At 47.2% G+C, this 70,435-nt stretch overlaps 2 protein-coding genes and 1 pseudogene across 3 annotated transcripts; 2 read left to right on the top strand and 1 right to left on the bottom strand.

Annotated features, from left to right (window-relative positions):
- The first annotated feature begins 3,206 nt into the window (after positions 1 to 3,206).
- Positions 3,207 to 14,249, top strand: ERP29 (endoplasmic reticulum protein 29). Its single transcript, XM_083750340.1, has 3 exons — positions 3,207 to 3,391; positions 9,099 to 9,237; positions 12,810 to 14,249. Exons 1-3 carry the CDS (start codon positions 3,248 to 3,250, stop codon positions 13,313 to 13,315), a joined length of 789 nt encoding a protein of 262 aa, XP_083606466.1. The 5' UTR covers positions 3,207 to 3,247; the 3' UTR covers positions 13,316 to 14,249.
- Positions 14,250 to 18,932: 4,683 nt separating this feature from the next.
- TMEM116 (transmembrane protein 116) lies at positions 18,933 to 55,531 on the top strand. Its single transcript, XM_083750284.1, has 11 exons — positions 18,933 to 19,077; positions 22,213 to 22,259; positions 23,833 to 23,896; positions 28,563 to 28,703; positions 37,275 to 37,379; positions 43,246 to 43,295; positions 43,808 to 43,891; positions 46,743 to 46,869; positions 50,382 to 50,526; positions 50,977 to 51,050; positions 54,752 to 55,531. Exons 1-11 carry the CDS (start codon positions 19,012 to 19,014, stop codon positions 54,959 to 54,961), a joined length of 1,113 nt encoding a protein of 370 aa, XP_083606410.1. The 5' UTR covers positions 18,933 to 19,011; the 3' UTR covers positions 54,962 to 55,531.
- Positions 55,532 to 56,690: 1,159 nt separating this feature from the next.
- LOC310849663 (disintegrin and metalloproteinase domain-containing protein 21 pseudogene) lies at positions 56,691 to 59,230 on the bottom strand (annotated as a pseudogene). Its single transcript has one exon. The product of its transcript is annotated as a disintegrin and metalloproteinase domain-containing protein 21 pseudogene (transcript).
- Positions 59,231 to 70,435: the final 11,205 nt, after the last annotated feature.

Here is a 70,435-nt window from a genome sequence, read left to right as displayed (position 1 = left end):
TTAAGCAGCTGACAGAATTTTAAGTGACAAAACTGCTAGCAATCTGCTTTAAACTGGATGGATTTATAATTTATATATATATAAATATATATATAAAGGTCAGTTTCTTTATAAACAAGTTTTTTCTGCCTTTTTCTTTAAGGGTGTGGGATTATTCTTACTTTGCAAAAGTATGAAGGATTTTTAGACTCCCAGCCCTGTTTTTTTTTAATGGTTAGCTACAAAAGAGGCAGATTTGGCCCAGAAAGTTTCAGAGAAAATTATTACTTATTAAATTTATATCCCACCCTTCCTCTCAAAGGAGCACTATACTCTTTATTTACCTTTGTTTCCCATATTATATTTTAAATTGTAGAGGGACGCGGGTGGCGCTGTGGTTTTAATTTAATTTTAAATTGTAACGTGCTGGGGTCTCATAGAGAAGAGTGGCTTAGGCAATAGTGTAATTTTCACTTCAGTTTCACTTGGAATCAGTTTGCACCCACTCGACCAAGGGCTTTGTTGTAAAAGACAATTCACCTTCAGCATTCTTTCCCCCTATAGATTTTCTAAATCATAGATATTTTGGGGGAGTACTGTTGTTTTTAATTCAAACTGGATTTGGGTGGCCAGGGATAAGGCAGGATCACATTTATTGACTCCATGCCTGTTCCCCTCCTGCAGAGCATGAGATTGGCAGCAGCTTGCCCAAAGCATTTTTTATTTGCCTCTCCTTGCCTTCCTGCCAATTTTTCAAATGGTAAGCAGAGCAGCTTTCTCTGTTCTCCTGCAAACAAGGGATGCTCCCGGCCTGGACCCCTTTATTTTTTCTGCCTTGGGTGCCTAGCTGCACCACCGGGGTCGGGGATCAGGGCCGGATTTAGGTTTAGACACAGGTCCAGCACCGAGGACCTTCTGGTGGTTCCCTCGCTGGGAGAAGCCACGTTACAGGGAACCAGGCAGAGGGCCTTCTCGGTAGTGGCACCCGCCCTGTGGAACTTCCTCCCAACAGATGCCAAAGAAATAAACAACTATATGACATTTAAAACACATCTGAAGCCAGCCCTGTTTAGGGAAGCTTTTAATGTTCAATAGGTTATTGTATTTTAGTTATTTTGTTAGAAGCCGCCCAGAGTGGCTGGGGAAACCCAGCCAGATGGGTGGGGTATAAAAAATTATTATTACTATTTATTTATTTATTATTGATGAGGCCCTAAGCAACTGAAGGTAATAGGGGCCTTTAGATGTACCAGCTGTCCTTTGTCAACAACAAATTGTCACTGTTTTTTGTGTTGAATATATGCTATATGGTCATTTATGGACCTAACAGGTATCTAAAACCTTTTGCACATAAAAAAAATATGTACTTTATCAAAGTAATTGTTGAACTGAAACACAATTAAGAATAAGTATATTAATAGTGAAATACAATTAAGAAGAAGTATATTAATAGTGAAATAATTATTAAGCTCTTAACTTAAAATGATTAGGGGCCCATTACTTGCATCATAGGAGCCAACACAACACAAAACACTTGTTGCTGTTTGTAGGGTTTTGGGTTTTTTTGTATCTTATATTTTGGAAATGTACACCCAGTTTCTTTTTCCTTTACATTTTTTGGGAGCACCCAAGAGAGTGGGGCCCTAAGCTATAGCTTGTTTATCTTATACATGTCTGGGATACAGAGCTGGGCTTGCTATTCTTGCATTGCAATGACAAGGGGGAAAGGCACTCTGCCATAGCTGTCAACGTTTCCTTTTTTTTCTAAGGGAAATTCCCTGATTTCAAATAGCATTCCTCGCAAGAAAAGGGAAAAGCTGACAGCTATGCACTCTGTGTGAAATAGTGAGGAGGAATTAAAGAACCTTTTAATGAGGGTGAAAGAGGAGAGCGCAAAATATGGTCTAAAGCTCAACATCAAAAAAACAAAGATCATGGCCACTGGTCCCATCACCTCCTGGCAAATAGAAGGGGAAGAAATGGAGGCAGTGAGAGATTTTACTTTCTTGAGCTTCATGATCACTGCAGATGGTGACAGCAGTCACGAAATTAAAAGACGCCTGCTTCTTGGGAGAAAAGCAATGACAAACCTAGACAGCATCTTAAAAAGCAGAGACATCACCTTGCCAACAAAGGTCCGTATAGTTAAAGCTTTGGTTTTCCCAGTCATGATGTATGGAAGTGAAAGCTGGACCATAAAGAAGGCTGATCGCCGCAGAATTGATGCTTTTGAATTATGGTGCTGGAGGAGACTCTTGAGAGTCCCATGGAGGGTCAATCTGCAAGAAGATCAAACCTATATATTCTGAAGGAAATCAGCCCTGAGTGCTCACTGGAAGGACAGATCCTGAAGCTGAGGCTCCAGTACTTTGGCCACCTCATGAGAAGAGAAGACTCCCTGGAAAAGACCCTGATATTGGGAAAGATGGAGGGCGCAAGGAGAAGGGGACGACAGAGGACGAGGTGGTTGGACAGTGTTCTCAAAGCTACCAGCATGAGTTTGACCAAACTGCGGGAGGCAGTGGAAGACAGGAGCGCCTGGCGTGCTCTGGTCCAGGGGGTCACAAAGAGTTGGACACAACTAAACAACTACATGCACTCTGCACATGCTGCTTGAACCTTGCGTTGCAAACGTGGGCCTTCCTTGCTGCAAAACAGAAGACAGGAGAGAAGCCATGAGCAAAGCAACATGGGGCGCCGGGGCTGGATCCTGGGGCGAAGGAAAGCCGTGCCTCTCTGCAACATAGTAAAGGTAAAGGGATCCCTGACCATTAAGCCCAGTCATGGCCGACTCTGGGGTTACGGCGCTCATCTCCCTTTATTGGCCGAGGGAGCCGGTGTACAGCTTCCGGGTCATGAGGCCAGCATGACTAAGCCACTTCTGGCAAACCAGAGCAGCGCATGGAAACGCCGTTTACCTTCCCGCCGGAGTGGTACCTATTTATCTACTTGCACTTTGACGTGCTTTCGAACTGCTAGGTTGGCAGGAGCAGGGACCGAGCAACGGGAGCTCACCCCGTTGTGGGGATTCGAACCTCCGATCTTCTGATTGGCAAGTCCTAGGCTCTGTGGTTTAACCCACAGCGCCACCCGCTTCCCTTCTCTGCAACACCCCCCCCCCAAAAAAAGGAATCACGCACGCCACGCCCCCCCCGCCTTAAATGAGGCGGCCCTTTGAAGTGCCTGGGAGGGAATCTAGCCTTTGGTCACGTGGCCATGCCCAGCAAAGCCCCTCCCTCCCTGTAGAATCTTCCACATTCGCCCAGAAATGCACCGGGTCGCCATGGCTATGGGGATCCCTCGGCGGAGCGCCCTGCTGCTCCTGTCGCTGCTGCTCTGCTTGGCCCTGGAGAGCAGCTGCGCTTTGCACACCAAAGGCGCCCTGCCCCTCGACGCCATCACCTTCTACAAGGTAGAGCAAATTGCCTTTTATTTCGTTTTCTTAAGGGGGGGGGTGTTGATGCTGTGCATGCTTTTTGGGGGGAGGATGAACTGGGGGGGGGGAACCTTCTGCTCCGATTCCTCCCTCCTCCCGGCGGACATAGGGGCATCTCTCTCAAATCATGCCCACAATTGCATATTGCATTTGCAAAAGTCCGGCGTTGCGCGCCCGGTTTGCTTCTTGGTTAAAGCGATTTGCCCATCGCGCCTGCTCTCTGCTTGGGATGGCGCGCCTGAAAAGGGATCAGCTGCGCAACACGCCCCCTCCCCATATTAGTGGGTGGCAGAGGGCATAGTCCAACTGGATTATGGGGGAGGGGGCGCGCCCCTTGGCATGAAGCAGGAAAGAAGGGGAGGGGGTGTTGGAGAGGACAAAGGCGACCTGGATACAAGCTAGGTGCAGCCATACTAACGAGGATCCCCGCGCATACAGTATTTGCGATTGGTTTTATTATTATTATTATTGCTTTTAGATCCCACTTTTCATCCAGGGTACGCTCAAGGTGGCATGGATAGTTCTCCTCCCCCTTTTATCCCCACAGCAACCCTGTGAGGTAGGTTAGACAGAGAGTGAGAGACTGGCCCAAGGTCACCCAGTGAGCTTCAGGGCTCTGTGGAGGATTTGAACCCAGGTCTTAGGCCTGCTTTTTGCACACACTAGCTTGGCATCACATTTTCAGGACACAAAAGGCCTCTAAATCTCACCCTGAATTATTTTAGCCCCGCTGCCTTAAATTATGTTATCCGATCATACAGAATCATGCATGTTGATAGCAGTAGATTGCAATATTGATTCAATGGATTGGATTAGATTAAAAATAGAGCCTTTATACCACTGTTACTATTGATATTCCATTAGTATCCTGTGTTTTTGTTGGGGAACCTGAAGGAGATCTTGTGCCTGTTTTCTTAGAAGTAACCTCCACTGTCTTCAGTGGAATTTACTCCTGTGTAACTCCACAAGTATTGCAAGTGGGGCATTTCACTCCCACTTCTTTCTCTGCCCTTAGTTTCTGATATTCAACCTGCAGTTTAATTGCAAAATTTGTCTCCTTGCTCCACCCAGGCGAGGGAGGCGGCTTCAGACAGTCACCAATCATGGTTGTCCAAGTGGATGCCAAGGGCAATGCAAACCTGCTTTCGCTTTCCAGGGTGAGGAGGGGCACAATTTGTGCCGATTCCTGAATCAGCACCAAGGATTCCTCCCCTGAGCAAAATGAAGTGAGAGTACCCCTGAGAATATGCAGAGGGCTCATTTCTAAACAAGCACATGGAAGGATCAGTCCTGGAATGGTGGGTGGAAAATGGGTTCAAGACAAATTAAGAGTCCCAGCGACTCCTTTTGAATATACACACACAACACACACCCTCCCCATTGTATATTCCTAGCCTCAGAGGTGTACCTCCTCTCAATATGGAGAATTTATTTTCCTGTAATATATAATAGGACGCGGGTGGTGCTGTGGGGTAAACCACAGAGCCTAGGACTTGCTGATCAGTAGGTCAGTGCTTTGAATCCCCGCAACGGGGTGAGCTCCCGTTGCTCAGTCCCTGCTCCTGCCAACCTAGCAGTTCAAAAGCACATCAAAGTGCAAGTAGATAAATAGGTACCACTCTGGCGGGAAGGTAAACGGCGTTTCCGTGCGCTGCTCTGGTTCACCAGAAGTGGCTTAGTCATGCTGGCCACATGACCCAGAAGCTGTACGCCGGCTCCCTCGGCCAGTAAAGCGAGATGAGTGCTGCAACCCCAGAGTCATCCGCGACTGGACCTAATGGTCAGGGGTCCCTTTACCTTTAATATATAATAAGCCAGCAGTAGACCTCTTCTTCCAGCAAAACATTAAGAACATACAAAAACCTTGCAGGATCAGGTTAATGGCTCATCTAGTCCGTCATCCTGTTCTCGCAGTGGCCAACTAGGTGTCTGTGGGAAACCGGCAAGGAGCTTCTGGCCACAAGAACATGCTTCCTTCCTGGGGTTTCCAGAAGCTGGTTGTCAGAAGCATTGCTGCTCCAATTGTGGAGCCCAGAGCATAGCCAATTGGCTAGTAGAAGCCATCAGTAGCCCTCTCTTCCATTCAGGTATTTGAAGAAGTGTGCATGCACATGAAAGCTTATACCCAGAACAAACATATAAATAAATAAAAATTTTTTATTTATACCCTGCCCTTCCCAGTTCAGAAAACTGGGCTCAGGGCGGCTAACAACAAATTTAAAACACTTAATTGATACAACAAAAAAAGCATAAAATACAGTATAAAACGTGAATAACAATAAATTCAGAATTCAGAAAACAATTTAGGGGGGAAATCCATCCAATAAACATTAGATGATCACCAGGGCTAGCTGGCTAAATTAGTCCTATTTGGGCCAGTGAGGAGACCAGGGGAGAATTAGCTGTGAGATCCCGGAGCGGGTAATCTTCATAAAAAGGGGAGGGGGAGGGAAGGAAGGGGAATAAAAGATCAGGCTAAGTTCAAATTGAAAGCTAGGAGGAATAGCTCTGTCTTAAACTTAGTTGGTCTCTAAGGTGCTACTGGACAATTTTTTAATTTATTCCTCTCTTCCATTAATTTGTCTAATCGTCGAATCATATAATTGTAGAAGGAACCCAGGAATATACATCTGTCCCATGCGGGGATCAAACCTGCAACCATATCAGACCACATTCTGACCAACTGAGCTACCATCCCTGCCTGCCCTAAATTACCGTATTTTTTGCTTTATAACACGCACCAGACCATAACACGCACATAGTTTTTAGAGGAGGAAAACAAGAAAAAAAATATTTTAAACGAAATAGTGGATATATGATTTTTGTGGTTCATGCTGTGGCCACAGACATGTGATCTGACAGTGAGTTTGGAGTAGCCCAATGCAAAAATCCTGAGGATCCATGTGGATCCATGCTTTGTAACCACAGAGGAGGGAAGGAAGGGGAACCATGGATCCTCTGCTCACGACTGCAGCAGATCCCACCCGCAGGCATTCGCTCCATAACACGCACAGACATTTCCCCTTACTTTCTAGGAGGAAAAAAGTGAGTGTTATGGTGCAAAAAATACGGTACATTTCCGAAAAGAAGTAAGGGGTGGGGAGGTAATCAGAAATGGATTTTTGTGTGTGTGGAAGGACTGTGAGGTCCATTCAGTTCTGCCACTCAAAATAAATTCCCGGGCTCATAATTCTGAATGAAAGATCTTTTGCTCCCAGCTCTACTCAATGGATCTCCTGGGAGTCTAGTTAAAAACAAAGCAGATCCCATGAGCATAGCATCTGTCCACCACTGCTAGATCATATATGTTAGATTATATGTACATCATAGTCTGGTTGGGGTAATAATGCACCTGTGCTTGACTTGAATTTCAACCAACTTGAAGAGCTTATTATGCTGAGGAATTGAATGGAAACTCCAGGGTGCAACAACTAAATAATTTTTGGAAAAGAATTTAGGATTCCTATCTTGCTAGCTGCATTTCGAGAGTAGTTTGTGTGTAGTCATACCCGCTCAAACTTTATTAGCCTACTGTTAACACAAAGCATTTCTGCAGCAAAGTCCAGGCATTTTGCACTTATTACCTTGCTAAGTTAAAATTAAGCAAGGCAGCCTCAGAGGCGTGGGAACTAGAGAGTCTCCGCCCAAAGCCTGGGAACTGTTCAACTCCAGACAAGTCACATCCTGCACATTTGTGCCCTACAGCAGTTCTGTCCGATAAATGGGGTGCAGCAAGAAACCCCACCTCCGTGCATTTAAAAAATATTTAAATTACTAAATTTTATTAAATTTTTAATAACCAAGAACAAGCATCATATTTCCCTTTGCCCTTTTTTTGTTAAATGGGACTATCCCTGGAGAATAGCCTGCTTTACCCTTCTGTAAAATGAGCTCAGCTCTGCAGATCCACATGAGGATTGCGCCTTAGAATAGCTTTTTAAGTGAGGTGCTTGGCTGGTAGAAGGGCCATGCTCAGCGGTGGGGCAGCTGCCTTGCATGCAAAAAGCTCCCTGGCCTCTTCAGTTATAAAAGGGGTTTCAGGCGGGCAGCACTCTGGCCTGAGGCCCTGGAGAACTGCTGCCAGTCTGTGTAGGCAACGCTGGCGAGGTGAACTAATGGCATGGCTCAGTACATTACTGGAAATGTGGCATATATGCTATTAGTATATAAAGCCAGTAGCAACTGGGGACCAGTGTTCTGCCCAGACACTGAGGTCCAGCTCCGAGGGCCTTACAGCATAAATGCCCACTCAACTACTTTGGTATACGGAATTGACACAGGTGCTGAATAATACCAGTATCTGCATTTGTAAGAAATCAGTCTTTTAGTATGATAGTCAGCACCCTAAAACCGCTGCCTGTTGACATCAGACGTGTGCCTTCACTGTCCTCTTTTTGGTGCCTGCTGGAAACCTGAAGGAGAGTCTCCACCCCCATCGTTCTGCCCAGACACTGAGGTCCAGCTCCAAGGGCCTTCTGGCAGTTCCCTCCCTGTGAGAAGCGAGGTTACAGGGAACCAGGCAAAGGGCCTTCTCGGTAGTGGCGCCCGCCCTGTGGAACGCCCTCCCCTCATGTCAAGGAAATAAACAACTATCTGATTTTTAGAAGACATCTGAAGGCAGCCCTGTTTAAGGAAGTTTTTAACATTTGATGTTTTATTGTGTTTTTAATATTCTGTTGGGAGTTGCCCCAAGTAGCTGGGGAAACCCGGCCAGATGGGCGGGGTATAAGAGAGAGCCAGTGTGGTGTAGTGCTTAAGAGCGGTGGACTCGTAATCTGGTGAACCGGGTTCGCTTCCCCGCTCCTCCACATGCAGCTGCTGGGTGACCTTGGGCCAGTCACACTTCTTTGAAATCTCTCAGCCCCACTCACCTCACAGAGTGTTTGTTGTGGGGGAGGAAGGGAAAGGAGAATGTTAGCCGCTTTGAGACTCCTTAAAGGGAGTGAAAGGCGAGATATCAAATCCAAACTCCTCTAATAATAATAATAATAATAATAATAATAAATTATTGTTATTGTTTAGGCAAACACACCCACCGATGTAGAATGCTGACATGTTTTAATCTGTTTTTGGCTTATTGTCAATTTTGAAATTCCGAATGTTTTAAACAGCTGTTTTTAACTGTTTTCGACGATAACACAGAATCCTATTAGCTGAAGATATTTTAAGACTGAATTAATTTGTATTTGTAAATTTATATAAGATTACTTACACAATATTGTGTTTTTTTGTTGTTGTTTTGTTTATCAAGGATTTGTTTTTTTTCTATGAATTTCAATTAAGTATGGCTTTTTTAAAAAAGATATTTTAAGATCTAGAGTCAATTGACTAAATTATTTCTGGATGTCTAGGAACTTAGCTAGAGTTGGGGGTCAGCCCTGGTGTTTGAGACAGAGCCACACAGTGCCTCTCTCTTTTTAAGCGCATGCTGAATTCCAAAGGACCATTCCCACTCCCCATCAATGACCAATGGTCAAGGATGATGGGACTTACTGCCCAGTCATTATTGAGGGAGACCGGCAGGGTGGGGACAGGTTCCTTATCCCAGCTCTAAAGGTTGAGTGACCACTGACAGCCTCAGGTTCAGTAGTCAGAATGCCTCAGGTGTTTTGCAGGTGACTTTGGAAAACAGATCGCTTCCAGACACCGCACATTCAGAGCTTTTGTGGTGTTCTCCTTTTAGGTAATCCCGAAACACAAGTTTGTGCTGGTGAAATTTGACACCCAGTATCCTTATGGAGAAAAGCAAGATGAGTTCAAAAAGGTGGCCGAAAGCTCAGAATCCAGTGACGATTTGTTGGTGGCCGAGGTGGGGATATCAGGTGAGATGCTTATGGCGGACTTGTGTACAGATTATGAGGTCTATAAATTTATCTTTTACTTCTTTTTTAAAAAACGGATGCCAGATTAACTGTTGTATCTCTTAACACTGTGCAAACATCAATAAAGGAGGCAGGGCTTTTTGCTTAGGATAAACTGATCAGAATGATGCCTTTCCTCCTGAATCTTTGCAAACATATTTTCCTCCTGGCTGATGCAACATACTGAGTTTAGCTTTAATTGTATTAACTGGTTGATGTTGCTGAATATTGTGTGTGTGAGAGAGAGAGGGAGAGAGATGATCTTGTGGATTATTAAGAAATGGGAGTAAACTCACTGACTATGATATTGAAATTTTTGTTTTTCAGGGGGTAGGGGAAGAATTTGTGTTGAAGATGCTTAGAGAGAGGTAGAAGAGACAGGCATGGCTTTAATTTCCTCTTTCCCCCTGCCATTGCCCAGTCTGCAGGAGGATTTTTTCCTAAGTTCCCCACTCCCATGCAAATTCCATGCAAATTTTGATTTGAGGAGCAGGGAAACCATGTGTGAGAGAGCTAGTCATTACTGATTTTTATGTTATATGGGTGGAGTGAGAATAGGTGGTACACACAGCCAGAAACACAGTGCTCAACGTATTTTTTGCTCCATAAGACGCACCCTGACCATAAGATGCACCTAGTTTTAAGAGGGGGAATGCAAGAAAAAAATATATTTTTAAAGGGAGCGCTGAGCAGAGCCTGTATGCATCCCAGGCTCCCTTTCACGAGCCGCGTGGAGCAAGTGTGCAGCGCTTGCAGGCTTTTCCCCAGGAGGGAGAAGGGCAGCTCCGCGTGGCTCATGGGGGCTTTTGTGGGAGGTGGGGGAAGGGACTGAGGGGCTGCCCTCTGTCCCTTCCCCCACCTCCCACAAAAGCCAGCAAGAGCCATGCGTTCTTTAAAGGGAGCATGGCTCTTGCGGGCTTTTCTATGAGGTGGGAGAATTCCCCCACCTCTTGCAAAAGCCAGCGAGAGCCCTTCTCCATCCTCAGGGAAAAGCCCGCAAGAGCCGCACACACACTAGGCACGGCTCTTTAAAGGGAGCGCTGCTCTTGCAGGCCTTTCTACAAGGTGGGAGAAGGACAGCCCATCAGTGACAGGCTGCCCTTCTCCCTCCTCAGGGAAAACCCCGCAAGAGCCGCGTGGTGTGCATGTGTGGCTCTTGGGGGCTTTTCCCACCTGCATTCTCTCCATAAGACACACACACATTTCCCCTTACTTTTTAGGAGGGAAAAGGTGCGTCTTATGGAGCAAAAAATACGGTGCTTCATTATTTCTAAACCAGATTTTTTTGTGATGGGGTGGAGGAGCTTGGACCCATAGAGAAAGAGGGGACTTGGTTGCAGGGAGGTGAAAGCAGCTTGCAAAAGCAGTGGGCACTCTCATTCCATTTATCTGCTCCTTGTCAGAGAGGGAGAAAATGTAGCACTGTAAGAAGTTTGCTGCTGGATCAGGGTGAAGGCCTATCTAGCTCAGCATTCTGCTCTCGCAGTGGCCAGCCAGATACCTCAGTGGGAAACCCGCAAGCAGGATTCGAGCACCTGTAGTTCTCGGCAGCTGGTAGTCAGGTGCATGATGCAGCTGACAGTGGAGGTACAACACATTCCATAGGATTTGTTGTGTCTCCTGCCAGTTTGCAAGTTGCTAGTTGCGTTTTGCTTTTTGCAAAATTATTCGTGTTGACTGCACCAATGAATCGCAGGAAACCCTCTGTGTGTGTGTTTGCTTAAAAGGAGCTGGGATTTGGAGAGAGAGAGGTTGCAAGGCTTGCAGTGTGTTCAGGTATGAGGTATGGGGTATTTTGCGGAAGCACTTTCACGGCCTAGGACCCTCGTACCTACAAGACCGCCTCTCCTGGTATGCCCCACGGAGGACCTTAAGGTCCATAAATAGCAACACTCTAGAGGTCCCGGGCCCTACGGAAGTTAGATTAGCCTCAACCAGAGCCAGGGCCTTCTCAACACTGGCTCCGGCCTGGCGGAACTCTCTGTCTCTTGAGACCAGGGCCCTGTGGGATCTGATCTCTTTCCGCAGGGCCTGTAAGACAGAGTTGTTCAACCTGGCCTTTGGCTTAGAATCAGTTTGATTCCCTCCCCCTCTTTCTTTTTCCTTTCTCCTCCTATGAAGAGATTGCTCCCTAATTGTTTTAATGTTGTATCTTAATCTTTTAATTGTATTTTAACCAACTTGTTTTTATTATTGGTTGTTAGCCGCCCTGAGCCAGGTCTTGGCTGGGGAGGGCGGGGTATAAATAAAATTTTATTTTATTGTTATTATTATTACTGGTGTGTGTGTGTCTGTGCACGCTCCTTCTGCATCATCACTTTGCCTGGGAATATGCAAGGCATGTTGTGTGACAATTGCTCTTTGCCAGCCCCACACAGGTGTCTCCTAAGCACACACACAACCCCCTTCCGTTTTGCTATGGAAATGGGAGAAGCCTTTACCAGCCCAAGGGAATCCCTGATTTTTTTACACAAGTGAGCAGTGATCTCCCATTGCAAGCAGGGGGGGTTCTGAAATGGGATTCCCCCCTCCACAAGGGGCAGGCTTTCCCTACTGGCTAGATGGGTCTTTACCATGTGATCACTGGTCAGGATTTTAGCATTTTATTAAACGTATTTGGTTTTGTGTGTGTGGTTTTATCTGTTTTTAATTATCTTACGTCTGAATTGCCCTGAGACAGTGGTTTAGAAGGCGATTAAGGAATTAATTGTAATAATAACATGGTGCTTCCCCAGAATAGAGATCCCCATTAAGTTAAGTTAGGCCTAAATGGCCTTGGTCCAGTATACCTGAAGGAGCGTCTCCACCCCCATCGTTCAGCCCGGACACTGAGATCCAGCGCTGAGGGCCTTCTGGCGGTTCCCTCACTGCGAGAAGCCAAGTTACAGGGAACCAGGCAGAGGGCCTTCTCGGTAGTGGCGCCCGCCCTGTGGAACACCCTCCCACCAGATGTGAAGGAAATAAGCAGCTATCCTATCTTAAAAAGACATCTGAAGGCAGCCCTGTTTAGGGAAGTTTTGAATATTTAATGCTGTATTGTTTTTAACACTCGATTGGAAGCAGCCCAGAGTGGCTGGGGAAGCTCAGCCAGATGGGCGGGGTATAAATAATAAATAATAAATTATTATTATTATTATTATTATTATTATTATTATTATTATTAAGTGGCGCTTACTTCTGTGTGGGTATAGGATTCAGCTCCTCTGTCCCGAGTCTAGCACATTTCAAAATGAAAAACGATACAGTCCAGATTTAGACACTTTAAAAAACCCACAGGTTTCAGTGAGAAAGACTAGTATGTGTTTATTCACTGAAACCAGGGCGGTTAAACCGCAGCTCTCCAGGTGTTGCTGAACAACAACACTTAACAGTCTTGATCGTGGACTATACTGGCAGTGGCCAAGTTGCCTGGGAACATGTTGCATGAGTTTTTGGGTTTCCCATTGGGCATTGTAGGATCGCAGCCATAGCCTTAGGCAGCCATAGCCCCATTTTCAAGTCCTACTGTTTTATTATCGGTCTTCTGTTCGCAGATTATGGCGACAAGCTGAACATGGAACTGGGGGAGAAGTACAAGCTTGATAAAGACGCTTACCCGGTTTTTTACCTGTTCCAAGATGGCGACCTGGAGAACCCTTTGCCTTACCCTGGGCAGGTCAAAGCCAGCTCCCTGCAGCGCTGGCTGAAGAGCCGGGGAATCTACATGGGGATGCCGGGATGCCTGAAGGAGTTCGACACCTTGGCCAGCAAATTTGTGGGCGCCACGGAAGAGCTGGAGCGCCAAGCCCTCCTGGAAGAAGGACGGAAACTCCTGGCCAGGGCGAAGGAGACAGAGCAGAAGTCCTCGGAGCAGTACGTCAAGGTCATGAGCAAAATCCTCGCCCAGGGGGACCAGTTTGCCGCCAGCGAAGTCTCCCGGATCAGCAAGCTCATTGAGGAGAACAAGATGAGCGAGGGCAAGAAGGAGGAACTCCAGAAGCGCTTGAACATCCTTGCTTCCTTCCAGAAGAAGACCAAGGAGGAGAAGGAGGAACTTTGACATGCTAGAAATGGCATGCTCTGTGGAATCTTAAGTGGGTCGAGGTCCCCATCTGGTGCTCCTTCATGCAAGCAAAAATGCCCCGCTCTCTTTTAACGAATTCCCCTCATAGAGAAGCTTCCCACATACACACATGTACACCCTTTTAAAACTTTTATTTTGAACGAAAGGCATCCCTTAGGTGCCACTCAGAACAGTACGGAGACTGCCATCGTTCCCAGCGCTATTGAGAGCATTGCAGGTAGAAGGTCCGTTAATCCTTTGTTTAAAAAGGCAAAATAAATAAATAAATCTTTCCTTCCCCCTTGCCGTTTTCTCCTCCTCCTCTAAGAAAAAAGCTTCTCCTCACAGGTGTCATCCATGCCAGTCGTGTTTCCAAGATGGCCGCCCTCAGGACTTGGCGCAGCTCCTTCTTCACTGGTGGGGTTTTCAAAATGGCTGCACTTGGAACATGAGGCAACCTTTTGCCATTGCTTGAATTCTCAAGGTGCAGCTAATCCGGGCCCCACCAGGCCTGTAACTTTGTGGACCATGCCAACTGGCCCACAACCAAAAGAGAAGGCTTATTGAGTCATTGGATGGGGAGAGTTGCCAGATATTCATGGCGGGCTGCAGTCAGCGTGCTGAGCTCAAAATGGCCGCCCTCAGAATGGTGCTTGGTGTTCTGGCGGGCAATGGAAGAAGTTGGCCGCCCTCCCTGTTTTTGTGTGATCCGCGCTGAGGAATTCAACCATCCGAGCAAGCTGGGGGTGGAATCATTTGTGTGTGTATTTTTTTGGGAGCCCAGGTTTGGCCAAAGCAAAACATGCATTTGAGATGGGGAGGCAAAAATGGCGTTCGTCTCTTTACTGACCAGTATTTGCAAAAATGTTTTTTGGAGGGGAATTACATGGGTACTTAATTTGCTAATAAAGGCTATTGGGCGGAAAATTCACAGTCGGGTTATTATTTTCCCTCCATTTCTTGCTGCTTTTGTCAACAAGATTAGCATTGCCCTCTGTGCTGAGCCAAAGAAAATGGAGCTCTCATTCGATCTGAACTCTTGCTCAGAGTAGTTTGCGATTTGTGAGAACTGATTGTGGAAGTTGGCATTTCAATATGATTGATTTTCCTCCTTTTTTTGTTTTAAATAAACTTTTAAGTGTTTGAGAACAAACTGCCCGAGGTGGGAATGCTGAGATTGGAGTTCGTGTTCTTCCCTTTATTAAAACCAACAACAATGGGGTTGGCAGTTTGGATTGGGGCCGTGAGAGAGCGAGGCAAAAGTTTAGACCCTCTCCCCTGTGCTGTGCTGCAGCATAATCCAAATCAAGCATGCAAATCTGCAGCTGCTTTTTAAAATAAAAATAACCAGGGTGGAAGCATGGGGACTTCTGATTGGGGAATCCCCCCTGTGCTGTCCCTAGCTTGGCCCTCCGTGTAGCAGGGGAAACTTTCGGACATCACCCTAACGTCTGGAGACCCGACTCGAGAGCCCTGATCTCCAGTCCAGTTTCACCAAGCTTCAGAGCCGATCCGTACCATCATATGATCTAGAAACTTGTGCGTGTTTTTGGTGACGCTGAAATCTTTGCCCAATACCAGATCCCCACACATAAACAATATGTGTCCACCTCACTCTCAGTGGGGAGAATTGGGTGTGAGCAGGAAGCTGAACTGCCTCACTTGCCCAATTCCTTTTGATTGCCCGTCCTTAAGGATGTAACTGGCCATCACTGCCTCCTGTGGGAGAGAGTTCCACAGGCCAGCTATGCACAGTTTGAAGAAATCTGTCCTTTTAGCTGTCCGCGTCTACTAGCCATGATGGCTGTACTGCTGGAAGCAGAATGAAGGGAGAGTTGCTGTCAGGGCCGGCCCACCCATTAGGCAAGGTGAGGCAGCCGCCTGAGGCAGCAGGATCCACACGGGCAGCAGATCTGGCCTCCCAAGGAATGCATTGCCTGCTGCCACCGCTGCCAGTGGCAGCAATGGCTGTGGCACGCTGCTTGAAGGTGTTTTGTGGCTTGCCTCAGGTGCCAAAATGTCTTGAGCTGGCCCTGGTTGTTGTGCTTGAAGCCTGCTTGGGAGCTGTGCTTTTCTTTAAAAATTAAATACCGTACTTTTGACAAGAAAACAGCCCTTGGGCTAGGAAACGATAGCTGCTCCTGTTTCAGGAGACTGAACTGGAGGGACGCTTGTCCAAACAGACAAAGACTTGTGTCGACTGCTGGCGCTTCCTGGTTCAAAGGTGCTCAAGAAGGGTAATGAGTCTGCGGGAAAAGTAACAGATTTGATTGACAGCCTGAAATTATCCCTCTGCCCCAAGTGACTGGGCCAAAGCAGCAGGTCTTCTCCTTTTTAGTGTTCATTTTCCACTGAAGGACAAGACACTGGCTCATTTCAAGAAGACACAAAAGACTTGCTCACTCAAGCGGAGTCACAGGTGCCTGTTTTGATGAGAGAGCGGTGAATTCAGGTTGGCACATCTCTCTGCTGCCCTTTCATTGAGTTCCTTTTAAGTTTGCAAAGCCTGGATTTTATTTGTGATGTTCTGAAATAACAAGTACCGTATGTTCTGGCGTATAAGGCGACTTTTGAACCCCGGAAAATCTTCTCCAAAGTTGGGGGCTGTCTTATACGACGGATATGGCAGGTGGCGGCACTGACGGCTGGCTTGGAATGGCAACGGGCAGAAGGATGGTAGCAGCAGCAACCGTGGCAGCCTCCCCTTCCCACGGTGAGGTGGTGCACGGCTTTGGCCGGGGCTCCGAGAAGCTGAGCATCCCCACAACTGCCAGAACTACCAGCTGGGGAGCGCAGCCTGTCGCTTTGCTGGACGGCTAACCGGGGCTCACTCGCTTCGGGCTGCTGCGATGGCAGAGGCAGTGGAGGGGTGCGCGCTGTGCCCCTGGTGGCGCTTGGCGGGCTTTAGGTTGGGGGGCTGCCTCTAGTTGGCTGCAGGCGGAGGTAGTCTTATACGGTGAGTATTTCCCAAACTCTGTATTTTAACAGGAAAAGCTGGTTGTCTTATATGCCCAGTTGTCTTATAGGCCGGAAAATACGGTATTAGGAAAAATTTCCCTTCGGTACGTCCTTGCAATTATAAATATTTTTGATTTTCAAAAAACACACTTGCAATAATAGGAAGCAGAGAGCAGGACTATAGGGGCAGGTCTCATATAGCTTTTTTGTTTTAACTTGTTTTTATTGGGTTTTGAAAAGGGGGGGAAATCCCAAATCAATATTTTCCTTTAATTCTTAAGAAACAGTTAAGCAGAGGCACCTGCCTAAAAAGACCCAGTGTGTTCTCTTAGCTTTCTTTGAGCCTGGGCTAGGATTGGTGTACTCACAAATCTCCTTTTTTGCGCTCTTCCCACCCTCCCCACTCTTGACAATTTTTGTTCAGCAAGTCATTCATTCACTGGCATGTTACAGAACATTTTTGTCTCGCAACCCCTTAAGGTAGGAGCTTATTCAGAGTCCAGCTGCATCCTTAGGCCACAGGCCCATCCGGTCCAGCGCCCAGATTCCTGTTGTGGTCCAGAAGATGTGTCCAGCAGACTCATGAGCAGAGGATGCTCAACTGCCTTCCACTTTTGCACCCAGCAATGTATCTGAAAGTACACTGCAGTTGTCCGCGGTTGGATTTCAGTGGTCAGCAAACTTTTTCAGCAGGGGGCCGGTCCATTGTCCCTCAGACCTTGTGGGGGGCCGGACAATATTTTGGAAAGAAAAAAAAAATGAACAAATTCCTATGCCCCACAATTAACACAGAGATGCATTTTAAATAAAAGGACACATTCTACTCATGTAAAAACATGCCAATTCCCGGACTGTTTGCAGGCTGGATCTAGAAGGCGATTGGGCCAGATCCAGCCCCTGGGCCTTAGGTTGCCTACCCATGAATTTAACCGGGAGGTTTAGCCACCTGAAGTCCTATCCACCATGAAACTGCTTAATTTGTCTTGGACATACTATTATATAGTCCGGTGGGATGCAAATTAAACATTAAAGCCATATGGTGCCTGCGATTATATTGCCACATTTTGTCAGGGCAAAACTTGGGGGCTGAGGTCTCTGCACTTCCCTCCCCACACACCAATTTGGCAGAATCAGTCCCACTCACAAATGCAACAAGGCTAGCTTACTATGTTTTGAAATAAGTGGTGCACATTACAAGACTCTTCAGTCCAAATGCTAAAATCAACCAACTACCCCAGTTAATTCAGATTCCAGAAATTCATGCCATGCCATGTGAATAAGTCCCACCCCCCAGCGGTAGGTTTAGACAAGGGTTTCCCAAACTTGGGTCTCCAGCTGTTTTTGGAACTAGAACTCCCATCATCCCTAAGCTAGCAGGACCAATAGATTTAATCAAGGGCCTCCTTACAACATTTGCCTAATCAGCGCAATGTTCAGAAGATATGATTAATCCTGGTTAATAATAAAAAAAACTCGACTGGTCTATTTGTTGTTGTTTAGTCGTTTAGTCGTGTCCGACTCTTCGTGACCCCATGGACCAGAGCATGCCAGGCACTCCTGTCTTCCACTGCCTCCCGCAGTTTGGTCAAACTCATGCTGGTAGCTTCGAGAACACTGTCCAACCATCTCGTCCTCTGTCGTCCCCTTCTCCTTGTGCCCTCCATCTTTCACAACACCACGGTCTTTTCCAGGGAGTCTTCTCTTCTCTTGAGGTGGCCAATGTATTGGAGCTTCAGCTTCAGGATTTCTCCTTCCAGTGAGCACTCAGGGCTGATTTCCTTCAGAATGGATCGGTTTGATCTTCTTGCAGTCCATGGGACTCTCAAGAGTCTCCTTCAGGACCATAATTCAAAAGCATCAATTCTTCGGCGATCAGCCTTCTTGATGGTCCAGCTCTCACTTCCATACATCACTACTGGGAAAACCATAGCTTTAACTATACGGACCTTTGTTGGCAAGGTGGTCTATATTTATTAATATTATTTGTCGCAGAGATGATAGGGAAAAGGCGACAGTGGCATAACTGCATTGGAGAGCATTGCGCGGCGACCAGCAGATGGAGATACTGATCCATTAGAAGGGACCACAGTTTAAATTCAGGGAATTGTAGCGGCTGGTTTCTCCTCGTATTATTCTGGGGGATTGTGAAAAACGGGGTGCTGTAGATGCGCAATAAATTCTGGAGAGCAGCAAGATAAGAGTCCTCCCCAGGCGAGCGCCTCTGGAATGGATGGCATAGGCGCAGCTGGAAAAGGGGTGGTGCTGGGGGTCCGCATGGAGGCTTAGAGATCGTAGACCCATAGTGCTGCAAAGGGTTCCAAGGGTCATCTAGTCCAACCCACGGCGATCACAGCCCTGGAGCTGCTCCTGCTTTAGATCTGCAGAGAAATTTCCTTGCCTTTTCTTCCCACTTTTATCGAGGGTCTTTTTTCCTTTTTATTTGCTCTTTGGTTTGTCTAAAAACCCTCTTTTTCCCCATTTCACTACTTCTGACCTTTTAAAATTTCCGGTCCTTTTTTTCCCTTCCATCATCATCATCAACAACAGCATCATCAAACCAGTAACTTTCTGCTTTTCCCCTTCTCTCCACTCCTCGCTCGTCGCCTGGTTTCCCCTCCTTTTCTCCAAGGGGGCGCGGAGGTTGCGCGGCTTGGGGCGGGACCAGCGAAGGCGGGCGGGGCGGGGAGGAGGAGGGCGCTGGCCGGCCGCTCCCGCGGCTGCTCCGCCTGGCTAGCATGGCTTTCTCCGCGCCCGGCGCTGCCTCCGCGGGGCTCTGCACCCAGGACGCCTGGACCCAGCAGGTAAGCGATGCCCGCCCTCTCCAAGCAGACCCCGCACCTCTTTGACTCCAGTCCTTCCTTCCTTCTCGCCAGCCCAGGATCACCCTCGTTTTTCTCCACCAGAAAGTCAGCCCCCCCCCAATTTTGCCCTTCAGAAGAGTTATCCATGCATTTTCCAATGGAGAAACCCACCGCTGCTTCGGGAGTCCCTTGTGCAGGCTCCTTGCGGCTCCCTGCAGCCTAATCAGGATTCTAGTCCTCTGCGTGGAAAGACCCATCCTTCCTCCGCTTAGCTGCCCCTCCCTCTCCCTTCTGTGCTCAGGTTTGGCCATCCATGGCTACTGGACCTAATGGCCAGGTGCTCTCGTCAGGATCAGAGGTATAATATACCTTGAGCAACAACAGCACGCCCTCAGCTACACCGGCAATATACTCAGGTTGACGAAAACGTGCAACGGTTTGGAGGCTGTGGGCAGAATAAAGGTGCCCACCCAAACTCTTAAAATGGAAGAACTTCCAGGGAGCTTCGGGGGAGATATGTATCCAGAACAAATTAGAGGAAATTGGGTGGCTAAGACAACTTTCCTCCTGCTAGATTTCCGCCGTGGAGTTTGCATTTTGTGGGATTCTCCATCAGAATTCTCCAATTTGCTTTGCAGGAAAGACTCTACGCAAACGTTAGTAGGATGACAATAAGTGCACATATCCTGTTTGAATTTGGAACTGCTTTGAGCCCTTAAATGCTTTTAAAAGTACAGTGGTACCTTGGGTTACATACGCTTCAGGTTACATACGCTTCAGGTTACAGACTCGGCTAACCCAGAAACAGTGCTTCAGGTTAAGAACTTTGCTTCAGGATGAGAACAGAAATCGTGCTCTGGCGGCGCAGCAGCAGCAGGAGGCCCCATTAGCTAAAGTGGTGCTTCAGGTTAAGAACAGTTTCAGCTTAAGAATGAATTAAGTACTTAACCCGAGGTACCACTGTAAGGTGAATGCACAGCAGCTAGAAAGGTTCAAGCTATGCTTCAGTTAGCAGAACTTGGATTCGAGTCTAACTTCTGTTAACAAGGCAAATACAGAAGGTTGCATTTTTAAGTGTTGCCTTGTTTGTAAGCCTCCTGGGGCACATTTATCTATTGGCAGGCAGCCATGAAAATATAAATAGTAATAAAAATGATAACTTACTCGGGGCATAACTATGGAACTCACTGCCACAGGATGCCCTGGCATTGTGCTGCCTGCTGGCTCTGATGTTTTTAAAAGTGGACTAGCCAAATGCATGAAGGATGGGGCCATGAGTAGGTTATTAGCTCAACGGAGCCTTCATTTCAAGGACATCAGAAGAGCCTGACAGCGACGCAGACCAAAGGAAACCCATCTAATCCAAGTCCCATAGAGGCCAGCTGGATGCCCCAGTGGATATCCCGCAAGCGAGAACCTGAGATCAGTAGTCCTCTCCCTACTTGTGATGCTCACCAAGAGAATTCAGTTAGTTCCCAATGCTGGCATAATACATGACCATCATTGTCAGTCAGTGGCGTAGCGTGGGTTGTCAGCACCCGGGGCAAAGCAAGAAATTTGTGCCCCCTAAACCGTGGATTTGCGCCCCCTAACCCTAACCCCCAGATGTTGCGCCCGGTGCGGCCGGCCCCCCCTGCACCCCCCACGCTACGCCACTGTTGTCAGTAGCCTTACGTTCCACAAATGCCTTTTAAAGCCATGCAGTTGGCTCCTTACCTCTCTCGCCTTGACCTAGGCACTGTGATCCACGCGTCGGTCACCTCCAGACTTGATTATTGTAACTCACTCTACGTGGGGCTGCCCTTGAGACTGACCCAGAAACTCCAGTGGGTGCAGAATGTGGCAGCGAGACTCCTTACATGTTCCTTGCTGCGAGATCACATTCACCCAGTGCTATACCAGCTGCACTGGCTCCCGGTGGGGTACAGGATCAAGTTTAAGGTGCTGGTTTTAACCTTTAAAGCCCTATACGGCCTAGGACCCTCGTACCTACAGGACCGCTTCTCCTGGTATGTCCCACAGAGGACCTTACGGTCTTCAAACAAAAACATCTTGGAGGTCCCGGGCCACAGAGAGGTTAGGCTGGCCTCAACCAGAGCCAGGGATTTTTCGGCTGTGGCCCCGATCTGGTGGAACGCTCTGTCATGTCACAAGAGACTAGGGCCCTGCGGGACTTGACATCTTTCTGCAGGGCCTGCAAAACAGAGCTGTTCCACCAGGCCTTTGGCCAGGGCACAGCCTGACTCCCTCCTTTGGCAATCTTCACAGAACTCTAGCCCAATGGTTGCCATGAGTTTGATTTGAATTAATTTTATAATGAATGGTGATTTTTAGAATGATTTTAGAATGGTGTATTATTTTATTGTTGTTAGCCGCCCTGAGCCCGGCTTCGGCTGGGGAGGGCGGGATATAAATTTAATTTATTATTATTATTATTATTATTATTATTATTATTATTATTATTTATTATCCATTACTACGTCTTGCAAATTCCATAGTTACAGTTCTGTGCCATGTGAAGAAGTCCCTTATTTATTGCATGTATTTCCCACCTTTTTCCTCCAAGGCAGTGGCGTAGCGTGGGTTGTCAGCACCCGGGGCAAGGCAAGTAATTTGTGCCCCCTAACCTGTGGATTTGCGCCCCTTAACCCTAACTCCCAGATGTTGCACCCGGTGCGACCGGCCCCCCTGCACCCCCCACGCTACGCCACTGCTCCAAGGAACTCAAGGCGGCATGCATGGTCCTCCCTGTGACCACACTGGCTCTGAGTATATCCACATGTTCAGCCCCTGACCAAGTGCAACCCACAATGCATTGCTTTGCCAGCCTGGTTCCCTCTATACGTGCAGAACTACACCTGCCATCAGCACCAGTGCCATGTGGCCATGCATGCTGAGGCTGATGGGAGTTGTAGTCCAACACATCTCAATCTGGAGGATACCAAGTTGTTGAAGGCTGTATCATAGAATCATAGAGTGGGAAGGGACTCTGAGGACCATCCAGTCCAAGCAATGCAGGAATATGCAGTTGTCCTGTACAGGGATTGAACCTACAACCTTGGCCATACCAGCACCTACTGAGCTATCCCGTGGCCATGCAGGGATACATCTCATTTTGCCCTCTCTTCTCTCCAGATCTTTCCTGTCATCCACTGGATTCAAGCAGTCATGGCTACTTTGAGGTACTGGAAAGCTTCTTCTATCTAAAGATGTAACCTGGGACTTATGGAGAGCCTCCTGCCAGACGCTGGTCTCTTGTTTTAGGATAGCTCTGAAACTCTTTGAGGATTTGTTCTCTTCTCTTTTACTGGCCGTTGCTGATGTTCTTTATTTACTTATTTTGAAAGCCTGTTGTGAGTCACCTCAAGTGTCAGAGAGGCAGAAGATGAACATTTTTGAATGAATGAAAGGAGTTTTGACAAATTAAAACATTTTCTCTGTCCCTGTTGGCCTTGAGGTGCATTTGTGCAAAGACCTCTATGCATGCTTTGGGTCTCTGCATTATCTTTGTGCCATTAACTTCAGCAAAAGTTGGCAGGTGCAGATTTTTTGCAGGGTGGAGAGAAGCCTTCTCCTGTCTGCAGATCAAGCCACTGCTAAAAGCACAGTAACGAGGCTTGGAAAAAATGTTGGCAACCCTTTTCATATGCCAGTCTTTTTCATTCATTGTCTAAGGCAGTGGAAGCTGGAAGTAGCAAGGATTAGGCTGTGTGTGTGTGAGAGAGAGAGAGAGAGAGAAAGAGAAAGAAATGCAAAAGCAAGAGCTCAAGCGGTCATCAACTTCTTGTCCTGGAGATGCTCTTATGCCAGGGGTAGGCAACCTAAGGCCTATGGGCCACAAGCAGCCCATGGGGATCATTTAACTAGCCCACGAGCTGCCCCCAAACTGAGCTGCCCGCTCAGCGAGTCCCCGCACGCTGGGCTAAACCAGCGTGGCGCAGGGACTCACTTCTGCAGTGCCGGAAATTGCGTTTGCGCCGACGCCGGAAATCATGTCTGCCAGAAATCGCAGGGGCACATGCGCGATCTGGCCCACAGATGGATCTCCGCTGGAATGAACCGGCCTAGGCGAGGTAAACCTTGCCGACCCCTGTCCTACGCCCTTTAAGCAGAAATTCGGCAGATAAGCTTTCCCCATCATGCAGGCTCAATGATGCAGAAACTGTCACCTACAGCATTTCTGATGGCCACCTGCTGTTCAAGGCACGAGAGCCCCACCAGAAGGAAAGTTGGCAACAGTGATGGACCTTGACATCTCAGATTTCAGTGGCACCCTGTGCGATGCCAAAAACTGACACGCACCCCCCATGCACCTACTTCTTTCCCTCCGTTAAATGTCAGGTAACCTTCTGACGCAGGTGGCGCTGTGGGTTAAAGCCTCAGCGCCTAGGACTTGCCGATCGAAAGGTCGGCGGTTCGAATCCCTGCGGCGGGGTGCGCTCCCGCTGCTCGGTCCCAGCGCCTGCCAACCTAGCAGTTCGAAAGCACCTCCGGGTGCAAGTAGATAAATAGGGACCGCTTATCAGCGGGAAGGTAAACGGCGTTTCCGTGTGCGGCTCTGGCTCGCCAGAGCAGCGATGTCACGCTGGCCACGTGACCCGGAAGTGTCTCCGGACAGCGCTGGCCCCTGGCCTCTTGAGTGAGATGGGCGCACAACCCCAGAGTCTGTCAAGACTGGCCCGTACGGGCAGGGGTACCTTTACCTTACCTTTACCTTAACCTTCTGCTCATCCAAGCAACTCTTTGTTCCCACAGCGTAATAGGGTCCAGTTCGCTGATTGGTTATGCAATACTCCAGAACACAGCCAGATCCCCCCAGGTAAGGGAATTTCTTTTATTGTTTTTTATTTTTATTTTTATTGCTTTTTTAAACAAAGAATTAAGCTAAATTGCACTTTACGTAAGCAGCTCAGAAGGGAGGGGCAGCAATCTCCATGAAGAATGTTTAAAAATTTCAAGGGCATTCTTCCCTCCTAGTTGCTAAAACAAATATTTCACTCCAGAGGCTGAATCATCATCTTGTTTCATTTCGGAGCAGCAGTCTAGAGCCCTGTTATAAGCTGTGCAAGAGCAGAGCCCCTGGCAAGAGGCAATTAAGCGGCTGCTATTATTATTATTGAGGGATGCGGGTGGCGCTGTGGGTTAAACCACTGAGCCTAGGACTTGCCGATCAGAAGGTTGGCGGTTCAAATCCCCGCGCCGGGGTGAGCTTCCGTTGCTCGGTCCCTGCTCCTGCCAACCTAACAGTTTGAAAGCACGTCAAAGTGCAAGTAGATAAATAGGTACTGCTCCAGCGGGAAGGTAAACGGCGTTTCTGTGCACTGTTTTGGTTCGCCAGAAGCGACTTAGTCATGCTGGCCACATGACCCGGAAGCTGTACGCTGGCTCCCTCGGCCAATAAAGCAAGATGAGTGCAGCAACCCCAGAGTTGGTCACGACTGGACCTAATGGTCAGGGGTCCCTTTACCTTATTATTATTATTATTATTATTTTCATCATCATCATTTGCATTTATATTCCCCTTTTTTTATCCAAGGAGCTCAAAGTGGTCTGCATGGTTCTGCCCCTCCCCACAACAACCTTGTGAGGTAGGCTAGGCTGAGAGGCAGTGACTGGCCCCCAACATCACCCAGTGAGCTTTGCGGCCCAGGAGACCAGGGTTCAAATTCCCACTCAGCCATGAAGCTCAGTAGGGTGACCTGTCGCTGCCTCTCTCAGCTTAACCCGCCTCACAGGGCTGCTGTGGGGATTAAATAAGGAAAAGGAATGAGCAAACCACCTTGAGATCCCCAGAGAGAAAAAAAGAGGGTTGTATAAATGCAATGGGACGCAGGTGGTGCTGTGGGTTAAAGCCTCAGCGCCTAGGACTTGCCGATCGAAAGGTCGGCGGTTCGAATCCCTGTGGCGGGGTGCGCTCCCGCTGCTCGGTCCCAGTGCCTGCCAACCTAGCAGTTCGAAAGCACCTCCGGGTGCAAGTAGATAAATAGGGACCGCTTACCAGCGGGAAGGTAAACGGCGTTTCCGTGTGTGGCTCTGGCTCGCCAGAGCAGCAATGTCACGCTGGCCATGTGACCCGGAAGTGTCTCCGGACAGCGCTGGCCCCCGGCCTCTTGAGTGAGATGGGCGCACAACCCCAGGGTCTGTCAAGACTGGCCCGTACGGGCAGGGGTACCTTTACCTTTACCTATAAATGCAATAATAGAAAAAAAGACAAAGCCTTTCACTGCAGGGAAACCTCTCCTGTTGACTTTCTGTCTGTCATGCCACCTCTGTCTGTGTGTCACACTATGGCGGGAGACACACACGGTGAGCGAGGAAACCAGCAACTTTATTACAAACCTTGGAATTACAGCAAAAAAATGGGTTTTTATTTCATTCTTCATCCTTGAAACATGACACATGGCTTCAAGGATGCGCCGGGTTCCCACAATCTCGGACCCTTCAGATAGATGTGGGTGCATTTTTTAAATGTATATTTATATAATTCGAAATGTTTATTGCGTTTTTCAAATTTTGCATACATGCATGCTGTTGCTACAATCAGCATCTACATAGAAAAGGCCACATTGACACCATACCTTTAAAGTGCTAAGGTACCACTTTAAAGAGTTGCGGCTTCCCCCAAAGAATTCTGGGAAGTGTAGTTTTTTTTAAGGGTAGTGAGGGACCCATCACAGGTTTAACACTCAGTTCCTCTCCACAGGGAACTGTGGGAATTGTAACTCTGAGAGGGGAATAAGGGGGCCTCCTAACGACTCTCAGCACTTTTAACAAACTACAACTCCCAGAATTCTTTGGGGGGGACCATGGTTTTTTTAAAGCGGTATCATAGCGCTTTAAATGCATGGGGTGAATGTGGTCAAAGAGCAGGAAGACAACTTGGTGCATGTCAAATGTGAAGGAGCTCTTTTCGGGGCCCCATGGTTACTATGCAGTTTAACAGGTTCCTTACCCCAACAGAGGGATTTCAAAGGATGCTTGTAGGATTGGAACTCGTGTCCAAAACTGCTTGGTTATGAAGGGAGGCGATGGATTCCTCTCCCAATGAGGGTCCTTCCCACATTTCTTGACCGTTCAAACTCCGTTTACAGGTTGAAACTTTATTTACACCAGCCATAGCAACAAAACAACAATACGATATACAAAGGTTAAATATCTGCCGACCGAGAATCCATTTCCTGCCCCTGATAAACTGGACTTCGGCCACAAAGCCTTGTGCTGTAATAAATTGGTTAGCCTTTCATGAGCCGCAAGACTGCTTGCTGCCAAAGACTAATTCATGTAATCTTGAAATGCCACAGTTGTTCCTGCTAAAGAATGGAATTATTTTACTTTATTTATAGTGCTCATATACCATCATATCTTAACCAGAGTGACCACAAGGTCCTTTCTGGGAAGGCTGCACATTTGTTTGTGAGAAGCAGGTCAATGGGACAGATCTTAAAGGTTCGGCAAATTTGATAGGTCAATAGCAGTATTTTAACTGAAACCCAAAGGGCCGGTCCTATCATTGGGCAGAGTGAGGCCCCTGCCTCAGGCAGCAGGTGCTGGGGGCAAGCAGCAGCAGCACCTGGCTGTTCCTCCTGGCTGTTATCCTACCCACCAAGCCAGGTTGCCACCCAGGCTGCCCTGGCCCCCCTAATCCAGTGGTGGCCAAACTTGGCCCTCCAGCTGTTTTTGGACTACAACTCCCATTATCCCTAGCTAACAGCACCAGTGGTCAGGGAAGAATACAGAAAGAAGTACTGTTTTGGGGGGACAGGAGACGGGCGGGTGTGGAGGACTCCCTGGCCCTGAATGGGGTAACTGTGCCCCTGAAGGAACAGGTGTGCAGCCTGGGAGTCATTCTGGACTCACAGCTGTCCATGGAGGCGCAGGTCAATTCTGCGTTCAGGGCAGCTGTTTACCAGCTCCATCTGGTACGCAGGATGAGACCCTCCCTGCCCCCAGACTGTCTCGCCAGAGTAGTGCATGCTCTAGTTATCTCTCGCTTGGAGTACTGCAATGAGCTCTATGTGGGGCTACCTTTGAAGGTGACTCGGAAACTACAACTAATCCAGAATGCGGCAGCTAAACTGGTGACTGGGAGCCGAGATCAGATAACACCGGTCTTGAAAGACCTACACTGGCTCCCAGTACGTTTCCGAGCACAATTCAAAGTGTTGGTGCTGACCTTTAAAGCCCTAAATGGCCTCTGTCCAGTATACCTGAAGGAGCGTCTCCACCTCCATTGTTCTACCTGGACACTGAGGTCCAGCACCGAGGGCCTTCTGGCGGTTCCCTCGCTGTGAGAAGCCAAGTTACAGGGAACCAGGCAGAGGGCCTTCTCAGTAGTGGCACCCGCCCTGTGGAACGCCCTCCCACCAGATGTCAAAGATAAAAATAACTACTAAACTTTTAGAAGACATCTGAAAGCAGCCCTGTTTAGGGAAGCTTTTAATGTTTAATAGATTATTGTATTTTAGCCTTTTATTGGAAGCCGCCCAGAGTGGCTGGGGAAACCCAGCCAGATGGGTGGGGTATAAATAATAATAATAATAATAATAATAATAATAATAATAATAATAATTAATTACTGGAATTGTAGTCCCCAAACAGCTGGAGGGCCAGGTTTGGCCACCACTGCCCTAATTTAACCTGCTGCCTCGAGGGGTCAGGAGCAGAAGTTGCTACCCCATCATTGGTGATAAAGAAGCAGGATTCAACCACTGGTCTGGTTGGCTTCTGTACGTGGAATGGGGAAAGGGCACCAAAACTTAAAGCAGTGCATCATTAAACTACGGAACTCTCTCCTGCAGCAGGAAGTAATGGCCACCAACTTGGCCAGCTTTAAAAGAGAACTAGATACATCCATAAAGGGACATGGGTGGCGCTGTGGACTAAACCACAGAGCCTAGGACTTGCCAATCAGAAGGTCGGGGGTTCGAATCCCCACGACAGAGTGAGCTCCCGTTGCTCGGTCCCTGCTCCTGCCAACCTAGCAGTTCAAAAGCACATCAAAGTGCAAGTAGATAAATAGGTGGGAAGGTAAATGGCATTTCAGTGCGCTGCTCTGGTTCGCCAGAAGCGGCTTAGTCATGCTGGCCACATGACCCAGAAGCTCTACGCTGGCTCCCTCGGCCAATAAAGCGAGATGAGCGCCACAACCCCAGAGTCGGTCACGACTGGACCTAATGGTCAGGGGTCCCTTTACCTTTTTAGATACATTCATGGAGGAGGACAATGCCACAGCAGTGTAGCGTAGTGGTTAGAGTGTTGAAATGGGACCTGGGAAGGACCAGGGTTTGAATCCTGAATTCAGCAATGAAGCTCTGGGGGGCAGCCACTGCCTCTCAGCCTAACCTGCTTCACGGGGTTGTCACAGGGATTAAATAAGATGGAGGCGAAGAAGCCATGGGCTCCACCTTGAGCTCCCTGGAGAAAAAGGTGAGTTGTGAATGCAGTAAATAAGGAAATAACAACCACTCCCTCTCCTTCTTCCCCAGGGACGGCCTTTGTTCTACTTGAGCCTCTTGGATCTCTTTCTGGGCATGAGCTGGCTGTTCGGGGCTCTCCTCTACAATGAAGAGGCCGCCACGTCCGCAAGCCAGGAGGCTGCCTGCTACAACCTACAAGCAACAGCAGAGGTAAGAAGGATGCCGGCACTTTGGCCTGTTTCAGGGATGGAGAGTGGGTTTTTTTTGCCTGTGGTGCTAGCAGCAATCTGCCTAGGGAGCCAAGGTGCTGTAGTGGCTAGAGGGTTGGACTAGCACCTGGGAGAGACCACGTATAGAGACCCCTCATAGCCATGTTCCAGAGTCTACTTCATCTAGACAAAGTTCAAGATAACTTCAGTCCCATTTAAAACAAATACAGTGGTACCTCGAGTTACAGATGCTTCAGTTTACAGACACTTCAGGTTACAGACTCTGCTAACCCAGAAATAGTACCTCGGGTTAAGAACTTTGCTTCAGGATGAGAACAGAAATCGTGCTCCGGCAGCAGCAGGAGGCCCTATTAGCTAAAGTGGTACCTCAGGTTAAGAACAATTTCAGGTTAAGAACGGACCTCCAGAACGAATTAAGTACTTAACTCGAGGTACCACTGTAGATTACAGGTGGTCAAGCAGAAGGCCATTAGAGGCAGGGCCTTCTATAACGTAGCTCCATTTTCATGGAAAACACTCCGTAGAGAAGCCACTCTGGTCCCATCACTGTTAGCCTTCTGCTGTTTAGTAGGGATGTGGCTGTTGTCCCAGGAGGCTTTTGGTGTCCTAATTCTATACTAATTATGCTTGGTTACTTTTTCCTGCTTCTGATACGGTTTTATTGGGTTGTTTGATGGGGTTTTGTAACTGTGGACTTACTACTGCTCTAAGAGAACTGGTCTTCCTTCCCCTATCCCATGTTGTTAGCCCCCATCAGGTTTTCCTGTTCCCCCAAAAATGCTGTATAAAAAAAAATTGACATGATTTGAAGGCATCTGAAGGTCTGAGATGGTCTGCTGGAAATTGACCAGTGATCAAATGGTCAGTGCTCCACTGGTCCACCTTTGGAGAATCAGGACTTCCTTGGACAATCTTTACAAAAAAGAAAGACAGTCCTCCAATTCTGAGACTGCCCTCGCTTTTCTAGTGCTTTGCAAACCAGAGCATTGGGAATTTCTCCTTGCTTGCGCCAGCTGGAATGTGTGCTGAGCTGTCACAAGAGGTGTGGTTTGGTTAACATGAGGGCAGGGGTGGCTTCAAGGAGAGGGCAGGGGTGGCTTCAAGGAGCTGAGCCAGCTTCTGAGTAGGCTCTCCTAGACCAGAGCTTTCGAAACTGTGCATCGCAACACGTTGGTGTGTTGGTGTGTCGCACAAATGTTCCCCACGCTCCTCCCGGGGCTGGAAAGGCGTTAGTTTAACCTCCGGCTTGCTAGTAAAACTGAATTACTGTGTTGTGAAATGATGCATGTCTAAAAAGTTTGTCACCAACATGAAAAGTTTGGAAAGCTCTGGGTTGGAGGCAGAAGACAGTGGCCTCTTTGATTAAAACATACCTGTTTGCCCCCAGAAACTTGCCGATCAGAGCAGCGGTTGTCGTAAGGCTGTGGGGTTGGTTGGGTTTTGCCAAGTGTTTGTTGGAAGAAGCTAAACCAGGAAATTACTGTATTTTTTGCTCTATAAGACTCACTTTTTCCCTCGTAAAAGGGGGAAATGTGTGTGTGTCTTATGGAGCGAATGTAGGCTGTGCAGCTATCCCAGAAGCCAGAACAGCAAGAGGGATTGCTGCTTTCACTGTACAGCGATCCCTCTTGCTGTTCTGGCTTCTGAGATTCAGAATATATTTTTTTCTTGTTTTCCTCCTCCAAAAACTAAGTGCGTCTTGTGGTCTGGTGCGTCTTATAGAGCGAAAAATACAGTAATCTGCCGAGCCCAGAATTGTCTGCTCTGACTGGGGTCTCAGGCACCACTTGATAGGGGAATTGCAAAGGTCTCTTGTTTGCTTTGGGATAGAGCGAAACCATAACATGGGTCTGTGCCAAGAGACTTTACCTGCACACTTCCTGGAACGAACATGCAGAACACTCTCTCAAAGAAAAGCAGTAACTGGTGTTCCTGTGCTGTGCTGATGTGTTTTGTGCCTTTGATCGCGGGGTCCAAAGTGCCTGTGATCCCAGTTTGGAAGCTAGAGCTAGAGCTAAATGCTAAATACCCACCTCACAATTGTGGGTGGTGGTGGTGGTGGGGTGTATTCAGAGCTGGTCAACCCAATATTTCAGCATCTGAAATTTCTCCAGGCCTGGGGTAGTAGGTTTGGTACCCTCCAGATGTGGCTGGGCTCCAGCTCCCTACTGGCCATTGGCCCAGAAGAATGGGGGCTGGAGACCAACATCTAGAGAGCATCACATTGGCTACCCCTGCCCTAGATCCTAGGGAATCCTATTTATTAACATAAATAATAATAATTAATCTGTACAAACTATTGAGATTTCCAGCATATAATGCATTGGGGGGAGCACAATTTATTTATTTATTATCTATCACAGATAGCCATTCCCAGGGAAGAATACAGTTCAGGCCATACTGTTCATGATAGCTATACATCCTATACGTTTTTAAAATGTGGCTCTTTTGGGGAGCTGTTATTGGGTTGTTGTTCTTATTTTTATTATATAGAATGTGATTTTTATGTTGATCTTTTCTGTGAACCGCCCTGAGACCTTCGGGTATAGGGTGGTTAACAACAACAACAACAACAACAACAACAACAACAACAACAACAATATAGGCAAAGATGCTTTGATGAGTTTATCTTTAAGACCAGACTCATTTGTATACAGTGGTACCTCAGGTTACATACGCTTCAGGTTACAGACTCCGCTAACCCAGAAATATTGCTTCAGGTTAAGAACTTTGCTTCAGGAGGAGAACAGAAATTGTGCTCTGGCGGCGCAGCGGCAGTGGGAGACCCCATTAGCTAAAGTGGTGCTTCAGGTTAAGAACAGTTTCAGGTTAAGTACGGACCTCCGGAACGAATTAAGTACTTAACCTGAGGTACCACTGTATTGCCCAAAATGCCACCATCTTGCATAACATGTGCCCAGTTTTCTTATCATTTTTATCACTCCTGTTATGAGTTATTTTCTTACTGTTAGCCAGTCTCCAGATATTCTTAAACTTTAAATCCAGGTATACTCCTGCTGGCCTTCCAGGTTTCATAGAGCTGTTCCTTGTGAAGAGGGAGTGATGGTTAAAGTACTCTAGGAATAGTAGCTCTGGGAGGGGGAAAGGAATCTCTTAACATCTATCAGCACCTGTCACAAACTACATTTCCCAGGATTCTTTGGGGGAAGCTATGACTGTTTAAAGTGGTATGATAGTGTTTTCAGTGCATGGTGTGAATGTGGTCTGAATTAGGATGAACCTGGACTACTCCTTTGCAAGCCCTGCTGTAGGAGTCCCTGGTTAGAATCACTATATTCTTTCTTTTTAAATGACAGTGGCCTACTGGTTTTCCAAACCTTCAAGCTTATTGTTCTACATGTATCATCAGTCAGGCCAGGAAATCCGATCTTCCTGTTTCTGTGTTTTCATTTTTTCCATTTGCTGGCATGCAGCACATCTGGTCTTTCTGACATTTCCCCCGGTCCCTAGTTTGCTCTTGCCTTTAAGAGAGCATTTGAATTATTCTGAAGCTGTTTACACATCTGAAGGAAGTTGGAGCATCTTGCCTGTATACAAAAATTGCCCACAGGCTATATTTATGCTGAATAAATAGGCAGAGCGTTTAGCCAAACCACATTCTTGGGCTCTGCACCCAGAAGTTCGTCTTTGAGGCCCTTTGTAAACTGCCTCCCGCAATTGTTACGTGAAGGGTGCATATGTGTCTCAAATCAAGTTAAATCTGTATCTGTGTGTAATTTGTGTAGGTAATCTTGCAGAAGAATCTAGTTTGCCAAAGTGGGAAATAGGATACTGAATGCCTTTGGTCTGAGTCAGCAGGGTGCTCTCTTCTTAGGTTCAGAAAGTGGTCAAATGTAAAAAAATTGTTTGAATAAAGCAAATACGTTCAATTGAATTCAAAGTTAATGCATGTGTTGCTTTCAACTACCAAAGGGCACGTTTGTGGAGCAATCTGGCCAGCACTTGTTTGTAGCTCTTTGTTTAAATCAATTCCACCCCTAAAAGCTGAGCCATTTTGTTTGTTGTTATCTCCCAGCTTTTTGAGATATGTCTGCCATTTTCTCCCTCTCACCTCCACTCATCCTGTTAATAACTCCTGCATGAATAAAGCCTTTGAACTTCAGAAACTGTAAGCGATTATTCCCATCTAATTGACCCAAGCTGCAAGGTCTGCTAACAAATTTTGCCAGGAAATTAAAGGCAGGAGACAGCTTTCTCTCCAAGTTCCTTGCAGTACCTGCTGGACTGGCATGACTATGGCTCAAATTCTTGAAAGGACACTTCCTTCCCTACAGGCCGTCTTGGGGGTTGTGATCAGCAGAGAGGGCCCTCTTGGCAGATCCAAAAATCATGCCAAAAAACGGTGGTCATCCAATACACAGATAGTGGCATGGGGGCTGTGAGCCATTAGGCGCTGGCGCCCATGCGACCTACATAGCAACACCCCACCCCGGGTTTCATGACACCTTCATTCGCCCCTGATCCCTAGCTAGCAGGACCAGTGGTCAGGGATGATACGAATTGTAGTCTCAAAACCTCGTGAGGGCCAAGGTTGAGGAAGCCTGCTTTAAACCAGCAGTCAGAGTGGATTTGATTTAAATCAAATCAATTTAAATCATGATTTAAATCACTAGTCCATAAGACTTGATTTAAAACATTTTTTTACAGACTCATTCTTGCTGGTATAATCTTAATATTTACAATCAGATGAAGGTTTCAGTTTTTGGAATACAGTGGTGCCCCGCAAGACGAATGCCTCGCAAGACGGAGAACCCGCAAGACGAAAGGACCTCTTCTGAAGGCTGGCGGGGGGCAAAAGTCTTTGTCCCCCCTGCCTGCCTTCCCGGGGGCTTTTAAATCGCCCCGGGACAGCGGAGAAGTCCTCCGCTGTCCCGGGTCGATTTTAAAATGCTGGCGGGCGGCAGCGAAAGGTTCGCTGCCGCCCGCCAGCATTTTAAGATCGCCCCGGATAGTGGAGAAGTCCTCCGCTGTCCCGGGGTTTTTTAAAATGCTGGGGGTGGGAAGAAAAGCCCTTGTCCCCCCCCAGCCTTCAGAAGAGGTCGGGGGACAGACTGTCCCCGGACCTGGTCTGAAGGCGGTTTCCATGCATTCCTATGGGAAACCGTGCTTCGCAAGACGAAAAACTCGCAAGAAGAAAAAACTTGCGGAACGAATTAATTTCGTCTTGCGAGGCACCACTGTAACAAATTTTCAGAGTAGTTTTTACAGTTATATCAAAAACTACTGATTTGGTTATAGTGTACAATTAGAAATACATAGACAGTGAATTATGAAATTACTGTGAGGTTTCATAAGTAAACTATTTATAATTGGCCTTTATTGGAAGGAGAAAAATAATCATTTCCTTAATAACAATTTAAACAATTTATTTAACTAAAGGAGTAACATTATAGCATATATATCCATATTTGTTAACTAATGTGGTTAAACGATTAAAAAAAACACCTTAGACTGAGTTTTAGCACACGTGAAAAACTTAAATCAAATCCTTATTTCCTGATGAATAGTCTTTGGACTATAATGTAACTTAAATCTTTAGGAAGTTTTTTCCTCCAAAAGCATTTTATTTTTTAAAATCCGATTTAAAGCAAAAAAAAAAAACCTGATTGAAATAAAAAATCTGATTTAAACCAAAAAAAAAATCCAATTTAAATTTTAAAAATCCAGTTGTTGTTTTTTAAACTCATTGATTTTTATCCACCCTGCCAGCAGTCTAACCACAACATCTTTTTCTGCATGCCACTGCAATATATTTACTAAACTCTAACAGAGCCATCCATAAGCAACACTCCCGGCTTGCTGTCTCTGCTTGTTCCCATGTCCTCTCCAGTCCCCTGTCCAGAGTTGAAAAAGAACCATTTGTGTTTTTGAGGATCCTCTCATGACCCCATCAAAACGTGAATTCCATGCTCCACTGACATGCAACAAGGTCCTTGTGTGGCTGTTGTACAATTTACCTCCTTCCCCCGCCTCCCCGCCCTCAATTAAATCCAAATGGCCTAGAAAGCTTTTAATAAAATTCCACTCCATTTGGCCAGCACAATGGATGGGAGGGAAGCAAAGCAGTTATAATGACTGGCGGGAAAAGGGCAGGACAAAAATATCAGAAGAGCCCCACGGTGTCAGACAGAAACCGCATACACGCTGACCCCGTTTGGAGCACTAAAAGGAACTTTCAATCCAGAGCATCTCGTAGCCATCCGCATGCTGTTTTCAATCCAGATTGATTCTAGATAGCAGTTCCTTGGTGCACTTTGGAAAACCCTCTCCCTGATTATCTTATCCATGCCTTTCAGTTCAGTTCAATTTGTTATTTCTACCCTGCCCATCTGGCTGGGTTTCCCCAGCCACTCTGGGCGGCTCCCAACAAAAGACTAAAAAAAGATATAAAACACCAGTCATTAAAAACTTCCCTAAACAGGGCTGCCTTCAGATGTCTTCTAAAAGTCAGATAGTTGTTTATTTCCTTGACTTCTGGTGGGAGGGCATTCCACAGGGCCACCACCGAGAAGGCCCTCTGCCTGGTTCCCTGTAACCTCACTTCTTGCAGGGAGGGAACCGCCAGAAGGCTCTCGGCGCTGGACCTCAGTGTCTGGGCAGAACGATGGAGGTGGAGACATTCCTTCAGGTATACTGGGCCGGGGCTGTTTAGGGCTTTAAAGGTCAGCAACAACACTTTGACTTGTGCTCAGAAACGTACTGGGAGCCAATGTAGATCTTTCAGGACCGGTGTTATGTGCCTTTTCCTCCCCACACTTGCCCTGCTTATAGAGAAGTTCTTAAGATCTTTCTCTCCTGTTGGAGAACAATTTGAAGACACCAACAGTTTCAGGGTTGAACCTTGATGTTCCAGGGACTCATGTATTCCACCCCATTTGCAGATGGAGGAGAATGCCAGGGTGGGGCAAGGTACAACGGACTGTGGCGTAAACTTGCTTATACAGTGGTACCTCGGGTTAAGAACTTAATTTGTTCTGGAGGTCCGTTCTTAACCTGAAACTGTTCTTAACCTGAAGCACCACTTTAGCTAATGGGGCCTCCTGCTGCTGCTGCGCCATCGCTGCATGATTTCTGTTTTTATTCTGAGTTCTTAAGCCGAGATATTATTTCTGGTTACAGATAGGTAGCTGTGTTGGTCTGCCATAGTCAAAACAAAAAAATTCCTTCCAGTAGCACCTTAAAGACCAACTAAGTTAGTTCTTGGTATGAGCTTTCGTGTGCATGTACACGTGTGCATGGTATCTGAAGAAGTGTGCATGCACACGAAAGCTCATACCAAGAACTAACTTAGTTGGTCTTTAAGGTGCTACTGGAAGGAATTTTTTTGTTTTTATATTATTTCTGGGTTAGTGGAGTCTGTAACCTGAAGCGTATGTAACCCGAGGTACCACTGTACAGTGGTACCTCAGGTTACATACGCTTCAGGTTACATACGCTTCAGGTTACAGACTCTGCTAACCCATAAACCCTCAGGTTAAGAACTTTGCTTCAGGATGAGAACAGAAATCGTGCTCCGGTGGCACAGCAGCAGCAGGAGGCACCATTAGCTAAAGTGGTGTTTCAGGTTACATACCTCAGGTTACATACGCTTCAGGTTACAGACTCCGCTAACCCAGAAATAATACCTCGGGTTAAGAACTTTACCTCAGGATAAGAACAGAAATCGTGCAGCAACGGCACAGCAGCAGCAGGAGGCCCCATTAGCTAAAGTGGTTCTTCAGGTTAAGAACGGACCTCAGGAACGAATTAAGTACTTAACCCGAGGTACCACTGTAGTAGTAAAAACTGCTTTTCAGAAATGACAAGCTTTTTTTACAGGACCACCATAAATGACACAGGGTGCCTCTCCTCAAATGCTTTGTTTTGTCCTTCCAAAATCTACTGCTAATCAGCTGGTCCTCCCCGGGATTCCGGTGTTATGATAGGAGGAACTTTAACTCTTCTTCCTCATGGTATTCATAATATGATACAATTCTAAAAAGTTCGTTTGTTGTTGTTTTCTCAAAAGGATGCTGGTGGGTAGGGGATGCCAAATTATTTCTGCCCTTAGCACTTTCTGCCTTCAAACTCCATGCTGAGAAACGCCTCGGCCCAAGGCTGTTTTAACAATAATATGCAGAACTTTTCTTTCTCTGGATATGTCATTTTTCTTCTTATAAGAACAGTTATTATGGCAGGTGGGTGCTGGAAAAGCCATTTTAAAATCCAAGAATATGCCAGTCATTTTAAAATGCAAATAGCCATTTAAAACCTCATATTCTGCAATTCTGTGTCATTTGTGTACATGTGCCAAAATTTAGCATCCTGAAAATGGCACGTTTTATTATTATTTTTTAGAAGCAAGTGACTTCTAAAATGATGAAATTCATTTTGACAGCATGCAGGCAGTTCTTAGTGAAATCCCAAGGACCTGGAGGAAGTTTGGCTGAGTAGAGAATTCCATACTTGCACAGATCCCAAGTTTGTACACGGTGTGATTGCAGAATTGTGGGTCATGCATGTTGCCCAACCATGTTCCTCTTTTTTCCAGATCTTCTATGTTGCCTCCTTCTTGTATACTGTCAATTACACTTGGCACCTTTACATAGACCTGAAGATGAAATACAACCAGAATCTACAAAACCGGCCACCCCAGGTAAATTTTGTTATGGTAACAGCTTGTATATTTTTAAGAATAACTTCATGCGGCAAAAGCAATGCGATTCACACAGATTTTGACAAAGAAATCGCAAGCAGAGAGCCAGGGCGCAATAGCAAAATGCAAAACATTAAAACAGATACTGACATGATACCTGTGGGCTGTTATGATGCTTTGAAGAAAAGGCAGAGCCGTCCACGATGACCCTAAAGACTCACTGGCAGGGAAGCCCATACAGTGGTATCTTGGTTTACAAACTTAATCCATTCCAGAAGTCTGTTCTTAAACCAAAGCGTTCTTAAACCAAAGCGTTCTTAAACCAAGGCGTGTTTTCCCATAGCACCGGGGGACTCAATTTACAAATGGAACATGCTCAACAGGAAGCGAAACATGTTCTTATTCCAAGGCAAAGTTCACAAACCAAAAAACCTACTTCTGGGTTTGCAGCGTTCTTAATCCAGGTTGTTCATAAACTACCGTATTTTTTGCCCTATAAGACTCACCTTTTCCCTCCTAAAAAGTAAGGGGAAATGTGTGTGCGTCTTATGGAGCGAATGCAGGCTGCACAGCTATCCCAGAAGCCAGAACAGCAAGAGGGATTGCTGCTTTCACTGCGCAGCGATCCCTCTTGCTGTTCTGGCTTCTGAGATTCAGAATATTTTTTTTCTTGTTTTCCTCCTCCAAAAACTAGGTGCGTCTTGTGGTCTGGTGTGTCTTATAGAGCGAAAAATATGGTAAATTGTTCTTAAACCATGGTATCACTGTATTGGGAAAGATGGGCAGCTTCAAATAAGATAAATGTATATGGGTGTAGGTTTGTATTGGAGTGTGGCGCATAATGGTTAGAGTTTTGGACTAGAACTTGGGAGACAAGGGTTTGAATCCCCACTCAGCCATTAAGTTCACTGGGTGACGTTGGGCTAGTCACTGCTTCTTAGCATAATCTACCTGGTGGGGATTAAATGACAAGAGGAACCATGTACGTCATCTTGAGCTCCTTGGAGGAAAAGGTGGGACCTAAATGCAATGCATAAACACACACACTTAAAATTAATAATTAACAAAATTCATGTAGTCCTATGGAACTCCTTCCCACTGGAGGCAGTGATGACCACCAGCTTAAAAGGTAAAGGTACCCCTGCCCGTACGGGCCAGTCGTGTCCGACTCTAGGGTTGTGCGCTCATCTCACTTAAGAGGCCGGGAGCCAGCGCTGTCTGCAGACACTTCCGGGTCACGTGGCCAGCGTGACGAAGCTGCTCTGGCGAGCCAGCACCAGCGCCGCACACGGAAACGCCGTTTACCTTCCCGCTATAAAGCGGTACCTATTTATCTACTTGCACTTAGGGGTGCTTTCGAAGTGCTAGGTGGGCAGGAGCTGGGACCGAAAGACAGGCGCTCACCCCGCCGCGGGGATTCGAACCACCGACCATACGATCGGCAAGCCCTAGGCACTGAGGTTTTACCCACAGCGCCACCCGCGTTGGATGGGTTTAAAAGAGGATTAGACAAATTCACATAGGAAAAGGCTATCAATGGCTACTAGCCACGATGGCTATGCTCCACAGTCAGAAGCAGACATGCTCCTGTAAATGAGTCGCTGGAGCACACAGGCAGAGAAAGCACTCTTGTGTTTGGGTCCTGTTTCCTACAGGCACCTGGGTGGCTGCTGTGAGAACAGGATGCCAACCGAGATACAATACGATAATCTTTATTGTCATTGTCCCATACAGAACAACGAAATTGAAAAAAATCTACATAAGACATTCAAAAACCATCCCAGCTATTCTAACCTGGTTAGCCCCCTAAAAACTCTGATACCCCATTTTAAAATACAATATACTCCCATAGAGACTCCTTATACTGCATTCAAAACCAAAATCGCATTTGGATAGAAACTGTTTCTCAGGCAGCCAGTCCAAGTCTTTATAACCCTGTACCTTCTTCCAGAAGGCAGAAGCTGAAAGAGATCATTTCCGGGGTGCGCACTATCCTGCGCTATCTCTGCAGCTTTCTTATGGCACCTGGAAGCATAGATTTGATCCAAGGTGGGAAGAATGCACCCAATTAGTCTCTCTGCAGTCTTTACAACCTTGGACAGCATTGTTTTTTCCTGATCCAAAAGGCTCTTCAAACATTCTTAGAGAACATGAATTTGATGCCTGCAAATTCTGGGCGTGATTCCCCTCTATTTTCTTTTCATACAGGGCTGGTTACATTTTTTGTGAGGTTGTGGTGTGTATAGGTGTATAACCCTGATAACATGGTGCGTGCCCATGGAGGCTATCCAAAATTTCATGGACACCTCGCCTGCTTGTAGTTTCTCTACCTTCCACCACGGCTTCTTCATATTGTATATGTTATATAACATATTATATAACATATTATATATGTTATATTGCTGGCTGTTTTGGCACCTTCCTTGCTATCCTGAACACAGAGTTGCAGGGAGCATTATTAAAAAAGCAAGTAAGATGTTTGCTCTTTTGGTTAATGATCTACTAGAGGGGAAAAACCATAACTGGCCCGAGACATACAATCATATGACCTGCGTCATGTGATACAGCCTCCTACAGCTGGCCACTACAAATACTTTGGATCTCAAGCATTGATCCTTGATGTGCGATTCACACTGTTACAAGCAGAAAATTCTGAGTGTCTGTTGGGGAAAAGCCATGGAGTCTGGGCTTGTCTTGCACCTGCTAATCCGCTCCCAGACGGGAAAGTGACGCATAGACTTGCATCCATGCATAGCCATGTAATGTTTGGTGGGCGTTGTCTAGGGTGGTCCACAAAGGAATGGTTGCTGTTTGCGGTGTCAGTAACCTGAGCAGAGCAGGTTGTCCTGAGCAGAGGTGGACGCAAAACCGCTCCCTTGCCGTAATCTGCCCTCGAACAACACTCTTGAGGAGCGAGCGTCACTGTTTGGGAACAGAGGGACACAGTTCTGAGAAAAAGACAAACCTAAGTAAATACTTCACCTGCTCTGTGATCAGCAGTCCCTCCACAACGGGCTGAACTCAGAACGGACACCGCTGTCTCAAGGAACACAAGGAGCCCTCTGTGTACTTTCTGCAGGTGAAGGCGGCTGCACGATTTGTGAGCTGGATTGCTAGGTTGGTAAAGCAAGGGACAAGGGTGGCGCTGTGGGTTAAACCACAGAGCCTAGGACTTGACGATCAGAAGGTCGGCGGTTCGAATCCCCGCAACGGGGGGAGCTCCCGTTGCTCGGTCCCTGCTCCTGCCAACCTAGCAGTTCGAAAGCACGTCCAAGTGCAAGTAGATAAATAGGTACCACTCTGGCAGGAAGGTAAATGGTGTTTCCGTGCGCTGCTCTGGTTCGGCTTAGTCATGCTGGCCACATGACCCGGAAGCTGTACGCCGGCTCCCTCGGCCAATAAAGCGAGATGAGCACCGCAACCCCAGAGTCGGCCACGACTGGACCTAATGGTCAGGGGTCCCTTTACCTTTACCTAAAGCATTTCCAGTTACCTACCAATGGCAACAACCAAAGAGTTGGTGAAGAAACATTTCTCTCCCTCTCTCCTAACACAAGAACTCATGGACTTCCAATGAAGCTGAATGTTGTAAGATTCAGAACAGATTCAATAAGTTCCTTCTTTGCGCAACACATGGTTAAAGAATGGAGCTCACTTCCAGGCAAGGCAGGGATGCCTGCCAACTTGGATGGCTTTAAAGACAAATTGGACAAATTGGGGAAGAGGAGGCCTGATGGGGCTGGAGTTTGTGAATTGTGCATTGGGAAGAGTTTGCATTAAAATGCAAGGAGTAGCAAATTTCTCCCCCTTTGTTGCAAACTACAACTCCCAACATTGGCCAGACTGATTGAGGCAGATCTCTCTCTTTCTCTCTCTCTCTCTCTCTCTCTCTCTCTCTCTCTCTCTCTCTCTCTTTCTCTTTCTCTCTTTTCAGCTTCACTTACCTTCTCTTTCTCTTCTGTCAACTTTTGCCTCCTCACTCTTATGAGTGCTGCCATAAATCCAGGTCTGAAAGAGAAAGAAGGGGGGCGGGGCGGGAGGAAAACACTCCCATTGCATAACAAGTTATTTGTCTCCTTGGTGTGGGATATTCCCTTGTCAGCCTCTTCCTCCTGGTTCTCAAGCATCTACAGTGGTACCTCGGGTTACATATGCTTCAGGTTACATACGCTTCAGGTTACAGATTCCGCTAACGCAGAAATATTACCTCGGGTTAAGAACTTTGCTTCAGGATGAGAACAGAAATCATGCTCTGGTGGCACAGCGGCAGCAGGAGGCCCCATTAGCCAAAGTGGTGCTTCAGATTAAGAACAGTTTCAGGTTAAGAACAGACCTCCAGAACAAATTAAGTTCTTAACCCGAGGTACCACTGTACTACCCACCCACACCCCTCCCCCCCAATAGCTGGAGATGCTGGGGTCAAGCTGCCCCCAGGCACCTAAAGATTCAGGCCTGGACCACAAACCCACAATGTAGTGTGTGCCTGGGCACCCAAAGCAGCCACAAGACTCAGGAGGAAAGGGTCTGTAAACCATATGAGGAATGGTTGAAGGAGTTGGGATGTTTAGCCTGGAGAAGATGAGTCTTGAGGAGATATGAGAGCCATCTTCAAACATCTGGAGGGCTGCCACATGGAAGATGGAGTGATCTTGTTTTCTGCTGCTCCAGAAGAGAGGATCAAATCAATGGGTTCAAATGGCAAGGAAGGAGTTTCCTGCTAAACTTTAAGAAGCACTTTCTGAAGGCAAGAATTAGCTTAGAAGGTAGGAGACTCTCCATCACTGGAGGTTTTTAGGCAGAGGTTGGATGGCCACCTGCCAAGGATTCTTGAGCTGTGATTCCAGAATTGCAGAATGTGGACAACGGTACAATTCTCTGATTCCACATCTTCCTGTGAGGAAGATCTTTTAGGACACAAACACTTTGGCATGGCCTGGAAACCCAACACTGTCAGCCCTTATTTTGACCTTCCCAGTGGCTGGAATAACACCTATCTTGACCTCTATGTAATCCCGCTGCAGGTTCCTGCAGCCTGCTTCCTTGCTTAGGCTCATGACCCTTCCGTGGGATGAGTGATGGAGGAATCTGTCAAATCAGTGTCTCTTTTTCCAGTACACTTGTACCTTGGTTAATGAATGACTTGCGAGTTGAACGTTTTGGCTCCTGAACGCTACAAACTCGGAAGTGAGTGTTCCGGTTTGCCAATGTTCTTTTGGAACCCGAACGTCCAATGTGGCTTCCTTGATTTCTGATTGGCTGCTGGAGCTTCCTTGGTTCCCGAATGTTTTGGAAGTCAAACGGACTTCCGGAATGGATTCCATTCGGCTTCCAAGGTACCACTGTTCAGTCTTAAGTTCAGTTCCCTACAATTCTGCATGTTTGCTTCCCCCACCCTCTTTAAAATGTCATCCTGAAAATTCATCAGCATTTGAATAGCTAGGAATTCTCATGAGAAATCTCATCTGCCCAACTGCAACAAAACATGTCTTTCCCACCTTGGTCTCTACAGCCGCCACAGCAAGCGCTGCAACTTTCCAACAGCTTGACTCCATCCCCAAAGCTTCACTCCTCCATTGTCTCCCAAGGTAGATGGAAGCCAACAACTAACCTGGTAGGCCCAAGCAGACTCGGCGTGGAAAGAGCTGCTAAGCTCTCCAACTTCCTTGAGAATTGACTCATGCAATTTGAGCCAGCCCACCTCCATCTGTGTGTGGTTGAAATTGTGCAAGTCAAATGAGCGTGAGATGATGGATTACTGTCACACGCAATTGTTTTATGCATTATCAAAACAGTGACTCCCCGTCTTGTGTCAAAACTATACAAAGCAGTTGAATCCCTTGTGTGTGGTTTTTTCTTTCTTTTGTAGATTCTGAGCTACGTAAATCACATTGGCCGAACAGCTATCTTTTTGTCTGGGTAAGTTTTAATGGTTTGGAATAGGGCTTCCTCCATTCAGAAAGGAAGGTTTTGTTTTGTTTTTAAAAAAGCAAAAGTAGTATATATTTAAGCAAACAACAATGTGGTTAGTGGAGAAGGTTGGTAAAGAAAGATTTTTCTTTCTCTCTTATTACACTATAATTCCCAGAGTGGTTTAACAGTTAAGTCTCCATGCCCAAGGAACTCTGGGAATGGCAGCTCTGGGAGGAGAATGGGGGTCTCCTAACAACTAACTACCAGCACTCTTAAGAAACTACAGCTCCCATAATTCTTTGGGGGAAACAAAGATTGTTTAAAGTGGTAGTGCTTTAAATGTGGTGCTTTAAATGTATGGTGTAGCCAAAGGTGGCCCAAATATCTAATTCCATATGAAGCAGATTCGGATATCCACTCACTCTGGACTGTGAGCAATCCTGTTTCTTTGTTCTCCCTGGAAAGAAGATTTACGGGAGGCCTGTCTTAACTGGGACGCTGTCCATTTCTTCTTCCAGCTCTGTCCCTCTCTTACTGATGGTTCCTGTGTTTGGGCTGGGCAACTATTACGAATGTTATCAGAACTTCACTGCGGAACATGGGTGAGTCAACCTGACCGCACTTCAGTTGTTGCTGAATGAATCCAATACTCCGGTGGTTCTATAGTTATCATTCTGTTGTGGCCATTGTGTCTATTGTCAGTCTCTACCTCCGATTCCTCTACCTCTCTTTCAATGTCTGGCTCATAAGATCAAGCCTCTTGATAACTGTTTGTTGCTCTTCCTGAGGGAGATTCCTAAAGGAGCTGAGAAAATCCTCTTCCAAATATGATTGTCTAGAGGAATCGGCTGTTCCTTTTAGCTCACCTGGTTATTTTGATGTTGGGCATGATCCTGCAAATTCAACTCAGGCATGTCTGTTTCTTCCCCACCTGTCAAGTTTTTTTGTGATGTCATTACTTCCATTGGGGATCCAGGCTTTGGTTTTGGGGACCCCTCTGAAGCACCAGTCCTCATCTTACATAAGGGTGCAACAACAGAATTACGAAATACCTGCTGAATGAATCAAGACTGCACCTTCCACAGCATTGAATGGAGCCCTCTAACAATTAGACATTTATTTAGCCATTGCAAAATTATCTGCATACCGCAATTTCATTTTTTTAAAAAAATCAAAGCGGTTTGCAACAATGATAGCATATTAAAGGCCAAACAACAATTTAAACACTTTGTCAGTCGACTATTACGAAAAATGCTTTTAAATTTTCTTCATAAACAGAATACCATTTCCTTCCTTAGCATTACTGGGGATATAAGGTAAAGGTAAAGGGACCCCTGACCATTAGGTCCAGTCGTGACCGACTCTGGGGTTGCAGCACTCATCTCACTTTACTGGCCAAGGGAGCCAGCGTACAGCTTCCTGTGGTCATGTGGCCAGCATGACTAAGCCACTTCTGGAGAACCAGAGCAGCGCACGGAAACACTGTTTACCTTCCTGCCAGAGTGGTACCTATTTATCTACTTGCACTTTGATGTGCTTTCGAACTGCTAGGCTGGCTGGAGCAGGGACTGAGCAATGGGAACTCACCCCGTGGCGGGGATTCGAACCGCCGACCTTCTGATCGGCAAGTCCTAGGCTCTGTGGCTTAACCCACAGCGCCACCCGCGTCCCTATGGAATCGAATATGTATTAATTGTTAGAGGCCAGGAGGGTTATCACAAGAAAATGGAAATAGTTAGAGGGATTAACTAAGGATTTATGGTATAGCTAAATCTGGTCTGCAGTTACTGCTGAAAAAATAACTAAAAAATCAAGGTACAGTAGAGAGCAAACAAAAAAAAGCTTCATTTTCAAATACACTGCAAAATTTAATTTTGTATATTAATGATTGCAAGGTCCAAATGACTCTTAGGAATCATAGAATCATAGAATGGGATTCTGAGGGTCATTTAGTCCAACCCTCTACAATGCAGGAATCTCGGCTAAAGCATCCATGACAGATGGCCATCCAACCTCTGTTTAAAAACCTCCAAGGAAGGAGAGTCCACAACCTCTCGAGGAAGACCATTCCACCAGCTCTTACAGCTTTAAGTGAAAATTTCACTTATATTTATAAACAAAACATCTCTGTTTACGTATCTTATTACCACCCCCACAACACCAATAATATATTTTCCCCATGGAATGTCAATGAAACAACCAAATTTGAATTTTGTGTGCATGTTTAATTTTAGTTTTCATTCAGTTCTGTTGTTCTTCTGTTCTTGTGTGTCGTTGCAGTGTATGTCCTTGTTTAAATAAATAAAAAGAAAAATACATTTTTTAACAAAAGGGGGGAAAAGAAAACCTGGCTGCAAAGAAAAGTTTCCAGTAAACATTTGAGAATTAGTATAAAAGGTGAACGTTGAATCTCTCTTGACAGAGTCTTATGCAGGAGCTGGCTAATGACACTAAAGGCTCGCTTCTGTGTCGATCTCAGATGAGCCTCACCAACTACGACGCTCCTGCAGGTGATCTCAGTGATCAAGCTGGGATATAAGTGTTCAGTTGGCCCCTGAGATACCCTGGACCTGTGTCATTCAGGGCTTTGTAAAATAATACAAGGAGCTGGAACCTGCCCAGTTTGAGATGTCAGCCAGGGGCCCCATCAGCACTCTGGCCACCAGCAGAAGCTTCCAAGGGCAGCCCCACCTTGAGCGTGTTGCAGTAATCCAGCTTCGAAGTTATCCACTCATGGGCTACAGCGATCAGGCTACTTGGGGTGCTTCTAATGGGGTACCTCCTTTTGACAATGACTGGTCCTGCCTGTGTGAGCCTCTACAGCCTGTCCCACTGGACTGTGAGTCCATATTGTGCTTTATCAGGGACTAGGGTCCCCTTCTAATAAATAATAATAATAATAATAATAATAATAATAATAATAATAATAAAATTTTATTTATACCCCGCCCTCCCCAGCCAATACCGGACTCAGGGCGGCTAACACCAGGTATAAAAACAATTAATTAAAATACAACTTAAAAACAAGATTAAAATACAACATTAAAATGCAGCCTCATTTCAGTAGAAACTCAAATCAGAAACATTTTGGGGATGAAAACGTCAAATCTTCACCAAGGCCAACTATCCAGAATGGTCCTACATGGGCCAGAAAAAAGCCAGGGAAGTCCCCAAATAGGAGTTCCATCACAGGAGAAAGGAAAAAGGATAGAGGGGGAGGGGATCAAGTTGATTCCAAGCCAAAGGCCAGGCGGAACAACTCTGTCTTACAGGCCCAGCAGAAAGAAATCAGATCCTGCAGGGCCCTGGTCTCATGAGACAGAGTGTTCCACCAGGCCGGAGCCAGTGTTGAAAAGGCCCTGGCTCTGGTTGAGGCTAATCTGACTTCCTTAGGGCCCGGGACCACTAGGGTGTTGCTATTTATGGACCTTCTATCTCCTTTCTGTCCGGCAGATGCCTCTTGATGCACACAGAAGTCAAGTTCATCACGGGTCCCCATCAACATCCTTGCGGTGTGATGTTCTCTTACGGCATCGGAGTATTTTTCATCTCATTCCTGGCCAGCTTCATTGCTATCCTGGTAAGAGACACAGGCGCTCATTACAAAAAAGTTGGCCTCAGGAAAAGCAGAGCTGGGCTCCAGGTGATCTGGAATTTCAGGTGTGGGCAGGGAGGTATTTGAGAAGCCAGGGTGGAGTCTAAAATAGGAGGGATTCAGTTACGGGTAGGTAGCCGTGTTGGTCTGCCATGGTCGAAACAAAATAAAAAAAATTATTCCAGTAACACCTTAGGACAGTTGGTTTGTTATTGGTATGGGCTTTCATGTGCATGCACACTTCTTTAGATAAAGTATCTGAAGAAGTGTGCATGCACACGAAAGCTCATACCTTATGATGCTGGAGGAGACTCTTGAGAGTCCCATGGACTGCAAGAAGATCACACCTCTCCATTCTGAAGGAAATCAGCCCTGAGTGCTCACTGGAAGGACAGATCGTGAAGCTGAGGCTCCAATACTTTGGCCACCTCATGAGAAGAGAAGACTCCCTGGAAAAGACCCTGATGTTGGGAAAGATGGAGGGCACAAGGAGAAGGGGACGACAGAGGACAAGATGGTTGGACAGTGTTCTCGAAGCTACCAGCATAAGTTTGACCAAACTGCGGGAGGCAGTGGAAGACAGAAGTGCCTGGCATGCTCTGGTCCATGGGGTCACGAAGAGTCGGACACGACTAAACGACTAAACAACAACAACGTGCTACTGGAAGGATTTATTTTATTTTATTTCGAGGAGGGATTCAGGTTCTGGAACAGCGAGAAGGGCCAGAGATAGGGGCATAGAATCAAAACTAGGCAGAGATCAAGACCCAAAGCAGTACCCACGGGAAAGACTCAGGCACGAGACAAGTTGGCTGGACTGGAGAGTCAAGCCTTGAGGCCCTTAGGATCAGCTGGCAGAACATGGGAAGCTGCCTTGTACAGATCATTGGCCCATCTGGATCAATATTTCCTACACTGACTGGCAGCAGCTCTCTGGGGTTTTGGACCGGGTTCTCGCCGAAGCCCTACCTGGAGATGCTGTCGGGGACTGAACCTGGGACCTTTTGCATGCAAAGCAGATGTATCTGTTATGTGCTGAAGTTCTCACCCTAAGCCAGCACGGGGATACTGTAGATAGTTATGCAAATAAGGGATCGAAAGTGACGTTCAGTGATTCAGCTCAGTGATTCAGCTTAGAGAGTGCTCTGATGTCCACCTTCGTCGCCAGTGTTAAGTTGTGGGTGAACATATCAGACGACACAGCGATTCTTCAAACAGCTCTTGTTTATTCACAGGCCAGAACAGAACTGAACTGAAGGGTTCAGTCAGCCTGCTTATATAGAGCTCCAGTACAACGTAACTGTAAATTTCCTAAAATTATCCAGTATCACTGAGCTACAGACTGGTGTTGCAACCCAGAGGGACCGTAGGGTCTAGTCGACCAGGTTTAAAATGGAAAGGGGGAGCAGGCAGTGAGGCTTCGGGAAACCCTAGTTTGGGACAACACTCCCAACAAGCTCCCCACAGTAGAATCATGGAATCATAGGTATTTTTTCCCTGGGGTGACATCACTCTCTGTAATCCTGGTAGCCTCCCTCTCCCAGCTCTGCTATTGCCTTTTGCGAACTAACTCACAGCTGGTGTCTATCCCCTTTCTTGCCTGAAACTGAATGTCACGCCTTTTCTGCCATCGCCTGTTTTTGTTCTTCAATGGCACCTCTCTCCGCCAATCTCCTGAGGAAGCTGGCTTGACTTATTTTTTAGGCCTTGCCAAATAATTTGACCGAACCCCTCATTTACTAATTTCAGAAATTGTGGGGAGAACTGGGCACCCAGGAATTTTAGGAGAACCTTGCTCCCTGCAAACCCATAACTATACACTTTATGCTTACCCAACAGTTTCAGTCCTCTGTTTTCATTTTTAGCTGTGTACATAATAAAGCTGTCCCTGTCTATTGCAAAAGAGTCTTTGTGCTTTAAACCATATGTGAATTTTATTCTGTTAGTCAATTTTTCCACAAGTGCTGCTTAACATACTGCATTGTACCAATTTGTCAAAGAAGCGCACTCCCCTCCTCCCCGATTCTTCCAGCATCTCATTATTACGAGCCTGGCCACCAGGGGTTTGACCTGTAACTTAGTGCTACCTCGTGCAGAAAGGCTGAGCAGAACCAGCTCTGGACATTTAGACGTGTTTGGTTCAGTATTTGCTTTTATTTCAACAAATTCTTCCTGGAACTGAGCCACTTTCCCACATGCCCACCACATGCTGATGAGACCTCAACGTTCTCTAGCGTTTTGATGACTAGGAAGAGCCAATGTCGGATGGGCGTATCGGTGTGAGATACCATATTTGCAATACAGTGCAATTGCATCTTATGGGCAACTGACTTGCACAATTTCAACCCTGCAAATTGAAACCTTGCAAATTAATTGCATGCAAGGTGGAGAGTGTAAAAGCTCACTTTGTGCTGTGTTTTCCTGATGTGGAAAGAGCTTTTAAGCACCCCACGTTGCCTACTGGGCTCTGGGATGCTCTCACAATATTTCATGGGAACTTAGATGGCCCTACGAGATCTCGTGAGAGCATCCCAGAGCTTGTGTGCTAAATGAGACTTGCACAGTAAGGAAAACAGAGTGCTTAAAAATTCTCTGCCTTGCTTGGGGAGTAAGGTCTGCTCTCTTGCTGGCTCAGGAAGGTAAGGAGGGTCACGGGAGGGCAGTTCAAGTATATGTGGTTTTGCATATATGGGGCTGTGCAATATCTGGTTTTCAACATCGCAATATATCACCAGCTAAACATAGCAATATACCAATATATCACATCTGAAATAAGGCTGGAGCTATGTAGAGGCATTAGCTGGCTTCACGGTTTTCCCCGCATTGTGATTTTTGCATAGCACACACACACACACATCATGTTTTGCGATATAGTGCCAGGTCAAAAACTATGACGCCGATATCACAGTATAGACTTCAAGCCAGTTTTGGGCGCTGTATTAATATATCGCCCAGCCCTAAATGTAACTCACATGCCACATGCGATTTTGCTGTATTTTTGGTGCTACCTGTTTCATCTACTTCATTGTTATTATAAGCAGAAGGTTGTGCTGAATTTTATTTTATTTGCACATTGCGTGTATTGCTCATGTTAGTGAGATTTATAGCAACACCTTCCTCTGCGGAAGTCAGGGTGTATTTAATCCTGGGCTTCATTGCTGCCTGGGGGTTAGAGCCCAGACCTCCTCATTAAACGTGATCAGAAGGAACTACGGTAGAACCTCGGGTTGCGGACGTAATCCGTGATGGAGGCATGTCCGCAACCCGCAGCGTTTGCATCCTGAAGTGCCGCATTTCTGTAGGCACGATTTGATGCTTCTGCGCATGCGCAGTGCACGATTTAGCGCTTCTGCACATGCGGCGAAACCCAGAAGTAACCTGTTCCGGTACTTCCGGGTTTCCCGCAGTCCATAACTCGAAAACACGTAACCTGAAGCGTCCGTAACATGAGGTATGACTGTAGTAGATTCTGATAACTGGTTTTGGTTTTTCTGCAGGTTTTGCTTCTCCAAGCCAGAGGAGTGTACAAGAAGTTTCTGAATTCAACCGGCTACGTGGGCGATCAGGAGTGGGCGATGATTAAGATGGTAGAGCAAAGAGTGTTTTTGTACCCCATGATATTTTTTTGCTGCTGGGGTCCAGGTAAGGAAAGCTGGGGAATGCCCTGCCTTTGACAGTCTGCCTTGTTACGTGTCTGGAAAGTCCATGAGAGTTACCCCCGGATAAGTAGATATAGATATATCTGTGGCTTGCACTCTCAGATAAGTTAATTTAAAGGAAATAAATAAAACAATGTTCCTTCTTACCTTTTCTCCCGATAACCCACAAAAAAAGCATTCTGGAAAATTAGGGGCAGGTGATGATGGGAATTGTAGTCTGAAAACATCTGGAGGGCTGAGGTTGAGGAAGCCTGCTTTAAAGTTTTGAAGTTTGCCACCCTGGGACTTCTTTGAGAGGATACAGGTTTAATAAGTAAAACAAATAATTGGCTGGGGAAATAAAAACACCTAGCTGTGCCTTACTGAAGTCACTTTGGGGCTACAGCGATGTGATTTTATTGGTGACTGAGTCCTCCCCTTTTGATTTTTCCAGCCTTTATCCTTGGAATCTTCAGACTGACATCTTTGGAGCACACCAGGCCGTACATGGGATTTTGTGTTTTAGAGGTAAGCATTGTGTTAATCTTTGAAGCCCTGAACAACTTAGGTCCCGGGTAACTCAGAGATCGCCTGAACTCTCGATCACCTGCAGGAGAGTCTTTGCTTGTGCCCCGAGTTTATGAGGCAAATTTGACAACAAGAAGAAGCAGAGACTTTAGTGTTGTTGGCCCAGTCCTGTGGAACTCTGCGCCACTAGAGATTTAACAGGCACCTTTTTGTGCCAGGTTTTCAATGCCCACTGAATTTTTTTTCTTTTCCATCAGGCTTATGCAGGCAATTAAGAATGCATTCCCCGCCTCCACAACAGTTATCCGATTTCTGATTTTAACATTTTTATATGGTTTTCATTGCATGGTTTTATGTACAGTTGTTGTTTATTTTTAAATTGAATACGGTTCTGAGAAATACAAATTCAAATGCGAGCAGCCCTGTTACCTTGCTGAAAACAAGCAAGTCTGGGCCTTGTCAATGCCTGAGCAAGTGATTGTGGAAATGTTCAGGGTGGCAGGAGAGGATATATTGTTTATTAATATCCTTCCTAACTTGCGCTAGCAATTTCCTTTCCTTAGCAGAGTTTACATTCCTCTTCTCATGCACAGCAAATAACTGGTTGCAGGCTCGTGTGAGCCTCTCACTATTATACAATTCAACCTGTCTCAGATTGAATTGTACGTTCCTGGTAAATTCCCTTGAATCCTTCTTAAAAAGAATAAAGATGCCACAATCTTATTCAAAGATGATAAAAATAAGTTTACTCACATCAGTTCACAGTTGGATCCCTGAAGGCAAACTTAGTTACCAATATGTACGTGTGGATCTACCCCATATGGGGGAATAATCCCAGTGCTGCTGCTAGCTGAGAGCTAGCAGAGCAGTCCTAGCTAGAAGCTGGTCAAACGATGAAGGAAGTCAAAGAGAAAGAGGGGAGCTGTGTGACTTGTCCTTTTGTTACCTGGACAGGTTAGGTCACGCCCACCTTCTATCACATGCAAAAGGAAGGATGCTCCAGCCAGGAGGAACAGGAAGTTTTGACTGGCTGGACCAAACATTCCCTCGCATGTCTTCTCTAGCAATCCAAGGACTTGACTGCCTCTCATGGATTACATCCTACAGTGATTACGTGGGAGCTACATTTGGATCCCTCTGGGCTCCGTGACGGAAGCTGTCAATGCAAGGAAAATAAATAAAAATAAAACAAACAATGTGAGCCTCAGGTCAACCCCTGACGGCACCACTGATATGACCAGCGCTGCGGACAATGGGACCTATGGGCTAGCCCTGCACGGTGGGCCCCTTGCCCCGAATGCAGCTGGGGTAATAAAGCCACATTAAAATGAATCCTAAAAACTAATAGCAAACTCATTCTCCACCTGCCAATTGCACCGTCCACCTTCTGAGAGGGAGGAAAGCATCACCCAAGGTTTGCAGAAGTTCAGAAAATATGTTGGGGTAAAGGTAAAGGGACCCCTGACCATTAGGTCCAGCCATGACCGACTCTGGGTTGCAGCACTCATCTCGCTTTATTGGCCAAAGGAGCCGGGGTACAGCTTCCGGGTCATGTGGCCAGCATGACTAAGCCGCTTCTGGCGAACCAGAGCAGTGTACGGAAATGCCATTTACCTCTCCGCGGAGCGATACCTATTTATCTGCTTACACTTTGAAGTGCTTTCGAACTGCTAGGTTGGCAGGAGCAGGGACCGAGCAACGGGAGCTCACCCCGTTGCGGGGATTCGAACCACCGACCTTCTGATCGGCAAGTCCCAGGCTCTGTGGTTTAACCCACAGCGCCACCTGTCTCCCGTTATGTTGGGGTAGGGGAATGCTAAAACAGCCCAGGGAAGAAAGGAACAGGTTTTCCTGTCATCTCCAGCTGGGTGAGAGTGCCTTTTTCAAAAATGATTTTTTATGAAGAAAACTCTGCATACAGCTTGTTCGCTTCAGCCCTGTGTGAGCTGGCTACAACCTATTGCCTAGGCTTGTAGGGTCCTGCCCGCCTCTGCTCCCCCCTCTTTTCATCTTCAGGGCTCAGTGGTGGGAGGGAGGGCAGAGATAATCACCAGACCCCCTCCGCCCCCCAGGTCTCAAGTTTGGGCCCTGAAATCTATGGGGACGGGGGTGCTCCTAACCTGGCAAGTCTACTGAGCATGTTCAGGAGCTACACAATGCTGATCAACTTTTGCTTTTGGGCAGGTGGGTTTTTTTTTTTAATAGAAAAAACAGGATGGAGAAGGAAATGGAACTGTCATGCTTAACTAGGCCTTTTCCAGGAGGCGAGCAAAAGGGGCTTCAGTGTGTTGAACCCCGCTGCAACATTTTGTTGCAGGTTCTACTCGTCTTTCAAAATGGCACTGGATGCTCCTTCTGAAAAGCAAATGGGGATTTTTTTGGGGGGGTGGAGGTGGCTGCTCTTTGGGGCCACTACTTATGGGATTTCTACCCCAGTATCTTCTCAGATGACAATCTACACTGTACCCCCCTCCCTGTGTTGCCATTTTATTCTAACACCAACCCTGTGAGGTATGTCAGGCTGAGAGGATGAGCAACAGGTCCATGTCAACCCAAGGAGAGTCGTGGGCACTATTCATGTTATTTCATGTCAAAGATATATATTGGGGAGGGGCAGCGGTAGAGCACCTTGTTTCGAATGCGGAAGCTATGAAAAGGGGGGGAAAGCTGAGGCAAACAATTTCAGAGGAGGCCTTTTTGTCTGTTTAAAGGAGACGGAATACATTTAAGGGAGGAAAACAGGGTGATAGCCGAAGAAAAGCACAGTAAACAGCAGCAACAGTGAGGATAGGAGACTCCAGAGAGGCTGGAAACGGACTAGGCCTCAACATGAAAGCAAAGTACCGTATTTTTCACTCTATAGGATGCACTTTTCCCCCTCCAAAAATTAAGGGGACATGTGTGTGCGTCCTATGGAGCGAATGCAGGCTCCTTGGCTTCAGTGATAGCAACGCGAAGCCTCCGAAGCGCAGAGGGAGCACTCCCTCCATGCTCTGGAGGCTTCGCGTTGCTTTCGCTGAAGCCTGGAGAGCGAGAGGGGTTGGTCAGCGAAAGGAACCTGAAGCCTTTGGAGTGCAGCACGAGTTCCCGCTGCGCTCCAAAGGCTTCAGGTGGCTATCCCTGAAACCTTTCGAGCGCAGCGGGACCTCACAATGCGCTCCAAAGGTTTCGGGTTCCTTTTGCTGAAGCTGGGAGAGCAAGACTCTCCTGGCTTCAGCCAAGAGGGAGAGCTGCGCAGCGGCTCTTCAGTGAAGCGGGAGGAGAAATGGAAGGAGCTCCATTTATCCTGCTGCTTCGCTGTAGGGGCGCTGAGCAGAGAGGGGGAGAATATTTTTTTCCCTGTTCTCCCCCTCCTATGGTCCAGTGCGTCCTATGGCCCGGGGTGTCCTATAGAGCGAGAAATACGGTATTTAATGGAGTTGGACCAGTGGCTTTCAGGCAAGGGTCCCTCCCAGACCTACCTGGAGGTGTCAGGGATTGAACCCAAGACCTTCAGCATGCAGATCAAGGGCTTTAGTGCTGCGTTGTGGTCCTTCCCCCAAAAAAGTAAATTAAGGTACTAGTCCTCATGGTCTTGCGGGGGGGGGGAGAGAGAGCTGATTGAAATGGCACCGCCGTATTCTGCTGCTTCAACTGGAATTTGGCTGCTCTCCAGTTCTGCTGTAGCCACTGACCCGCCCGTCTCCCCATCTCTCTCCTAGGCCCTGACGGCGTCATCCCAGGGCCTCCTGAACTGTGCCGTTTACTGCTGGACCCAGCATACGTTCCGCTGCCTGAAGCGCAGGGCCTGCCAAGACGGCGAGACCCAGACGCCGCTCCTGCGGTCCCAGAAGAGGTTCTACGAAAGCACGCTCCCCGCTGCTGGACGCCAGGTGGAGGCTAAGTCCGCTGCGGGCTCCACGGCGCTGTGAGCAAGGGAGCTTTTGGAGTCCCTCTGGCTGAGCACCCGAAACTCTCTCCTCCCACTCCTTTGGCACCCTCCTCGCTGCCACGTATTGCCGGAGGGGAAGGTGGGCAGCCCAGCCACCTTGGCCCACCAGGCTCCCCACCTGATCCCACCCATGCCCTGCCAAGTTAAAGAGACCTTATCCAGTCCAGCACCCTGTAACCTATCAGGTGGGAGGGAACGGCCAAGAACTTTGGCATTCAGAAAAGGACTGGTCTACACAAGGAGCAAGACTGCGACTGGCCAGCGGCGGCAGCAACGGCAACCTCTCCCCAATGAGCCTTTTGGTGGAGCAGGAAAACTGAGGCTTCATCATGGGACCTGGATGGTGTGTTTGACAACTGTTATTTATATGGGTGAGGGGGAGCCTCTTTTAATTCTGCAGCGGTTCCTGTACAGGAAATTATTCCAGGACTGTGTTGGAATCTGGATGTATGTGATAATAGGCTGCTGTGGGGCCGACCTTTTCTTCCTCAGAGCTGCTTGTTTTTGTCGTTTTCCGCTCAACAGTAAAGACAAAAGGGAACATGTGGCATTTATTGTCTTGGATATTATTATTATTATTATTATTATTATTATTACAGTTAACATTTATATGAGCCAGTGTGGTGTAGTGCTTAAGAGCGGTGGACTTGTAATCTGGTGAACCGGGTTCGATTCCCTGCTCCTCCACATGCAGCTGCTGGGTGACCTTGGGCCAGTCACACTTCTCTGAAGTTTCTCAGCCCCACTCACCTCACAGAGTGTTTGTTGTGGGGGAGGAAGGGAAAGGAGATTGTTAGCTGCTTTGAGAATCCTTAAGGTAGTGATAAAGCGGGATATCACATCCAAACTCCTCTTCTTGTATCTCATCTTTCCTCCCAGGAGCTCAAGCTGGCTTACCTCCTACTCCTCCCCACTTTATCCTTACAATAACCCTGTGAGGTAGGTTAGGCAGAGATACTGTGACTGGCACAAGAGCCACCCCGTGAGCTTCGTGTCTGAGTGGGGCTTCGAACCCAAGTCTCTCCCAAACCTAGTCCAGCTCTCTAACTACTGCACTATCACTGACTCATTCACACACCACACCATCGTGTGTGGTGTGTGTGTGTGTGTGTATGCTTGTACACACCGAGGGGGCCCTTTGAATACATTGCGAGTTGTGCACATCTCTGCATGCTTACTTGAAAGCAAGTGCCACCCCTGCAATGGGACTCCCTCCTGGGCATGTTTGAGCAGCCATATAAGCATGTCTCTCTTCCATCATTTGCTCAGCCTAAGCTCAGTTTTGGCCAACATGGTGTCCTCCAGCCGCTTTGAACCAAAACTGCCCTCAGCCCTGGCCATCAAATTCCAATAAGAGAATCTTGTGCTCAGGTCCTGCTTGTGGGTTTATCACATGCCTCTGTTTGGCCACTGTAAGAACATGATGTTGGACTTGAATGGCTATTGGCCTGACTCTTCTCATGTTATGTCTTTGCTGTTTCACCCTGGATGAAAAGGGCGAGTGAGGGAAAGCCAAGTTTGTACACATGGTTAATTGTGCAAACCCAGTTCCTAAATGCTAGTGAAATGACACTTAACGGTCCTTGAAGTTCTGAGTTAGTCACCCAACAAGGACAAACTGTTTTACTACTGCTAGGTTACACAGCACGGAGTGAAACATTTGATTTCATTAAACTATTTCAGTACATTCTTCTTAAGGCTTTTGCAACTGGGGAAAAATGCAAATTTTATTAGAGCAAAGACCGTATTACAATTGCTCCTATTATAAGGACTATATACAGGGGAAATTTATTTCTGGGATGAGGGAGCATGTGCGCCGCCCCGACATACGGCTGAACTACAGTTCCCATCAGCCACTGGCGCAGCATGGTCAACAGCCAGGGATGATGGGAACTGGAGTCCACTTGCCACCAACCTCTGCTTTATTATAGATGCTTTGGAGTGTAGTCGATGTCTTAACAGGAGGTCCAAGGATGCCTTGAAATGTCCACAAGCATTACTCTTTGGAATCTGTAGAGTTCAATCCTTCCTTTACTTTGCAAACATGACAGGAATCAACTTTGTCAACATCTGGGCTGCTGCCTTGCAGATTCCCTCCAACCCGTGAGCTGGTGAATTGCCTATACCATTCTGGTAGCTTCCACAGCCTTGGCACAATGAAAGTGATAGCGGCAAGAACCAGGACTCCTAGAGGGATCACTGTTTCAAAAGCTCGTTTCACGACTTTTGTGCTCCAGTTTTGCCTTGGATACCCACCATCGATGCTTCCCCCAGACCCCCAAAACATGCAGTTCGGAGGGGCCCAGCCGCTGTTGCAGTGGCAGTTATTGCGGTTGTTACAAACACCTCTGTCATTGCACTTTTTGTTGGGATCACACACTGCCTTCTTCCTGAAAATGCACGTATGGTTCTTGCAGAGTTTCCCAGGGCCACATGGAGTGCCGTCAGGTACCATTCCAAGATCCACAAAATCTGTCCCGCCATGGTAAGCCACGCTCCAGCAGCTAGCACTCGGGCCTGACAACTCAGTGGGAGTCACGGTATAGTGTGGTATTGAAGGTACGTCTCTGACGTTGGTACACTGAACTCTCCCGCACTTTACGTCTTGAGGCTGGCATTTCACAAAAGTACTTCCTGTCCCATCCCTGCCACAGTTGCCATACTCATCCCCCACACTATTCCGAGACCGAAAGCAGGATGCTGGAGCTGCTGTGGCTCCATAGCCAAAGATCCTGGCGCACAGGTAGTTGTGAGTCCAACACTGCTTGGCATAACAGTGGGAAATGTGTTTGCTGCACGGCGTCCCGTCTTGCATGTACACATCATTGGGGCACCACTCAGATTTCCCACTACAGTACTCGGGAAGGTCACACTCATTGATCTGAACTCGACAAAGGTCTCCACTTGGAAGGAAGTGGCAGTTTTTACAACATGGCCCAGAAGAGCATTGTGCACGTGGCTTCAAGGTGCAGTCAGGGTTGCAGCAAAGATTCTGCTTGCACCTCTGCGTGCCGCCGCAGTCACATTCTTCTCCCTTATCCAACACTCCATTGCCACAATGCTTGATAGATGGTATTTTTTGGGGCCTGTTGGTCAGGCAGTCCAGGTTCCCTTCCAGCACAAGTTCTGTAAAAGTGTGAATGCTGCAGTTGCTGAACTTGTTTGTTTCTGCCTGGTACGAATGCATGACACAGATTTTGTATCCTCCACAAACACAGTTGGATTCGTCGTGTTCAAGCCCCATGTGATGACCCAACTCATGGGACATGGCCCTTGAAAAGAGAATTGGATTCTTCTGCAAGTAGCTCAAAACCCCTGCAGAATAGCTTGGTCTGCAGATAGCTTTACTGTATGACTTCCCGAGGGTGTGCTCGAACTCCTGGTGAGTGAGCAACAGGGCTGTGTCGTGCTTCATCCACTTCGCAAGACTGTTCACTCTCCAGCTGTTGAAATTATTCAGAAGCAACCCAATGTCATTTGTAACCTCGAAAGGGTTGCCTGTGTTCCAGATCTCCAATCCAATCAGGACAATACTTGTGTGCAGCACCCGGAAGTGCACACCCATTAAGTTAACTATGTCCAAAATGAGGTATGCCATCCTGGTTTCATTGGCACCTTCAAACCGAAACAGCTTCTCGTCCACAACAATGTACAGCTCAATGTATTTTGGGTGCCTTGGGTCACGCCGCCCTCTTTCCGCCCTCAGTTCTTTTGCCTGACGCTTTGCAACTGGAACTCTCATTCCACACATACAAGGCTTTGGTTCGTTGATCAGGTAGAGAAGGTGCTGAAAAGCTGAAGAATCGTGGAAAGGCTCTATGCCATAATTTCTGTCTCTGATACTTAGGAATCCTGTCAAGCCAGAACAGGTCTTAAGAACCACAAGTGAATTGGCTACGCCATCCACATGCCCTTCGTGGTAGCATTCAACAGGGATGTAGGGATGACTTTCGATCCGTCTGCCCTGGGAACTGTATGTGAAGAGTGGGAGGTTTTTGACCAGGAAGTCATGCTTCCTGGGCTTCAGCTGAATGACGTAGTCCTTTCCTGATACATTGAGGATATAGGAAAGTTCACCCTTCTTGGCTTTCCCTCCCCAAAGCACCAACCGCCTTGGGGTGATCACTTCATACGACGTATACTCAGGAGCAGGAAATGAGCTGGTGGGAAGGAGGAACCCCAGCAAAATAACAGGATTCGTCAACTGCAGAACCAGCCATTTGTGGAGGCCACCGCTGCCACGTCCCATGATTTGCTTCCACTATTCACTATCCTTTAACAGCCTAGAGTAGAGAGGAGACAGACTGGGCTTTCTGACCAATCATTACTTCTCCAAGGCTTTCCCCACCAATCATTAATTCTCAAGAGGCTTTTTTAGACTTGTCAGGGTGCTCAAGAAAACACAAGGCAATTCCTGCCACTGCCACCATCTCTCTCTTGACGGTCGTCAACATCATTTGGTTGTGAGACAGTTCAAAAAGGTGAAGTGGCCACTGCTGTCTGGCATTTTCAAATGGAGTTAGGGTAACCAAAACACTGGCCGTCCTTAAACCTTTGACTCTAAAGGCCTCCGCAACTTTAGGGCCTAGGCACCACCATTTTCTCTTCTCAGAAGCTGTTGTGGTCACCTTTCTGGGTGATAACAAGACCAAAAGGAGGATAGGTGGACACCAGAGAGAGGAAGATACCCCAATAATTATATTCCTCTAGTCCCAGGAATTCTCATTTAATCTTCTAAAGTGTATTTCCAGAGACTTCTAGATGACAAAGGAGACGACAAAGAGGGAGGAGGAACCACCATGCCGGTTCAAATGTCCTCTCCTGTGGTGGGAAATTCCATGACCAGGCTAACAGTTTTTCATGCTTTTTTGAATGTGGACATTCCATCGGCTGAGGCAGGTGGGCATTGGAAGAGCACGGAACACGGTAGAGAGCAGCTGTTTGCTATTCTCGATGTGGATCAGGACCCACTTATTGCTGGAATCCTGGCCAAGAGGGCTAACATAGGCCATATTCACACTGTGGGTTTAAAGGGGAATTGTGAAGGAAGAGTATACATGAGTAGCCAACTGTGACAGGGGGAAAGGTCAGGCGGGCTAAAGCTCAGAATGATCTCAGGCTTGCAAGAGAGGTGGAAGATAACAATGCAGTGGTGCCCCGAAAGACGAATGCCTCGCAAGACGGAAAACCCGCTAGACGAAAGGGTTTTCCGTTTTGGAGGTGCTTCGCAAAACGAATTTCCTATGGGCTTGCTTCGCAAGACGAAAATGTCTTGCGAGTTCCTGTGGTTTTTTTTTCCTCCCCCCCCCTTTTTCCCAAGCTGCTAAGCCGCTTATCAGCTGATCCACTAAGCCGCTAAACAGCTGATCCACTAAGCCGCTAAACAGCTGATCCACTCAGCCGCTCAGCCGCTTATCAGCTGATCCGCTAAGCCGCTTATCAGCTGATCCGCTAAGCCCGCTAAGCCGCTAATAGCGCTAATCCGCTAAGCCGCTAATGGGCTTGCTTCGCAAGACGAAAAAACCGCAAGACGAAGAGACTCGCGGAACAGATTCTTTTCGTCTTGCGAGGCACCACTGTAAAGGTTTATTTGGCTATGTTCAAAGCTGCAGGAAGAACAAGCAAGTGGTAGGTCTTCTGCGGGGAGAAAATGGAGAAATGCTATTGAGTGACAGAGAGAAGGTGGAGGCTGCTCAGCGCCTACTTGACCTCTATTCAAAAGGAAAGCTGTGCCCAACCTGGTGATAACACAAAAAACAATGCAAGGCGGGAACTGCAGCCCAATATAGGAGAAGTGGTGGGAAAGGAACACCTAGCTACGTTAAACAAATTAAAAGCTCAAGGGTCTAATGAGCTGTACCCAAGGGTACTAAAGGGGTTTGAGAATGTAATCTCAGAGCCTCTGTCTATAATCTTTGAGAATTCCTGGAGAACAGGTGAAGTCCCTACAGACTGGAGGCAGGCAAATGTTGTCCCTGTTAAGTTGTGGGTGAACATATCAGATGCAGTGGCGTAGCGTGGGGGGTGCAGGGGGGGCTGGCCGCACCGGGCGCAACATCGGGGGGGGGGGCGCTCGCCGCCTCCGGAGTCGCCAAAGAGCCTCGGGCGCAGGCTGTATCAGAGCCCCATGTCTCGCGGAACCGACGAGCTGTGCGCACGTCCGGGCTGAAGGCGTCTGGCAGGCAGCGGCTCTCAGCGCTCGCCGTGGTCCCCGCCCCTCCTTGCCGCCGCCGCTGCAGCTGCTGGTCCATGTTGCATTTTCCTCACCTCTCTGCCCTCCTCTTCCTCTGGGCAAGCGGCGTCGTTTGGGCGGCAGCGCCAGCGGCAACTCGCCTCAGATCACCTGACACAGACCCGCTGCCGCCGCCGTGGCTACCTTACCGTAAATACCCCAGCCCAGGCAGCAACAAGAAGAAGCTGGCAGCGGCGGCAGGTTAGGGGTTAGCGGGCGCAAATTACTTGCCTTGCCCCAGGTTAAAGGTAAAGGTAAAGGTACCCCTGCCTGTACAGGCCAGTCTTGCCAGACTCTAGGGTTGTGCGCTCATCTCACTCTATAGGCCAGGAGCCAGCGCTGTCCGTAGACACTTCCGGGTCACGTGGCCAGTGTGACAAGCTGCATCTGGCGAGCCAGCGCAGCACACGGAACGCCGTTTACCTTCCCACTGGTAAGCGGTCCCTATTTATCTACTTGCACCCGGGGGTGCTTTCGAACTGCTAGGTTGGCAGGCGCTGGGACCGAACGACGGGAGCGCACCCCACCACGGGGATTTGAACCGCCGACCATGCAATCGGCAAGTCCTAGGCACTGAGGTTTTACCCACAGCACCACCCAGGTTAGGGGCGCAAATTACTTGCCTTGCCCCGGGTGCTGACAACCCACGCTATGCCGCTGATCAGGTGACGCAGCGATTCTTCAAACAGCTCTTCGTTTTTCAGAGGCCAGAACAGGAACTGAGCTGAAGGGCTCAGTCAGCCTGCTTATATAGAGCTCCAGTACACATAATTGTTACAACTTTCTAAAACTATCCGATCACTGAATGTCACTTTCAATCCCTTATTTGAACACTTATCTACAGTATCCCCCTGCTGGCCCAGGGTGAGAACTTCAGTACATAACACCCCTCCCCACCGAAATAAGGCGTTAGTTACAATCGTAATGGTTTCCTTATATACAGCACTACACGTTGGTTCAATTAGGCACAAAAGCATATCGGTTACATTTCACATACTTCCATTAGACCAACAGTATTACATGTCCAACAACATAGTCCTTTAAATAAGTTGGGTGCTTGGAAACTCTGCCAGACTGCCAGGGAGCGGTACCCAGGTCCGGTGGGCTGCCTGATTCTTGCTGAGGCTGTGGCGTGACCCTAGGTGGCGTTGAAACCAAGTCCCCTGGAACCGCTGCTGTGGGTGGAACCTCCGCAAGTGGAGTTGGCAGAATGTCAGGCACGGCAGTGGTCTGAGTCTGTGGAAGGTCCGGCAGACCCTCTGAAGCAGCTTGGTTCGGCTCCATGCCCCCAGATTGCGAGAGAGGTGTAGGTGGAGCCTCACCATCTGTAAGTGTCTGTTCCGGAGCCATGAGCGCAGTTGGGGGCACTGCAGTAGTGCCCAAGTCCCCAACCCTGCGCCTAAGCTGGTCTATGTGCCAGCGCCACAAACGTCCATCTTCGAGTGCCAGTGACTCCCACTACTGTGGCTGGCACCCAAGGAATGTCCCCCACAAAGTTCCGGGCAAAAACCTGGTTTCCTGGAACAAATGACCGTGGCGCGTGCAGCCAAGCCGGTCGACTGGAGACCTGAGGCAGCGGCCCATAAGCAGTTCGGCAGGACTGGGGCCGCATGAGGGGTGATGTGTTGCACGAACAAGTATTCAGCAATCCGCTCGTGCCAGTCTCCCTGGTCCAGGCTCGCCAGTGCCTCTTTTGCCGAGCGCACCATTCTCTCCGCTTGCCCATTGCTGGATGGATGAAATGGTGCCATTAGGGCATGGCAGATGCCCAGTCCCAAAAGGTATCGCTCAAAAGTGCCTGAGGTGAACTGCGGTCCGTTGTCGGAGACGAGGACATCGGGACACCCATGCGTTGCAAAAAGGCCTCGCAGCACCCGGATGACGGCCTCGGTAGGGGTGGAGGGCATCAGGGCCACCTTACAACTTTCTAAAACTATCCAATCACTGAACGTCACTTTCGATCCCGTATTTGCATAACTATCTACAGTATCCCCCTGCTGGCCCAGGGTGAGAACTTCAGTACATAATGGTCCCCATCTTCAAAAAAGGGGGAAAGAAGACCCAGGTAACAACCAACAAGTGAGCACCGACATCAATACCAGGAAAGGTCCTAGAACAGATAATTCAACAGTCATCCTGTGAGCATTTAGAAAAGGATGCTGTGATTACTAAGACCCAGCATGGGTTTCTCAAAAACAAAGTCACGCCAGACAAATCATATTTCTTCTTTTGATAGAGTTACCAGCTTGGTGGATCGGGGGAATACTGTGGACATAGTGTATCTTGATTTCAGTAAGGCTTTTGACAAAGCCCACCCATATTCTTATGAGGAAGATGGTAAAATGTGGGTTGAATTAGGTTAACAGGTGGATTTGTAGCTGGTTATAGCTGGTTGACTGGATGACTGACTGAATGCTGGGTCTGGTGAGACACTTGCATGTTTGCATGTCTGGGCCAGTTCAAACTGCTCTGGGCAAGTTGGAACCTACCTGAACCTTTTCCAACTGGTTTGGGCTGGTTTGAACCTCTTGGACTGGATCCAACTGGTATGAACTGGTCCAACCGCTCTGGGCTGGTTCCAAGTGACATAGACCTGTCCCAACCGGCCTGGACCTGTTCTAACCAGCTTGGGCCAGTTTCAAATGACCTGCACCTGCTCCAACTGGCCTGGACCTGCTGGAAGCTGTCTGGAACTGTTCAAACTGGCTTGGGCCGGATCAAACCAGCCCAGACCTGTTTAAACCAGCTTGGACTGGCAGAAAGAGGCCTGTTGTTGTTGTTTAGTCATTTAGTCGTGTCCGACTCTTCGTGACCCCATGGACCAGAGCACACCAGGCACTCCTGTCTTCCACTGCCTCCCGCAGTTTGGTCAAACTCATGCTGGTAGGTTCGAGAACCCTGTCCAACCATCTCGTCCTCTGTCGTCCCCTTCTCCTAGTGCCATCCATCTTTCCCAACATCAGGGTCTTTTCCAGGGAGTCTTCTCTTCTCATGAGGTGGCCAAAGTCTTGGAGCCTCAGCTTCAGGATCTATCCTTCCAGTGAGCACTCAGGGCTGATTTCCTTCAGAATGGAGAGGTGTGATCTTCTTGCAGTCCATGGGACTCTCAAGAGTCTCCTCCAGCACCATAATTCAAAAGCATGCATTCTTCGGCGATCAGCCTTCTTTATGGTCCATTTCTCACTTCCATACATCACTACTGGGAAAACCATAGCTTTAACTATACGGACCTTTGTTGGCAAGGTGATGTCTCTGCTTTTTAAGATGCTGTCTAGGTTTGTCATTGCTTTTCTCCCAAGAAGCAGGCGTCTTTTAATTTCGTGGCTGCTGTCACCATCTGCAGTGATCATGGAGCCCAAGAAAGTAAAATCTCTCACTGCTTCCACTGGTGTTCCGGTGGGTGCCTTTTGGAGACTCCCCCACTCCCCGGTAAGCTCGTAAGGAGACCTGAGAGCGAGTGGGGTTGGAGAAGCGTCACAGCGGAAACGACTCACTTCCTTCACAGTGCAAAACTCCGAGTCTGGTGATCGTGATCTGTCAATTCCAAAAAAAGGACACACAAAAAATCGGGAATTGTGAGTAGAAGACAAAGTTTAAATCGGGCTATTTTGGGGACACAAAGGGATTTAAAAATGGAGGTTGATCCCTTTTGCTGAATTAAAGGAGAATCGGTTATCGTCGACCAAAGCCTTAAGTGGGAATAAAACTGGTAGAAAGTTTGCAAGCAAACTTCAAAACTCCTCTTCTGCAGGGGGAAGGGGGGATGATTTTTTTTTACTTTAAGTACCCTGCGAAACTGAGCACTGACAGTATTTTTTTGGGAGCTCCATTTGAGGAGTAAAAGGGGGTAAAAGGAAATTTGGGAAAGGAGATATTGCTGACTGTGGCTTGTGGCGGGAATCTGTCTGCCTCCTTATCTCCCCCTTGTGACTGAGACTGACCTTGGATAAAAAGTAAAAAGCCATGGATGGGGGAGAGAAAGGAGAAAAGGCAGAGAAAACAAAGCAAAGGAGGGGCTCTAAGGCTCCAACTTTTGAAGAGTCTGTGATGCAACTGCTACAGGAAATTAAAATAGAAGTAAGAGGCAATCAACAGAGCATACAGGACTTTGCAGATTTAAGACAAGATATGCCTGTTGTCTTTGTCCATGGAGTTTTCTTGGCAGGGATACTGGAGTGGCTTGCCGGTTCCTCCTCCAGGTGGATCACGTTTGGTCAAAACTCTCCACTATGACCTGTCCATCTTGGATGCCCTGCTCGGCATAGTTCATAGCTTCTCTGAGTTTTTCAAGCCCCTTCGCCACGGCAAGGCAGTGATCCATGAAGGGGAGGCAGTGATCCATGAAGGGGAGGCAGTGATCCATGAAGGGTCCATGAAGCTGAGGCTCCAATACTTTGGCCACCTCATGAGAAGAGAAGACTCCCTGGGAAAGACCCTGATGTTGGGAAAGATGGAGGGCGCAAGGAGAAGGGGACGACAGAGGACAAGATGGTTGGACAGTGTTCTCGAGGCTACCAGCATGAGTTTGACCAAACTGCGGGAGGCAGTGGAAGACAGGAGTGCCTGGTGTGCTCTGGTCCATGGGGTCACGAAGAGTCGGACACGACTAAACGACTAAACAACAGCAAGACAGATATATCAGGTCATGAACTAGGATTGACGCAATTGGAAACAGAGAGTTTCTGACCTGGAGAGAACACAGCAAGAAGCCTCAAATTCAATTGCATTTCTACAGTTGAAAGAGAGGGAAAGCCATTTGAGATTGAGAGGGGTACCACAGAAAGAGCAGGACAATTTGAAGGACTGGCTAATTGATGACTTTTCAGCTTGTTGGGATCTTCCAAAAGAAGAATTCAATTCCTGGATTGATAAGGCCTATAGATTTGGACCAAAAAAAGGACTCTAAGGACTCTATTACACATAACTGTATGGTAATTTTTAAGACCAAAGAGCAAAGAGATATTATTTTAGGTCACCACTGCAAAAAAAAGTTTAAAGATTGAGGACCAATTGATTATTTTGTTTAAAGAGATCCCAAAACATTTTTTGGCCCTGAGAAATAACTACGCAGAATTGGCCAGTGCTCTAAGAAGGAAAAACATCTTTTTTAGGTGGGTGTTCCCGGAAGGTCTCTCTTTCAAATTTCAAGGGAGAAAGCAAATAATTAAGACTGTTGGGGAGAAAGAGAGATTCTTGGAGAAAAACGCAAAGGAACTTGGACTGGAAAGCTCCCATCCATTGGGGGCAGGGGCAGCGACTCCTTAAAAAGTCAAGATGGCTTTAAAAATTTACTCATGGAATGTAAATGGTTTGAACTCACGCTGAAAAAGAAACCAAGCTTACCATGTTTTGGTAAAACAGAATCTGGATATAATTTGCTTACAAGAAACCACATATTAGACTTCATAGAAAGATCCTTCAAAATAAGAAACTTGGACAGGAATTTATTTCATCAGATAAAGTTAAAAAAAGAGGAGTGGTTTTCTATGTTAAAGAAAAATGGAATCCCAAAATGCTATTTAAGGATGAGGAGGGGAGATACATTGCAGTTGAAATTACAGCACAAGGCGATAAATTTCTTTTGTTGGGAATTTATGCACCAAATGACGGCAAAGTAGATTTTTTTCAAGAATCTGGATTTAAAATGTATGGAATATTTGGATTATAAATTGATTTTAACGGGAGATCTGAATGGGGTAGCATCAACACTTATGGATAAAGCACAAGGACAGAAATCCCAGAATGCTGGCAGACTGCCAAAGACTTTTTTTGACATGACAGATAAATATGATCTGTCGGACATATGGAGGCTACGAATTTTTTACTTTTTGAATGTTGTCTAGATTTCTACAACTGATTTAGGGTATTATTGCACTGCTGAATCAGGAAATGGCATCTGTTTCTCTCCATCAGGTCAGGTTTACGGTAAACTGAATGGTGGGCATTGATAAAGGTAAGTACACGTAAATTGCATGTTGCTTCACCATTTTTCAAACTTCAGGGCTTGAACTTCTGTTTATTGGAACTCCTGGAATGCTCAGCGGCAGGGAGGTCTCTCTTCAGAGTCCAACAGTAGTCAGCCATCATGACTGCGTCCTAGCAACCGTGATACCTGGTCTCCATCTCTTTCATGTCCTGATGGAATCTCTCCCCATGCTCGTCACTCATTGAACCCAGGTTCTCAGGAAACCAGTCCATATGTGAAAATAGGTAGTGCATCTTTACGCTCATGTTGCAGCCCAGGTTTCTGAAAGCAGTCAGCATGTTGTTGACAAGTTCTGTGTAGTTTCTGGCCTTATTGTTGCCAAGAAAGTTCTTCACTACCAGAACAAATGCCTTCTACGCTTCCAGTTCCACTTCGTTCATTGACTTTCCGAACCCTGGATCTCTGATGAGCTGACGGATCTGAGGACCGTCAAAGATGCCAGCTTTCAACTTCTCCATGGTCAGTCCTTGAAAAGCCTGGCACAAGTAAGTGAAGCAGTCACCATCCTTGTCCAGAGCCTTGGTGAACTGCTTGATTAAGCCGAGCTTGATGTGCAGCGGTGGGAAGAGTATTCTGTCTCTGTCCACCAGAGGGTCGTTCATGACGTTCCTTTCTTTGCAAGGCACCAATTCCTCCTGCACAGGCCAGTCCTTCTTCGTGTAATGCTGAGCACGGTCCCTACTATCCCACATGCACAGAAAACATGGGTACTTGGTGAAGCCAGACTGTTGTCCCAACAAAAAGTTCACCATCTTCAGGTCAACACAAATAAACCACTTATGCTGATCATAACCAATTTTCTCCAGCACATACTTCACCGCTTCATAGTTCTCCTTCAGTGTACTCGAGTGAGACAGGGGTATAGAGACAAACTGGTTGCTGTTGTGTAGCAGAACACATTTCAGTGATCGCTTGCTGTCAATGAAGTCTCCAATCTTTGGGTTCGTACTGTGGCACTCCAAGCTTGAGCAGAAGCTGCGCAATAGCTGCACAGTACACGAAGTGCTTCTCTTCCTCCGTACGGTGTTAAAGGAAAACATTATGAAAATGATATATAGATGGTTCTTACATTAGGATATTTCTGTCCCACCTTAAAAAGGGAGCAGGTTGTTGTGTCACAGCCTGCGTACGTCCGGCTCACAGGACGTTTCTGTTTTGTATATAGCTGTTGTTTCCCTCTGTGCCTCGACACGCAGGCAGGCAGTCATGTTTTTCTTTGTTCTGACCAACGCGGAATAAAGTTGTAAATATGCTCTCCTGAGTGCATCTTTTGTTGTGGACACTCTGTGAAAGGGCGTGCACGAGTCCTTGGAATGTGGATAGCTGTTTCTGAGGCTTGTGTCGCTAATTGACTGATACTGCGTTTCTATGGAATGTTGATGGATCGTCCGGAGACGACGTGGGGGCATGGTGGCCTTTGTCTCCCTGGCAGTATCCCAACAACTTAACCCCTGTAAAATTAGCAAAGATATATAATAATAGTGATAATCTATGCTGCAAATGTAAGAAAAAGAAGGTACCTTTTTTCATATGTGGTGGACCTGCCCCAAGATGAAAGACTTCTGGGAAAAGATTTATAATGAATTGAAAAGAAAAGTTGAAATATACATTGATTAAGAAACCAGAGGCCTTTCTTCTTGGAATAACAAGTTTAGAACTGCCCAAGAAAGATGTTAAATTGTTTTTGTATGCCACAACTGCAGCTCAAATTTTAATAGCCAAGAACTGGAAAACACAAGAAGTGCCAACAGCAGAGGAATGGCAGATGAAGATGATGGACTGTTCGGAGCTAGCCGACCTGACTGGAAGAGTACCAGGAGGAGTACCAGGAGGAATGGATTAAATTTAAAGACTAGGCCGGTTTGTGTCAGTCCAATCCAGTTTGAATTGGCCCAAGCCAGTTTGAACAGGTCCAAGTGGATTGGGACCGGCCCAGACAGGTTGGAGCAGGTCCAGACCAGTTGGAGCAGGTGCAGGTCATTTGAAACTGGCCCAAGCTGGTTGGAACAGGTCCAGGCTGTTTGGAACTGGTCTGAGCCGGTTTGAACAAGTCTAGGCCAGCTTGAACCGGTCTAAGCTGGTTTGAAACGGTCTAGGCCGGTTTGAACTGGTCTAGGCCTCTTTCTGCTGGTCCAAGCTGGTTTAAACAGGTCTAGGCTGGTTTGATCCAGCCCGAGCCACTTTGAACAGTTCCAGACATCCTTGAGAATGTCCAGGACAGTTGGAGCAGTTGGAACAGGTCTATGTCGCTTGGAACCAGCTCAGACCGTTTAGAACCAGTTCATACCACTTGGATCCAATCCAAGCGGGTTCAAACCAGCCCAAACCAGTTGGAAAAGGTTCTGGCGGGTTGCAACTTGCCCAGACAAGTTTGAACTGGCCCAGACTGGTTGGAACTAGCTCAGACTGGTTGCAACAGGTCTAGGCTGGTTTGAACCGGTCTAGGTCAGTTTGAGCAGTTCCAAGCTGGTTTGAACTGGAAAAGGCCAGTTTCAACCGGTATCAGCCAGTTTCAACCGGTCGAGGCTAGTTTGAGCAGTTCCAAGCTGGTTTGAACTGGTCAGGGCCGGTTTAAACCGGTCTCGGACAGTTTCAACCGGTCTAGGCTGGTTTGAACCAGCCCAAGCCAGTTTGAACAGTTCCAAGTGGGTTGGAACTTGCCCAGACAGGTTGAAGCAGGTCCAGGCCAGTTGGAGCAGGTGCAGGTCATTTGAAACTGGCCCAAGATTTTTAGAACAGGTCTAGGCTGGTTGGAACCAGCTCAAGTCGGTTCGAACCTGTTGAGACCAGTTTGAACCAGTCCAAGCCGGTTTGAGCTGATCAAGGCCAGTTTGAACCTGTCTTGGCCAGTTTCAACTGGTATAGGCTGGTTTGAAATGGCCCAAGCCAGTTTGAGCAGTTCCAAGTGGATTGGAACTGGCCCAGACAGGTTGGAGCAGATCCAGGCCAGTTGGAGCAGGTGCAGGTCATTTGAAACTGGCCCAAGCTGGTTAGAACAGGTCTAGGCCAGTTGGAAGCTGTTGAGACCAGTTGGAACCAGTCCAAGCTGGTCCAAGCTGGTTTGAACCGGTCTAGGACGGTTTGAACCGGTCTAGGGTGGTTTGTGCTGGTCCAAGCCATTTTGATCCGGCCTAAGCCAGTTTGAACAAGTCCAAGTGGATTGGAACCGGCCCAGAGAAGTTGGAGCAGGTCTGGGCCAGTTGGAGCAAGTGCAGGTCATTTGAAATTGGAACAAG

Source organism: Podarcis gaigeae (assembly GCF_964106915.1).
Source record: "Podarcis gaigeae genome assembly, chromosome: 8".
Taxonomy (NCBI): domain Eukaryota; kingdom Metazoa; phylum Chordata; class Lepidosauria; order Squamata; family Lacertidae; genus Podarcis; species Podarcis gaigeae.
This window is presented reverse-complemented; position numbering and strand designations above follow the sequence as displayed.

What these genes read in the sequence shown, in the direction of transcription:
- ERP29 (XM_083750340.1), top strand. Translation starts at nt 3,248, where the DNA reads ATGCACCGGGTCGCCATGGCTATGGGGATCCCTCGGCGGAGCGCCCTG. An exon ending in ACGCCATCACCTTCTACAAG is followed by an intron (nt 3,392 to 9,098) that starts GTAGAGCAAATT and finishes TTCTCCTTTTAG; the next exon opens with GTAATCCCGAAACACAAGTT. An exon ending in GGCCGAGGTGGGGATATCAG is followed by an intron (nt 9,238 to 12,809) that starts GTGAGATGCTTA and finishes TTCTGTTCGCAG; the next exon opens with ATTATGGCGACAAGCTGAAC.
- TMEM116 (XM_083750284.1), top strand. Translation starts at nt 19,012, where the DNA reads ATGGCTTTCTCCGCGCCCGGCGCTGCCTCCGCGGGGCTCTGCACCCAG. An exon ending in AGGACGCCTGGACCCAGCAG is followed by an intron (nt 19,078 to 22,212) that starts GTAAGCGATGCC and finishes TCTTCTCTCCAG; the next exon opens with ATCTTTCCTGTCATCCACTG. An exon ending in AACTTCACTGCGGAACATGG is followed by an intron (nt 43,892 to 46,742) that starts GTGAGTCAACCT and finishes TCTGTCCGGCAG; the next exon opens with ATGCCTCTTGATGCACACAG.